The 72,089-nt window shown below is 36.4% G+C and overlaps 6 protein-coding genes across 6 annotated transcripts; 1 reads left to right on the top strand and 5 right to left on the bottom strand.

Moving 5' to 3' along the window:
- Window positions 1–2,842: 2,842 nt before the first annotated feature.
- LOC308351124 (olfactory receptor 5W2-like) lies at window positions 2,843–3,775 on the bottom strand (the record flags this gene model as incomplete). Its single annotated transcript, XM_080816603.1, has 1 exon — window positions 2,843–3,775. One exon carries the CDS (start codon window positions 3,773–3,775, stop codon window positions 2,843–2,845), a length of 933 nt encoding a protein of 310 aa, XP_080672729.1.
- Window positions 3,776–10,331: 6,556 nt separating this feature from the next.
- On the bottom strand, window positions 10,332–13,296 carry LOC308351038 (olfactory receptor-like protein OLF1; the record flags this gene model as incomplete). Its single annotated transcript, XM_080816522.1, has 2 exons — window positions 10,332–11,314; window positions 13,245–13,296. 2 exons carry the CDS (start codon window positions 13,294–13,296, stop codon window positions 10,332–10,334), a joined length of 1,035 nt encoding a protein of 344 aa, XP_080672648.1.
- A 22,553-nt stretch (window positions 13,297–35,849) lies between these two features.
- On the bottom strand, window positions 35,850–36,803 carry LOC308350729 (olfactory receptor 10AG1-like; the record flags this gene model as incomplete). Its single annotated transcript, XM_080816237.1, has 1 exon — window positions 35,850–36,803. The coding sequence occupies one exon, from the start codon at window positions 36,801–36,803 to the stop codon at window positions 35,850–35,852; it is 954 nt and encodes a 317-aa protein (XP_080672363.1).
- Window positions 36,804–49,072: 12,269 nt separating this feature from the next.
- LOC308350728 (olfactory receptor 10AG1-like) lies at window positions 49,073–50,050 on the top strand (the record flags this gene model as incomplete). Its single annotated transcript, XM_080816236.1, has 1 exon — window positions 49,073–50,050. A coding segment is annotated over one exon (978 nt), but the record flags the coding sequence as incomplete, so codon positions are not given.
- Window positions 50,051–55,766: 5,716 nt separating this feature from the next.
- Window positions 55,767–56,714, bottom strand: LOC308351187 (olfactory receptor 10AG1-like; the record flags this gene model as incomplete). The annotated part of the gene is made up of 1 exon (XM_080816650.1): window positions 55,767–56,714. Exon 1 carries the CDS (start codon window positions 56,706–56,708, stop codon window positions 55,767–55,769), a length of 942 nt encoding a protein of 313 aa, XP_080672776.1. The 5' UTR covers window positions 56,709–56,714.
- Window positions 56,715–64,869: 8,155 nt separating this feature from the next.
- On the bottom strand, window positions 64,870–65,820 carry LOC308351055 (olfactory receptor 10AG1-like; the record flags this gene model as incomplete). Its single annotated transcript, XM_080816538.1, has 1 exon — window positions 64,870–65,820. One exon carries the CDS (start codon window positions 65,818–65,820, stop codon window positions 64,870–64,872), a length of 951 nt encoding a protein of 316 aa, XP_080672664.1.
- Window positions 65,821–72,089: the final 6,269 nt, after the last annotated feature.

Raw genomic sequence — 72,089 nt, 5'->3', positions numbered from 1 at the left:
ATCCCAGGACCCTGAGATCATGACCTGAGTCGAAGGCAGAGGCTTTAACCCACTGAGCCACCCAGGTGCCCCTGGAATTCCATTTCTAGGGTTTAAAAGTTTCTATTTTTTTAGTTCAAACCCACTAGATCTGATAAAACAGTCAATATGTAGATCAAATCAATCTTTAGATGTTGCAAAATATGGTTGTCACAAGGGAGCAAGGTTGGTTAATCAGAGTACATATTAAAATCCTCCAAGTTTAAACAACAATCCCCCTACCCTCTATTTTTCTTAGACTTGTATATTTAAAACATTTTTTTCTTCCATGGTCATAAGTAACAATTTCAAAAGTATATCTGTTCATTGAGAAAATATGGTACAGATGGAAATCTTGTTATTAAAAAAATAAATTTCTTCACAGTTTTTTTTTTTCCCCCAAGCATGATACCTAGTGACAGGTCATAGTCTTCCACAAGTGCCCCCTTAAAAAAAAAAACAGAGAAACTGTTTCTTCCACTCTGAAATGTTTCTGCACAAAAATACTTAAAAATAGCAGCTACAGAATCTAAGAAATTCAATGGCTTTTAGCTTCTATGATTGTAATGGATAATTGAGTGTAATGGATAATGGTTCTTCCAACATAACAATATTTCCATGTTATTTCAACAAGCTGCCTTTTGCTTTAACCATTGGAAACTAGACTAAAGAAAGATGAAATAGAGCAAGATCAAGAACACACACACAGGGACGCCTGGGTGGCTCAGTTGGTTAAGCGGCTGCCTTCGGCTCAGGTCATGATCCCAGCGTCATGGGATCAAGTCCCGCATCGGGCTCCTTGCTCCGCAGGGAGCCTGCTTCTCCCTCTGCCACTGTGTCTGCCTGTGCTCGCTCTCTCTCTCTCTCTGACAAATAAATAAATAAAATCTTTAAAAAAAAAAAAAAAAAAAGAACACACACACAAATGCTCCTTACTTAATATGTTAATATGTAGGTCTTTATTGATCTACTATTTTAGTATTCACAACCATTTTATGCACCTTCTTAAAAGTTGTAATATATATAACACAATAGAATGTATAATATGTGTATTCTGGCCAAATGACTTACAATCATATAATTGCATTACTGACTTATAATAAATTCTCAAAAATGTTATCTGGTGTTTTTAATTTATTATTTATTTGCTTTTCCATTTGGTGCCCCAGCATATAGGCACGTGCTTTGGAAGATGGGGATGAAATGTTCAATCCTTGACAAAGAATGCTCCTGGTCTCCTACTAGAAAAAGGGATTTCATAAACAGAATGATATTAAAACAGTGCTTAAAGGAGATGTTTTACTGGCATTACAAAAATGGACATTCAACGAGGACTGAGAAGGGGCAGAGAAGGAAGGAAATTTCCCTGAAGCATTGATAGAGGAGTTGATTTTTGATAATTATAGCACAATGAAATATTTTACCAAGACCCCTTCCACTACTCTTTATAACCTAACTATTTTGGCTTCTTTTCTTCTTTTTTTATCTCCCCCAGCTTTCTTAGAATAGAACTGAATATATCATTGGGTGTTTTTAAGGTGTACAATGTGTGTTTTGATATAGATATAATTTGTGAAATCATCACTGCTGGTAAGGTTAATAAAAAATTCATTACCTCACTTAGTTACCAATCTTTTGTTGTGTTGAAAACATTTAAGAGCAAATTCTTAGCAAATTTCAGTTACACGATACAATATCATTAACTATAGTCACCATGTTGTACATTACATTCCCAAAACTTATTCCTCTTAAAACAAAATGTTTGTATTATTTGACCAATAGCTTCCCATTTCCCCCACACCCCAAAACCCTGGTAATCTCCATTCCACTCTTTGCTTTTATGAGTTCAACTTGTTTAGATTCTGCATGTAAGTGAGATCATACAGTATTTGTCTTTCTCTGTCTGACTTACTTCACTTAGCATAACATCCGTCATCAAGGTCCATCATGTTTTGGCAATCATTTTTTTTTTTTATTAAAAGATTTTGTTTATTTATTTGACAGAGATCACCAGTAGGAAGAGAGGCAGGCAGAGAGAGAGGAGGAAGCAGGCTCCCCGCGGAGCAGAGAGCCCGATGCGGGGCTCGATCCCAGGACTCTGGGATCATGACCCGAGCCGAAGACAGAGGCTTTAACCCACTGAGCCACCCAGGCGCCCCGGCAATCACATTTCTTTACTTCTAAAGAGTCATGACTTGTCCACCTGAAGACATCTCTAATTGTCAAATAGTCTGCCTGCTATCTTTACTTCTCCCAACTTGCATATTTTGAGATCTGAGACTCTGTATCTCAAGCCAATGAAGCCTCTCTTTTACACTAGATTTAGAAATTTTCTTTGGATAAAAGCCCCCTGTTTTTACCTCATGATGAGCCTGAAACTTGTGAATTATTTGGTGCCTCGTTAAATAATGTTGGTTACTTTGAAGAGATTATAAGTTTCATTAGTAGGAACACTACCAGATGTACCATGGAATATAGAGCCCTTACATACTCAAGTCCACTTAGTAAACCCACAATACACCTAAGTGTAATAAATTAATATTTGAATGAAAAAATGAACAAATAAAAATCTGGCAAAATTAGAAAGGTCAGAAAAGTTTCTCATTAAAAGGGAATGCCATATACAAAATGTAGACACACAATAGAGTACAATATATTTAGGGAACTCCAAAACTATTATGATAGGGCTTTAAAACAAACCTATTTTGTTAGATTAAGGTTTTTGAGACAACTTTCTTTCTCTTGTGTTATGCAATATAATTTTACTGAAACAACACCACAATGCGTGTGTGTGTGTGTATGTGTGTGTGTGTGATATAAATATTTAAAACCACTTCTTAATTTTCAGCTTTTTCAGGGCCTCTTTCACATCCTTGTTCCGTAGGCTATACACCAGTGGGTTTAGCATGGGAATCACAAGGGTGTAAAACAATGAGGTCATTTTATCTTGATCAAGGGAGTAGGAAGAACTCGGCCGGAAATACATGAAGAGTATAGTTCCCTGGAAAATTGCAACAGCAGTTAGGTGGGAGGTGCAGGTGGAGAAAGCCTTGAACCTCCCCTCAGCAGAGTGGATCTTCAAGACTGATAAGATTATATAACAATAAGAGACAAGCACGCCTGAAATAGTACTCAGTTCAATGAATCCAAAAACAGTGAATATCGCTAACTCATTGACCTGTGTATCTGAGCAAGACAGCAATAGGAGAGGAGGTACATCACAGAAGAAATGATTAATCTCATTCGATCCACAGAAACATAAGCGGAATGTTAAAGTCGTGTGTAACAAGGCATCTGCTGTTCCCAGCATGTAAACCGCAGCCATGAGCAGGGAGCACAGTCTGTTGGACATGCTGGCTGTGTAGAGCAGGGGATTGCTAATGGCCTTGTACCGGTCAAAGGCCATCACTGCCAGCAGCAGACACTCAGAATCTACAAAGGTACAGAACACCAACCATTGCAGAGCACAGCCAAAGAAAGGGATTGATTTTTTTTTGGCTAAAAGGTCTACCAACATTTTGGGCCCAACTGCTGTGGTATAACAAAGGTCACAGAAGGAGAGATGGCTGAGGAAAAAGTACATAGGTGTGTGAAGCTGGGAATCCATTCTAATTATAGTGATCATTCCAAGATTTGCAAAAAGATTAATGAGATAAACAACAAGAAATGTTGTAAATAGGGTCACTTTCATCCCAGGGTTATCAGTAATTCCCAAGAAAATGAATTCTGTCGAGGATGAGCAATTTCCTTCATCCATTCTTCTATATTCTTGTCTAAACTTTTGAGAAAATGGTCAAGAAAATGATAGAGGTACATGCAAGTCTTCTGACCAACAACACAAAATCTGTAAAGCAGAATACAATTTCTTTCTACATTTTATACTCATAAAATTACTTGGTCAGTATCACTCTTTAAAGATGCATTACTATGAAATATGACAGTAATAAAAAAATATCTCTGGTAGGTGGTTGAGGAACTTTGATCTAAATCTAGATGTCATTTATAAGGTATGCAACTTTCTACAAGCTCTTTTATTTATCCAAGCTTTACCTCCATTGTATCAAGGAAGATATTTGAATGAATTGATACCTCATTACATCTTCTAAATTATTTGGAAGAAACCCCAATGTTATAGAGACCAGGCTGTAAGATGTAGGACTAAACATTTTTGTAGGCTTGAAAATAGTCCATGAACACACACACACACAAAGAGTATATTTATTTTATCCTTTACAAAATATGATTAGGTTAAAAGATTTTTTTTGGTATTAGTTTTAGAAATAATGATCATGTCACACACAAATAATAATGAAAACAATTATGTTACTTATCCTCATCTGAGTCGCATTATTGTTTGCTGAAACATGAAGTAAGCATTATTGACCTTTCTCTAGAAATGTGTTATTGTTTTGCCACAGTACCCATGACCTATTTGTGGAGTGGTTTGGTGCCCAAGGAGGAGTCTTTTAATCAAAGAAAAGGGTAAAATAAAGTGAAAACAACAGAATTTAATACATACATTTGCCTCTTTGGATTTTGAATGGACTTTTATATTAAAAAATGGAAATTAGATGGGGCACCTGGGTGGCTCAGTTGGGTAAGCATTTGACTCTTGATTTCTGCTTCCCCCTCTCTCTCTGCCTGCCTCTCTGCCTTCTTGTGATCTCTGTCTGTCAAATAAATAAGATCTTTAAAAAAATAAAATAAAATAAAATAAAAGCAGAACCACTATAAACATTATGGAAATAGGAGCTTTATTCCTGAACCTCATGCAAATTTCTCCTTTTACTAATTCCAACCTGAAACTTCACTGGAAAGATCTGGGAAATGCAGCCTCCAGCCATAGCCACATTGGTGGTAGGATCCCAAATAATCCATCATTTTCCACATGCTCTTCAGAGACATGTCTTATAATCACAATCAACTTTCAAATAAGACAACAGCAAAAATATGCTTATTTTTAACAGATGCATGCATCCATACATCTGAAAGAAAAAGAGGCTACACAAAGTTTTGCATGCCATTTTACCCTTATGGGGTGGTCCAGGGTTCTTCTAACTAAGTCACACGCCTTTGAAATCCTATCGCTTACAAAAAATTTGCATTCCAGGAACACACCCCACTACCCTAACTCTATGGTAATGATCACTTGTTCCCTTTATATTCAAGAACAATCACCCCAATGGACAGAGAAACCCCTTTTTGCCTATTGACTAAGTAGCATAAGCGTCGCATAGTGATTAGATAGCAGTCTTGGCTTTAGGTAAATGGAAACATTTTGTGTTCTCTGTTTTAAAAATTACTATTTTTTTTAAACAAAAACCAACAGCCCCTAAAATTGTAAGGACTAGAAGCAAACTTTTCATTAGTGAGCCATTAAGAAAAATAAGAGAGCAGCTACCTCTTTTTTTCTCTGCTTTTTCAGAATTATCAGCATCGAAGTGAAATTCTTTAAACACATTATCCTTGCACATATGAGACATATTATTAGAAAAAATCCCCAAATGCAAGATATCACTATTCTTTGCACATCACCTTCCATTTCAAATAGCCAGAAAGACTCAACGATGGATATTTAGAAAGCAACCACTTTTGCAAATACCTGTACTGGGAGTTTAGAGAACACAAAATCTAAACATTGGTCTTATTCCTGAAGCCTCAAATAGAGTATATTTTTGTATTTTATATATAATTTTTGCATGAACTTCGAAGCCTACCTTAGATGAGCAAGTCTTTGATGGCCAAACAATAGGAGGGTAGCATTTTATTTTAGCAGGTGCTTTTGGGACATAACTCTCTGAAGCTACTGCCCTTAGGCTGTGATATTACACAAACCTGCCATTAATTATTTCTGGTTCTGTATAGCCCCCTGTGAATTCAGAAACAATTTTAGCGAAGGCTGAAATTTACTGCTCACTACTGTCACCCAGTTGATTTGTGCCAGGAAGAAAACCCCAAATTAATTTTATAGTATGCTTCAGCTTCTCTGAATTTGTATCATTCTCCTCTAGTCAAAGAGGAAATCTAATGAAACCTAAGTCGACCCCTCATTAATCATTTCTAGCTCCTTTCAATTGTTCATTTTTTTTTTCTGTATTTGAAACACTCTTCTTCACACCACATTTAGGTATGTTACTACAGTCTGATAGTACTTCCTTTTTTATTGAAGCATCATTGATTTCTGTAAAGTTCACCCTTTCAGAGCATACAGTTTTTTGTTTTTGTTCTTTTTTGTAAACATATTTTTAAGGTTGTTGAGCCATCACCACTGTCTAATGCTAGAACTGTGAGAAATTCATACCCATTAGGTGCCATACCCCTTGCCCCCTCTCCCCTCCCAGAAACCACTAACCCACTTTCTAGTCTTCAGGTTGCCCACTCTGAGCATCTTGACTGAACAATGTTATACACGTGTGTTAAGTCACGTGGGGCTTCTTTCCTCCAGCCCAATGTTTTCAGGGTTGATTCACGTTGCTGCTTGTGTCAGAATTTTGTTTCATTTTACGGCTGAATAATACTTTGTTCTATGGAATTAACATAAGGTTAATTCATACACCAATTGCATGAACATGTGGGTTGTTTTTGCCTTTTGACTACTGTGAGCAATGATGCTAAAAGCACTGTTGTCAACTGTACATTGTTTGCAAAGATGCTCTCCTCAGGCAGCATGTCTTCCCATCCACCAGGGAAATTTCAGCATTTCATTGACTTTGGGACTCCATCACCTTCTCTATACTTAGTACATTCTGTATTGAATTGTGTTCCTTTTTGTTCATGCAAAAATTATATATAAAATACAAAAATATACTCTATTTGAGGCTTCAGGAATAAGACCAATGTTAAGATTTTGTGTTCTCTAAACTCCCGGTACAGGTATTTGCAAAAGTGGTTGCTTTCTAAATATCCATCGTTGAGTCTTTCTGGCTATTTGAAATGGAAGGTGATGTGCAAAGAATAGTGATATCTTGCATTTGGGGATTTTTTCTAATAATATGTCTCATATGTACAAGGATAATGTGTTTAAAGAATTTCACTTTGATGCTGATAATTCTGAAAAAGCAGAGAAAAAAAGAGGTAGCTGCTCTCTTATTTTTCTTAATGGCTCACTAATGAAAAGTTTGCTTCTAGTCCTTACAATTTTAGGGGCTGTTGGTTTTTGTTTAAAAAAAATAGTAATTTTTAAAACAGAGAACACAAAATGTTTCCATTTACCTAATGCCAAGACTGCTATCTGATCACTATGCGACGCTTATGCTACTTAGTCAATAGGCAAAAAGGGGTTTCTCTGTCCATTGGGGTGATTGTTCTTGAATATAAAGGGAACAAGTGATCATTACCATAGAGTTAGGGTAGTGGGGTGTGTTCCTGGAATGCAAATTTTTTGTAAGCGATAGGATTTCAAAGGCGTGTGACTTAGTTAGAAGAACCCTGGACCACCCCATAAGGGTAAAATGGCATGCAAAACTTTGTGTAGCCTCTTTTTCTTTCAGATGTATGGATGCATGCATCTGTTAAAAATAAGCATATTTTTGCTGTTGTCTTATTTGAAAGTTGATTGTGATTATAAGACATGTCTCTGAAGAGCATGTGGAAAATGATGGATTATTTGGGATCCTACCACCAATGCGGCTATGGCTGGAGGCTGCATTTCCCAGATCTTTCCAGTGAAGTTTCAGGTTGGAATTAGTAAAAGGAGAAATTTGCATGAGGTTCAGGAATAAAGCTCCTATTTCCATAATGTTTATAGTGGTTCTGCTTTTATTTTATTTTATTTTTATTTTTAAAGATCTTATTTATTTGACAGACAGAGATCACAAGAAGGCAGAGAGGCAGGCAGAGAGAGAGGGGAAAGCAGGCTCTCTGCTGAGCAGAGTCCGATGCGGGGCTTGATCCCAGGACCCTGAGACCATGACCTGAGCTGAAGGCAGAGGCTTAACCCACTGAGCCACCCAGGCGCCCCGAGACATTTCCATTCTAACAATATCCTATGCCTATAAAATAAAGTTCCTACTATGGAATTTCAGGCATTAGAATCAGGTTAATAAGTAGAGTCCCAAATGGAGTATTCAAGCCAGGTCTCCCACAAGACCTGATGCGGGGCTCGATCCCAGGGTCCTGGGATCATGACCTGAACTGAAGGCAGAGGCTTTAACCCACTGAGCCACCCAGGCTCCCCTGGTTCTGCTTTTATTATGTAAGTGATGAGTAAGCAGCTTCAGGAACACAGGGACCACACAAACTTCACCAAAAACCACAGAGGAAGTCCTAGCTAAGTGGGTGGCCTCAGAAAGTTCTGACTGTGTTGGGCCTGAAGTACAAATTCAGGCCTTGCTGGCTACCACGAAGTCTTAGGAAGTTAGCAGGTTCCTGGAACCCTCCAGAATGAAATATAGGACGCTTCCCAGTGGGGAAAGCAGTGTGGGCCATCTAGAAATCTCAGCAAATAACAGCAGCCCTTCAGACCTTGAGAAAACACTGATACCCTATATTTTTAGTTATTCCTTCTCTTGGAAACAGCTATATTTTCTTGTAAGTGGTGTAATATTTAGTGATATAATTATTGAGCATGAAAAGACGGTGGTGTTGCACACTAAGATTTTCGTAGGCAGCTGGTTATGTAATATTGTACTGTAAACATTCACTCTAATAGACGCTTGCCTATGTTAACAGCTTAGCGAACATGAAAGCTGTTGATAGATACTCATCTGTATGGCTCTGTGTGATTCTGTATAATCTTGGCCAAGTAAATCTTGGCTAGGTAAACGTAAATTTAATGTTAGAGTATGTTGGTGGGTATGTAACTGTGAGAGCCTGTGCTCTTTTCTCAGTGAACGAAAAAACAGAAATGCTCAGGAAAAGCATTGTTGATCAGAAATCCAAAGCCAGGATTCCTAGGAGAATTTAAAACTAACAATGATTTGGGCTGTATCTTGTGGGGATTTTTTCAACAAAGAGTACATTGATTTAAATATACTTTTTAAACCTTGATATTTCTGGGTCAAAGCTTGCAAATATTTATTATCATAGAGGAAAAAAAATGATATAATAACAAAAAGTAATGTTCAGTATAAAATATCAGTGCTGAAATACATTTTGCAGTTACATGCCTCTGATTTCGTTCTTCAGATGTCCCACCAGCATGTGTGGGTTCATCTCCACATGATGATACAGGTGATATATTGGGGAGCTGATTCTGTTTTTGAGAGGACAGAGAAAGATGTTCCATCCCTCTAATAATACTTTGGTATATAAAAGGAAGACAGGAAGACGAATCAAATAGTTTGCCTTGCAATTAACCTATATTCTTCAAGGTGCTATTTAGGCAAAGTTTCCAAATTACTTTGGAAGTATATATACTGTGTATAGAAGGTTAGCATCATATTCTTATTTTTTTTAAAGATTTTATTTATTTATTTATTTGACAGACTGAGATCACAAGTAGGCAGAGAGGCAGGCAGAGAGAGAGGAGGAAGCAGGCTCCCTGCTCCCTGCTGAGCAGAGAGCCCGATGCGGGGCTCGATCCCAGGACCCTGGGATCATGACCTGAGCTGAAGGCAAAGGCTTTAACCCACTGAGCCACCCAGGTGCCCCAAAAGGTTAGCATCATATTATTGAACTAAACTTAAGAAAATGGATTTTATTTTGTATCATTGTTTCCATGATATCCCTGCTTCTCAGCATCTCATTTTAATTAATGTGAACTATTTTAATTAATGTGAACATACATTTTAATTAATGTGAACTATTATACAAATATATATAATTAACATCTACCAAGGACTTAAAGTGGTACAGGTATGATTCACAGCATGTGCTCAGTTAATCACCCAACAATCGATGGCATGTGTACTATATCCCCATTTCACAGATAAGTAAACTGAGGCATAGAAACATGAAGTAACTTGTTCAAAATGCCACTCACCAGCCAGCAATAGAGCTGGCACACACACCAAGAGAATCTGGCCTCCTCCCTCATCTAAGTAATCTTCTATGTAACTGAAATATACTACAATGAACACACACACACACACACACACACTTTTCTGAGGCATTTACTATGTCCCTAAGATGACTTGATAAAACACCTTTTAGCATTAACTCCAAGGGAGTAATTATTGAATGGTAATCTATTATTTAGCAGCAATTTTGAAATTTTTAAATGTTTTCTTACGTCACAGGGTTATGACTTGAATTTGGCTGTATGAAATCCAAGTGTTTGATAATGTCCCCTGTGGGTCTGCTGGTAGACATGTTGCACATTTCCAATTAGAGTTTGCAACTGGGGAGTTAGATGAATCTCAGAACATTAAGGTTCACGAAGAATCCACCTTTACCCCCATAGCTCTCTTAGCAGCATCTTTTACGTCTTTATTTCTCAAACTATAAATCAATGGGTTCAGTACTGGGATGATAATAGTGTAGAACACAGAGATAATTTTATCAGTGTTGGGAGAATACAGATAGCTGGGCCGTGAGTAAATGAAGAGAAGAGTCCCCTGATAGATGGCCACAGAAGTCAAGTGAGAGGCACATGTGGAGAAGGTTTTCTTCCTCCCGCTGGAAGAGCGGATCCTCAAGACTGAGCGGAGGATGAAAAAGTAGGAGACGATGATGACGATGAAGCAGATAACTTCCACTGAGCTGCCATAAGTGGAGAGAAGCCATTCATTAACTGATGTGTCTGTGCAAGATAGCTTAAGCAGGGGAGGGAGGTCACAGAAAAAATGATTAATGACATTTTTATCACAGTACTTCAGAATAAAGGCAAAGGATGTGTGAACCAGGGAACTCATGTTACCTCCAATGTAGGACAAGGCAATCAACCATATACAGATGCCCCGAGACATCACAGCTGTATACAGTAAAGGGTTACAGATGGCGACATAGCGATCGTATGCCATGGCAGCCAAGATAAAGGATTCTGTATCGGCAAAAGCACAGAAAAAATAAAACTGAAGGGCACAGCCATAATAGGAGATAGATTTGTTCTCTGAGAGGAAATTGAACAGCATTTTGGGAACAATGACTGAGGAGTAACAGAGATCTGCAAAGGAGAGGTTGCTGAGGAAAAAATACATAGGGGTTTGAAGGTGAGGATCGATCCTGATTAACATCATCAGTCCAATGTTCCCTGTTAAGATCATACCATACAAGGTCAGAAACACGAGGAACAGGACAACCTGCAGTTCAGGGCATGTCGGAAATCCTAAGAGGATAAACTCAGTCACCAATGTGTAGTTTCCGTCCACCCATTCCATTTTCTGTGTCGTTTTCTCTCTATGAGAATTCCAACATCCTAAAATGGTACGTGGAGGGAAGAGAAAAACAGATACAATTGCACAGTTATTTTATTGCTACAGCAAACAAACAAGCAAGCAAATAAAGACTCCAACCCCAAACTCCCCTTCAAATATAAACCCTGAAGGATGTACTTCAGAATTTAGTAACTATTAGATCCCATGGTCGCTAGTTTTATCTTATTTGTTTGATGAATGACTCTGTCTTCCATTGGATAGTTGGCTTCTGCATGTAGGGATCCAATTTTGCTTACTTTCTCGTACCCAGATATAGCACAACAGCTGGTTCAGGGGATTAAAGAAGTAATGACAGATTAATGGATAGACTGATGATGATATGAAGAGAAGAAAAATGCACTTATTGCTAAACACAAATGACTTTAGAGTCTGCCTTAGAATAATAACTGGAGAGCAGTTTGCTCTTTCTTTCCAGGACTTAATAGATGGAGGTATGCTGTACTCTTGGCAGAGCAATCCTGGTCATTATTTTAATATGAAATAAAAATGATATCAATGAAGTGAAAACAAATGCCACTAAAATCATCTGTGAGTATATTTTTGACAGGAAAGGGTTTAGTGTGACTCCACAAATCCTATCAAGATAATAAGCCAAAATGGGACATCTGGGTGGCTCAGATGGTTAAGCATCTGCCTTTGGCTCAGGTCATGAGCTCCAGGATCATGATAGATAGAGCTCCAGGATAGAGCCCCATATCAGATTCTCTGCTCTGTGGGGAGACTGCTCCTCCCTCTCCCTCTGCCTCTCCCTCTGCTTGTGTTCTCTCTGTCTCTCAAATGAATAAATAAAATCTTTGAAATTAAAGAGACTAAACCAAAATGATTAAATTAATAATTTCTCTATCTTTGGCATTTTATTAGAATTCTTGGCTTCTAGGGAGTGCCTGATGATTATTAGTTGACAGACTAAATAAAGTGAACAAAAAATTAGTAATAAGTTGGCTTCTAATTCAAAAATGTTACTGTATATGGCCTCCTCACTGATTATATGTTCTGTGCAAACAAAAATAGTTAGCTCCCCTTTATTTTTATGCTAGTATAAATCAGGGCATTGAGTCTAAAAATTCTGTCAGTGCTTTCTTTGGGGATCTCAGAATTTTTTCCAGGAATAGACAACAATGGAACTTGAGTTTGAAGTACAAAAATTTTCCTCTTAACCTTAAAAGATGTACTTGGAAATACATAAAACAAGCAAAGTATTCAATGAGCTAGGGAGGGGGGCAGAGGCATGGGTTAAATAGGGATGAGTATTAAGGAGGGCACTTCTTATTATGAGCACTGGGTGTTGTATGTAAGTGATGAATCACTAAATTCTACCCCTGAAACCAATATTGCATTGTATGTTAACTAAAATTTAAAGAAAAATATAAAAACTATAATTTACTAAATTCCTCCCAAATCTATAACAAAACAATCTTATAGAAAATAAATTCCAAACTATCAGGTAGCTTGCCATGCTTCAGTTCTCTTACCTGTAACAAAAAAGCTTATTTAAATCAAAAGTACTGTAGACCCTTGTAGAAGTTACATTAGAAAGAATGACCCTATGTTGTTACTATGAGTACAATACTAACTGATGAATGTGATTTCTTTTTTTTTTTTTTTTTATTTGACAGAGAGAAATCAGAGCTAGGCAGAGAGGCAGACAGAGAGAGGGGGAAGCAGGCTCCTGCCGAGCAGAGAGCCCGATGCGGGGCTCGATCCCAGGACCCTGAGATCATGACCTGAGCCGAAGGCAGAGGCTTAAACCACTGAGCCACCCAGGCGCCCCTGAATGTGATTTCTGAACCATTTAAACACAATTCAGTTGTTCTTGCTCTCAAATCCGCAAAAGCCTGTTTTTGTACAATTAAAGCCAAATCTAGTAACCACAGAAGCCACTTACCAAGGAAGGAGCTATCTTCCAATTACCTGTATGAATCATTTCATCAGCAGAACCAAGTACTTTTACATGCTTTCTCATGTCATTGGGGACCTAATAAATGAAGGATTGTCAACATGTTCATTTCCAAGGGGCACCTAGAGAATAATTAACAGGTATTGTTATTGTGAATTATTTTTATTAAAAAGTTGGTAATTATAATAGAAATCCTGGTAGTATTAATTTGAATAGGCAATTTTCATTCTTAATAATATCAGTTTTTTTTGTAATGACACCTGGAATCCCAAAGGACCCTCTTTATAGTGGAGGTTCTATGGAAATAGTTCAAATATTTGAGAATCTATCATCATTTAATTTTTTTTTCAAAAATTCTGTGGAAATTGCTCAAGAATTGTTACTTATTATTAACAGTACTGAAAATTGGTATTTTTTCTCATGTCCTTAAATGCTGAGCACAGTAGAGGTTTCTGTAGAACCTGATTCCAGCAGGTGCTTTCTGAGATGTAAGGACATACTGATGAGTATCTTTTGCCAGAAAGCATCAAAATGATGGCAGAACCATCCCAGTTAGTGAGTACAAGCTCTCATCAACTAATTAGTCTTACATATGTAGTATCTGACAGTTTTACTACAACAATGATATTTAAGGGCTAGTGGTAAATTAGTGAAACTCCACTAATTATATAATAAGCTCTATTTTTTTTTCACAGCATCAAATGGGTTTATTAATGACTCATATTTGCAGAATCTTAGAGACAACCCTGTTAAAACTAATAGCCAGTGTAAAAATCTATTTCAGGACTGAAAAAATGGCTCAGCCACTTCAGTTTAATTGTTTTTAAGGATGAGAGTTTCACAAATTCAATTCACTGTGGATGTTCTAACCATTGAAAAATTCCCCGTTATGGTGAACTCAGATCTGAATTTAGTTTTCTTCTTTATTTGAGGGGTGATTCTCCCATTTACATGCAAACCATATTGAAATTATTTGTTTACTGACAGGGTTGATTAACTAAAACTTAACAATTTAAGCAAAAATAAAGTCATTTTAGCAGAACATGGCTATACTGAGAATTTGACAATTAAAAAAAAAAAAAAAACTGCTATAGGGGCACCTGGGTGGCTCAGTAGGTTAAGTGTCTGCCTTCGGCTCAGGTGATCTCAGGGTCCTGGGATTTACCCCCACAGAAGCCCTGCTTCTCTCTCTCCCTCTGCCTGCCCTCCTCCTGCTTGTACTCTCTCTGTCTGTCAAATAAATAAATAAAATCTTGAAAAAAATTCGCTGTAAAAAAATTTAAAAAAAAAGTTTTTAAAAAATTTACCATGATGATGCTATGAAAAAATTTTAAAAATGTTTTAAAATTTAATAATTTTAGAGAAACTAATTCTCTGTATAATTTTACATTTTAAGATGCAACTATTTAGAATGTCATCCATTAAAAGATAAAAAATACCCATTCTCTTTCTCTCTTTCTATTCTTAAAGAAGAGGTTGATGACCTAACATCGATTGAGTGATCTATTTGAACCCACAGGCAGAGGTCCAAGCCTTTAAGATTGTTGTAAAATGTAGCAGTAACATTCCTCTGCAGCAAAACATTTGGAATCTCTGAATAATTCCTGGGATTTTGCACCACTCTTTATGATGATTCTAAATGTCCCTGCCATAGTATTCAAGGAAGCTGGAAGGCAAGGTGAGATGGAGAGAACTTGTCTTGTTCTGATAAGCTAATTGTACTCACTATTCAAGGGTTCTAGAAAAACATAGTTGTTAGGCAAATAGATACAGTTGAAATTTAACTTTGTAACATCAGATCAGGTGGTAGATAGCAAGTATGATATTGACTATCAGTTTTAGATATTAGTTTACAAATAAAGGCACTGCAGGTGATATTACTTTGCTACATTTGATTTTATATTATCTGATATCAGAAAATTACACAGGACTTTGTAAGCAGCTAATCAGATATCTTCCATGTAGGAATTACAGAGAGAAAAAAGAGATACAGTATTTGCATAACTCAATAATCTCTGTCATTTCCATTAAAAATTAAAAACAAAAAAAAAACACCAACCTTCCATTTGAGGTAGGATGTGATCACTAATGGTTGTTTTTTGCTTCCATTGATAACTTCTTGAGGGGGGGGGAAGGGTATATTAAAAGTAACATATACAATAGACACTATCCCCATACTTAACCTGGAAAAGAAGAATTAAAACAATACCTTAGCATTTACCCTAAGATGACTTAGTTATCCCTCTGTTTTTATTAACACGACTAAATTTATCCAAGAGTTTTGCAAATGTTTTGATTGCTCTTTACAGAAATTTCCTCAACAACCCATAGACTCTTCAATGGAAAACATCAACAGTTTACTCCTCAAATTCTTTGGCTCCCTTGCCACAAAATCCTTTCTTTGTTTCCACCAACCTGAAATAATATCTCTTGATCACTAGCCAATCCTATCAAATTCTAGCTTCAAAAGATCTACCTTAAACCAAACTTCTAGATCTTAATAAATTCTGTTCTGGCTTCCCCTTCCCTGCAGAAACATTGAAATCTCTGTGAGATGGTGTTCTCTGTTATTAAGGCAAGCTGTAAACTCAGCCTTGTCTTATCAACTGTTTACTTTGGTGATATATGAGGAAATCACCTTTTGCATCATATTTAGAAACTCATCATTATGGACTAGAGAACCTTCAAGAAAGGTTATACCTATTTAGAGGTGAGCTGAAAATTTACAGCTGTCCCCGTAGGAATTTATCAAGTATGAGAATGGGCAAGAGACTGAGAATATCGGCTTTCCTAGAACTTTCAGCAGTTACATAGTGCTGGAATACCAAAACTGAAAATGTGAGGAGCCTCAAACAAACGGTAGATTTTCTATTGAAGACATTTTCTAAATCCAAAGCTTCAGCATGTAACAGCACTAAAAATTTTGGAAATCAAAGTGTAATGTCTCCCAGTTTCTTAGGGCTTAGGATACAAAGACCTGCTATGAATTTAGGTTCTGAGGGGAAAAAATAAAAAAAAAATAAAAGTATAAAACCCTAAAGGGATTTCTCATTTGACCTCACAATCAGAAACCGCATTTCCCTGAAAATCTAATCTGAGAATACAGGCATGGGTTCCTGGAACAGGGCTTTAGTCGGACTCAAACAAACGAACCAACAAAAAACTTGCCACACTTTTGGTAATTGCACACACAAGAATAGTACAAAACTGGAAATTTGTGTGGCCTCAAACACATAGTGATCTTCTTCCTTTCATGCCATTTGTCAAAGTCTAAAGTTGGTCCGGGTGGGAGATTAAAGATATAAGCCAGAAAGCTCTGAAACAGGAAGTTCTTCCATTCTCTTCCTGCTGAGAGACAAAGGGAGCCCACATTCTTTAGTGAAAACCTGGAATGTCGTACCTTAGAAATAGGAGTGAACTGTAGGTACACTCCATCTCACCAAAACCGTAAGGAAGATCCAGCTCCGATCAGTTTCTGGTTGAATTGAGAATGTCAGCCTTAACTTCTTTGGAGAAATGATTGAACCATTTTTGGTAGGTGAAATCATCTGGACCATTTTTCTTTGTAGTCACCCTATGGCATGAAATAAGGAAACGTATTACTACACAGAGGACGGGAGAGACTCATGAGCCATAAAGAAGGAGAAAAAGACTAAAAGCAAATGAAGATTGAACCATACTTTGGAGCTGGCAAGTAAGGACCTTAAAGTAAATGTAAAAGTAGGTTTAAAAAAATTAAATTGGAAAAATGACAAAAGAGGAGAGAAATTCACCTAGGAATCAGAATCTATAGCAAATAATTAAATTAATTGAAAAATATATCTATAATGAGCAACTTATTGAACTAATTTAATTTAATGAATGGCGAATATTAGGAAACAGGGGAATGAATGAAAATTGATGAGTGTAAGGACCTATTTTAGCCAGAGCAATTCCATCCAGGTTAAACAATAACTTTGTTGTTTAACCCTTAAACTGTTCCTTCCCCCCTTCCCCCAGGGGACTTACTTAAAAACAAGTCCTGGAAACCAGTCCCAGGTAAAAAAGCCCAAATACAAGGGTGGGTCAGGCCAGGTGGAGACATCCAATCAGTGGAGGGGTGCATACCATCTCCCTAGTTACCAAGGAGTATGGGCCCCGCCCTTTGGGAGCCTTTTGGGTGCCAATTCTGACCAAGGTGATAGGTTAATTCAAATATCTACTAGGATGAATTATAATTCAATTGATCACTTACGTATGACCTAGCATGACTGTGTAGCTTTCTCTGTGTGTTACAATTTCATTGGCCACCTGTGTGTGGCCAGGCCCAACCGCACGGCCTTTGCCCTTAAAAGCTAGTCTGTGAGGCAGAGAGAGGTCGCCCTTTCTGTAAGAGGCTCGGCCCCGAACGTTCTGTCTGATTCTTGATGCTTGGCGTGGAATAAAGCTTTGCTTGACCTTTGCTTTATATCAGTCTCGCTCCTTTAATCTTGGACCCATTATTGGGGGACCTAACAATGAGTCAGAGGGCTTATATTAGAATCTTTTGCTTGGAACCTGAAACTAATGTGGTATAGAAAGTCATCCGAAAAATATATTCTTTGTCACACAAATACCTAGAATGCCCATTTTGAACCAGTTCTGAAAGTAATCAGACTTTCCCAGCAAGTGTACTTTCATATTGGGACTGCTTGGAGAAGAATGAACACAGTGTTTTCTGTTTGTCCCAGAATCTACAGAGTTGTTACATCTTCTACACACTGGATGGAGCCAGAGACAACCATGTAATCACCTAAGCAGTAAGTCTATGTCCTAAAGACACCCCTAATCTTCCAGTTTTCTTAGAGATCTTTGGCATAATTTTTATTTCATTCAGATGGACAGTGTTTGATTTCTCATCCTGTAGGAATGTTTTTCAGATTTCGTTATTTTCTTTCAACAAACACTTCTGTTACTTGGGTAAGATAAATCTCTTCTCTCTGCACATAATATTCTCACTTTCAGCTCCAATAAAGCATCCTTAAACAGGAAATCCTGATTCTATAGTTTCCCACCCTTGGGATCAATACCCCAACAGGCTGAATTAATTTTATGGCAGATCAACTAAAATACAATTGAATTAAAATCAAACTCCTGTTCTAAAACAAGTATCAAATTAGCAAAAATTAGTGGTAATTTAACCATAAATCAGTCCTACAGAAACTGTGAAAGCAAGGAGAAAAACTAGTTTACGTGAATGAATAAGTATCTTGTAAGAAAAGAGATTCTTCTTTTGGGACTACTGCAGTCTAACATATGCAGACCAGCTATCTTACTGAAAAGAAAATAATGAATAAAGCAATTTTAAATCTACACAAAAGCATCAAAGAATAGACAAGAAACTCTTTTTTTTTTTTTAACCAAACTGAGCACTAAAGAAAGAAAAATCCTCATCCCTTCACTATGTATAAATAAGAGAAGTATTTAGAGCCAATGGGGAAATGAGTCTAATTAAAACTGCATTAAATTCCAGACCAAGCTCAACTATAGATTTGATTGACTCAGCCCCTTATCCTAGCAGCTACACAGAGGAATTGTTCTTGATTCTAAGGGCAAATGTTATCTACTTAAGTCGCTACTGTTTTTAATGCAAAATATCCCATGTAAAATAAATTTTAAAAATCATGAGTCCTAAGTAGAGGCAGGAAAATGTGATCCTTAAAAAAATAAATAATAATAATAATTGTGTAACAACCAGAAAAATTATACCAACACTCAGATCTAGAATCTCAATGAACACACAAAGAATGTGAGGTGAATTACGTCTAGGCATAGAATAATTAAATAAAAGATAATGAAGCAAAACAACAGCAAAAATAACTATGAAATAAGCAAAGTAGCCCAAGCAACCATCAAATGAAACAAACATAAAAATGGGTGTTGATTTCTCATCAGAAATAAAGGATTTCAAAGACATTAGAATGACAATGTTAGAAAGATGAAGTTTAAGAAGTCAAACTATTATTCTGTATTCAGAAAAAAGTGACACTCAGAATTTCTTACAAAAATGATACCAGGCCAAAGGGCTTATCTGGTAAATTCTAAATATTTTAGCAAGAAACAGTTTCAAAATATGCTATACTTTTTGTATGAAACCAAAAGAACATTAAAACCAAATCCTGAGGAGAATTTCTTTATAAATGAGAACATTATAGTCTGACTTATGGAAATAGATACAAAAAATTCCTTAACAAAATATTAGTAAGTCAAATCCAATGTTACTTAAAGCAGATACTATAACATGACCAAGGATTTATTTCAGAAATTCAGTGTCGGTAAGCATTAAAAAATCAATTTATTTAACCATATGAACAAATTAAAGGAGAAAAACCATAAGATTAACTCAGTGAATGCAGAAAGAAAACCCAACAATATCACACATCCAATACACATTCCAAGTAAAGCATTTTACTTGGAATTAGAGTTAATTAGAATTAATTAATTCCATTAATTAGAAATTAATTATGAATTAGAAAAAGGGGCCTTTCTCAAGCAGATAAAGGACATTTATATTAAGTATCTATTGCTGCATAAGGAATTACCAAAAACATAGAAGGTTAAATCAGTACCTATTTATCATCTCATAGTCTCTGTGGGACAGGAGTCTGAACAGGGTTTAGCTGGGGTCCTCCAGAAGACTGTGACCAAAGCCTTAGCTGGAGCTGGGACATCTTCTGAATGCTTGGCTCAAGAAGGTTTTATGTTCATGATCATTCAAGTTGTTGGCAAGGTTAATTTCTTTGCATTGTAAGAATAAGGGCCTCATGTCCTTGCTGGCTGTGTGCCAGAAGCTGTGACTTTATATAAGGAATTATTTTTACTGCCATGATGCTAACCAGTCAAACTATTGGCGATGGTCCAAGAGTCTGTAAAGAGGTAAATATGGAGTTGATTATTGGCCAGAGTACCAAGATGACTGCTTGAAGTCTGAGCAGTTGTGCCCGTCCTGGGTTCTCATCTGTGATCTGGGATGTCCTGATAAGGGACAACAAGCAACTGTTCTGGAGAGTTCCATCATATGCAACAGTAGGGATATTGTCCGTAAAGTATAAAAACTCCCTTTCCTGTATCTTCACTTGACTCCAACTTGCTCCATGATTATCCAAAGGGTCCAGGAGAGAAGTAGCTCACTCAGCATCATGGTCTCTGGCAAGGGTCTGAGGGCAGGGGAGATCACACACTACTTAAAGTGGGATATACCTGTAACCCAAGTTTAGCTTCCTCTTGTAGCAGGAAGACCTCAGTAACTGTCCTAATCTTGTGGGATACTGTTTCCATGACACAAGGCACAGGAGGCAGCTCATAGAGGGTCATGATATTTGGGCCTGTGAGAGCCCCTATTTTCGGGAGAGCCCAGTATGCGCTCACAATGACCACTGTAATGGTGGGTAGCATGGAGCTGAGGAGGGCAGTTCCTTGTACCAGAAGTCCTTGGGAAACTTCTGCCCACTTATTGATGATCCAAAGATTCTAGGATGAATGAGGAGGTAGCTAAAAATGAAGGATCCTTTGGGAGGCACTCATGGGACAGCCAGTTGTATCACAATTGGGAAAGATCCTAGAAACTCTTTTTAAAAAGCCCTATTAACAATGGGCAACTTTGAGAGTCAAAGCATAAATTGGTTTAGGTAAAATCTAAGATATGTTTCTTCCGGAATCCCCAGAAGTCTGTAAGAGGTTGGCTTTGCTTTAATATTGTGGGGGCTAAGATGATCAACAGCTTTGTCTTTAGAATGGTAAGGATAGAATAACCTCTGGCTTACCAAATAGTCTTCAGGGGTGGGGTCTTTTACTGTGCGAGGGATAACAGTCCACCCCCTTTCTATGAGCTCTCTCATAAATGTCTGTATGTCCAAAATGAGTCTGTCAAATGAATCTCATTGGAGGAGGATACTTTTTTTTTTTTAATGTATTTATTTATTTATTTATTTATTTGACAGAGAGAGAGAGAGAGAGAGATCACAAGTAGGCAGAGAGGGAGGCAGAGAGAGAGGAGGAAGCAGGCTCCCTGCTGAGCAGAGAGCCCGATGCGGGGCTCGATCCCAGGACCCTGGGATCATGACCCGAGCCGAAGGCAGAGGCTTTAACCCACTGAGCCACCCAGGCGCCCCTGGAGGAGGATACTTCATACACAATAGCATACCTATTTTTGCAGAGAAAGCTGAACGCAGATAAAATATTTCTGGAAAAAAAATTGAATGGGGTGACAGAATTATTGAGATACTCCATGGATGGTTAAGTAAAGGTGAATTATATCTCTTTAGAGTTGAAGGCAAACTGCCTCTGAGAGACTTGGAATAGACACCAAATGGAACGTATTGGCCAAATCTATACTACAAAATATTTAACAGTTGTTGATAGATGGAGTCAGTAATTTCAATAATATTTCATGTGGGGGCCTTAATGAGTGGGATCATGGGATTAAAGTTGTGGAAGTATCATGACATCTATTATTTCCAACTTCAAGAACAGGCCAAATTGGGCTTCAAGATGGAGAAGTAGTGAGGATAATCACCCCTTCTTTAAACAAGTCTTGTATAATGGGTTTAAATCCTTGAGGACCTTGTTTTATTTTACACTGAGGCATTTTAACTATTTTAGATTTGTGGGTGCTGTGACAAAAATGGTGTCCCCCTAAGATTGTATATGTTGATGCCCTCACCAATATGAGACTGGAGATTTTTGAAGGTATCTAAGTCAGGGATATCCATCAGAGCAGAACCGATAGGATAAATAATGACACATAGATGATAGATAGATGATGATAGATAAATAGATGTTAGATAGATAGATGATTGATAGATAGATAGATGATAGGTAGATAGACATAGAGACATACATAGAAAGGAAGACAGAGAAGTAAATGGAAGCCTGATTTGTAGCATTTGATGATTTCCATGCTGTAGACATCACCACTGTTCTTAGATGAAGAAATAGTATTAGTACCTATCACCAGTGCAACTTCCCTAGAAGATATACTAAGGCAGTTCTTCAGAATGAAGGAAATGATATAAGAGGGAAATTTGGAACTCATGTGTATGCTTGCATGGTGTGTGCACACAGACACAATTGAGTACGAAAACTGGAGAGCTTGGAATAAGACAAGTGATTGTATTAATGTCAGTATCTTGGTTACGACACTAAGTTAAACGATTTTGCAACATGTTATTATTAAGAAATTGGGAAAATTATAAAAGGGAACTCTTTGTATTATTTCTTATAAATGCATGTGATTCTGCAGTTTTCTCAATTTAAAATATTGGTAGGGGATGGAGACATCTGCCCTTTCTTATTCCTGCATTCCCACTTCCTGATGATACCAGACAGCCTCCGTATAAATTCTGCCATACGGTTCTTTTAAAGTGAGGGAAGTACAAATTTATCTGTTACAGCAAAATAATCAAATAAGTCTTACATTTGAAAAGAAAAAAAAAAAAAAAGGAGAGAGATCTCAATAATTTAAGCTTCCACATTGAGAAATTAGATAAACAGGAGAAAAATAAATACAAAGCAAACATACCAAAGGAAATAATTAAGACTAGAGCAGAAATCAAAGACATTGAAAAGAGAAAAAGAATAGAGAAAATTAATGAAATAAAACACTTGGTTTCTTTGTAAATATCAGTAAATATCAGTAAAATAGATCATATAGATCAAATAGACACAAAACCAAAACTGCAACTACTTTAGAATAAACATAGGAAAAACTCTGTGACATTGGGTTAGACAGAAAGTACGGAAATACAAGTATGGAAATACAAGCCCAAAAGCACAAGTCATGAAGGAAGAAAAAAAAGAAATTGAATTTCATTAAATTAAATATTTTTGCTAAGCAAAAGATACCATGAAAAGGTAAAAAGACAAAGCATAGTCTGGGTATAGATTTGTACAATGTGTTTAACAAAGTACTTGTATTTAGAATGTACATAAGCTCTCAAAATTCAATAATAAGGAAATAACCTAATTCAAAAATTGGCAAACAACTTGAACAGACATCTCATCAAAGAAGATATAAGATTGCAAATAAGCTCATGAAAAAATGCTCACATCAGTTTTGGTTAGGGAAGGAAAAAAAAAAAAAACAAAGAAAATGAGCTTTCACTGAATGCCTATTTGAATGATTTTAAAAACCCAGGATAACAATAAAAACAGAACAATTCATGATAATGCCTACTGATGGCAAGGATTAGAGCAGCTAGAGCACTCATGCATTTATGATAAGAATGCAAAATTAACATTCACTCTGGAAAATGATTAGAAGTTTATTGTAAAGTTAATTTAACATTTACTTACCATATACATTTACCCAAAAGTCCCACTCCTGACTATTTATCATAAAGAAATGAAAATTTGTGTTGACACACAAAAAAACTACAGACAAGGGGAGCCTGTGTGGCTCAGTGGGTTAAAGCCTCTCCCTTTGGCTTAGGTCATGGTCTTAGGGTCCTGGGATCAATCCCCACATCAGGCTCTCTGCTCAGCAGGGAGCCTGCTCCCTCCTTTCTCTCTGCCTGCCTCTCTGCCTACTTGTGATCTTTGTCTGTCAAATAAATAAATAAAATCTTAAAAAAAAAAAAAAAAAAAAACTACAGACAAAATATTCAGGGTAGCTTTGCTGAAAACAGCCCCAAACTGGAAACAGCATGAATGTCCTTCATCTACGGAAAGGATAAACCAACTCCAGAACCTCATACATTGGGACACAACTCAGCAATAAAAATGAAGAGACTACATTAATGCATAGAAAAACATGGTAAATGTCCAATGTTTTATGCCACATGAAAGAAGCCAGACTGAAAGCCTTTACTGTCTGATTCTATTTATATGACATTCTTGGGTTTGTTTATTTCAAGTTTTATTTAAATTCTAGTTAGTTAACATATAGTGTAATATTTATTTCAGGAGTAGAATTTAGTGATTCATCACTTATATATAACATACAATGCTCATCACAAGTGCCCTCCTTAATCCCCATCATCTGTTTACCCATCCCCCATCCACCTCCCTCCATCAACCCTGAGTTTGTTCTGTAGAGTTTGTTAAGAGTCTAAGAGGTTTGCTTCCCTCTCTTTCTTTCTTCCTTCCCCTATGTTCATCTGTTTTGTTTCTTAAATTCCACATATGAAATCATTTGGTATTTGTCTTTCTTTGACTAACTTATTTCACTCAACATAATACATGTCAGCTAACCTCTTCTTATCTATTCATTACTTGATGGATATTTGGGCTCTCTCCATGGTTTGGCTATTGTTGATAAAACTGCTATAAACATTAGTGAAAAAGAGAAAACTATAGGGACAGAGGAAGGCTGCCTAATGATAAAGTTGGTGGGAATTGCTAACTGCAAAAAGACAACAGGTGAGAAATTTGGAGAGTGCTGGAGCTGTGCCTTAATCATGTTTTGATTATACAACTTCATGAATTTGTCAAATCTCATAGAACTTAAACTGAAAGGAATAAATTTTACTTCCTATGTGAATTTAAAATTTGTTGTATGTAAATTTAAAATAAATTTTAAAATGCACCAATTAACAAAGTCATCATTAAGATGTTACATATGCCATTTCCCTGATCCAGTCTAAATAATATATTTTATCCTCATTCAACAAACAAACTGTCTTGGCTATTTCATTTAAGAAACTCTTCCAAGGTCAGCCTGCATATTTAAAAATAATTTCAGACACTGGAAGGACGTCTTTCTTGTTCCCCAGAGGTCACTTCTGTTTGTCACAGACATTCTTAGGTACTGAGTCTGCAAAGCCTGTAGAAGGGGACACAGACAATAGTGAACGATAAAACAGAATAAATGTAGTTTTTATGTCACAAATATCACTAAAATATTTACACACTAATGTTACCATGGCCCTGAATTTCAAATACAACAGACTGAAGCCTGTTCAGAGAAGAGGATAAATTATACTTCCCTGTGAGATCATTTGTAAATATTTAGCAGACTTTATCCTAACCATGAAGTATTAGTTATAGGAATTCATCATCATGGTCATATGAATGTTCAAAGGAAAGATAGATTGAAACATAACCATGAGCCAGTACTGATAGAGGTACTGTTAATCATAAACTCTTGAAATAGTTTTTCCTACTTTGGGCTACTATTTCAAATAATGGTGAAGAATTCATATTCTTTGTAAGCCAAGTTAAAGAATAACTTCAAAGGCACAGATTTAACAATGCTTTTCAATGCCAAAATCGTACGGGAGTAGCAGCAAAGCTGATGAGAAGGTGCAATATATATATATATATATATATATATATATATATATATATTTTTTTTTTTTTTTTAAATATAAGAGATTTGTGAAGAAACTCCTTACAAATTATCAAATGTCTGGCACATGATATAATTATAAATCCTTTACCTGAAGAAACATAAAAATCTTTTCTTTGAAATATCAATGGATGATTCTTAGACCTTTCTTGCTGCTCGCCCTTTGCTACTTGAAGTATATTAAATTTTTGCAAAGTACTGATAAAATGTATTTGAGGACACCTGGGTGGCTCAGTCAGTTAAGTGTCTGCTTTTAGCTCAAGTCATAATCCCAGGGTCCTGGGATTGAGCCCCATGTCAGGCTCCCTGCTTGGTGGGAAGACTGCTTCTCCCTCTCCCACTCCCCCTGCTTGTACTCTTGCTCTCACTATCTCCCTCTGTCTCAAATAAATAAATAAATAAAATCTTTTAAAAAAATTAAAAAAATAAAATGTGTTTGTATTCACAACTGTCTATCACCTCAGAAGTTCATATATCAGATGAAGGTGCAAAGAGAAGAAAATCATCCTTTAAACACCTGAAGTGTTTATTCATACCACATGCATTATAAGTACCCAAACCTGCATTCCTCAGAAACATTTCTTACCACTAAAGGACTTCCACACCAGCTGAAAATAAAGAAGCACTATCCCCCGCCAAACATTGTGAAACATTAATACGTAGATATTTTCTCCTTTAGAATTGCATGCAGCCATATGCGATGAAACATTTGTATGCTTCACACAACAAAATTTCTGGGGAATGGGGAAAAATAAATAGTCCTGGGCTTTTAAAATTATATCAGAAGTCTACATTTCTTTCATCTTCCTGATTTTCCACTCTTAGATATGACCTCTGCAACCTTTCAGGAATAAAGGACAATGGGAGCAAAAGAGAACCTGCTGATCCCTACATCTATCCCATCAGCCAGCAGTGAGTCTTCTGCTCATACTTAGCTGCAGGGGGCGCTGGGAAGTGGAGTATTGCAAATCCTCAAAGTCTGTAGTTAAGTTGGTTCTAAGATAGAAGATTTAGATCGGTATGTTCTGATCCAGTCTACGGCATCTCCCACTTCAGTTTCTGTGAATCTGTGGATTCGTTTCCTATTGCTATTGTCATAAATCACCATGAATAAATTGACTTATAATAGCACACATTTATTACCTTGCAGCTCTGTGGGCCATAAGTCCAACATGGTTACCAGTGAGCAAAAATCAAGTTGTGGACAGGGTTGCATTTCTTTCTGGAAGCTCTAGTGGGGATTCCATTTCCTTGATCAATTAGATTATTGACAGAGCTCAGTTCCCAGAGATTGCAGGACTCTGGAATGAACCCATGCATTGCCACAGCTTCTAGAACTCACCAGAGAAAATAGGCCACAAACTACTTTGTGACTTGAAGTGAACGTGTTAAAGTCTTTGATATACCCTCTAAAGACACGTATTTTTCATCTGTCATACAATTCTTTAATAAAATAAGCTTTTTAAAAATAGTTTTTGTAAAATATAATTGCTACTACACTCTTAGAAGTAATTGTGCTTTTTTATAAGTATTTTCTTCAGAGGAACATTATGTCCAAGTTGTTACTCTGTTGGGGAAACAATATATGTGATCCCTTGGAAAGAGGCAATCTTTTACATAGAACAACACTCATCCTAAATGAATTTAGACAGGAATGTGCATGTTTCCTTAATCATAAAATATATGCTGTTGGGGGGAGGAGTCAAGATGGCGGAGAAGTAGCAGGCTGAGACGACATCGGGTAGCAGGAGATCAGCTAGATAGCTTATCTAACCATTGTGAACACCTACAAATCCAACGGGAAATCGAAGAGAAGAAGAGCAACAATCCCAGAAACAGAAAATCGATCACTTTCTGAAAGGTAGGACCTGCGGAGAAGTGAATCCAAAGCGACGGGAAGATAGACCCCGGGGGGAGGGGCTGGCACCCGGCAAGCGGCGGAGCGACGGAGCACAAAATCGGGACTTTTAAAAGTCGGCTCCACTGGGAGACATTGCTCCAGAGGCTAAACTGGAGGGAAACTCAGGCGGGGTCAGCATAACCTCAGGTCCCGCGGGGTCACAGAAGGACTGGGGGTGTCTGAGTGCCACAGAGCTCGCAGGTATTAGAGCGGGGGAAGCCGGCTACAGTGACAAAGCCGAGGAGTGAGCTCTAAGCCTGGGGTTACCTTGTGCCGGTGGCAGGCTGGGTGGGCTCGGAGCGTGGCCGGAGGCCACGGAGACAAAAGCGACCCGGCGCTTTTCTCCAGCTCCAGCAATTGACTGCTTTCCTCGAGGCGCGACCGCAAGCCAGGGAGGCGGGGCTGTTGGGCGCTTTGCTCTGAGAGCGCACTGAGGAGCGGAACCCCAAGCTCTCGGCTCCTCCGGGCCGAGAGATTGGGAGGCTGCCATCTTCATTCCCGTCCTCCGGAACTCTACGGAAAGCGCTCAGGGAACAAAAGCTCCCGAAAGCAAACCCGAGCAGATTCCTTAGCCCGGCCCCTGGCAAGGGCGGTGCAATTCCGCCTGCGGCAAAGACACTTGAGAATCACTACAACAGGCCCCTCCCCCGGAAGATCAACAAGAAACCCATCCAAAACCAACTTCAGTCACCAAGAACAGCGGAATTCTACAGCAGGAGAAAGCAAATCTTATCTGGACAAAATGACAAGGCGGAAAAACTCACCTCAAAAAAAAGAACAAGAGGCCGTACCCGAAGGCTGGAGACCTAATCAATACGGACATAGGTAACATGACAGATCTAGAGTTCAGAATGACAATTCTCAAGGTTCTAGCCGGGCTCGAAAAAGGCATAGAAGATATTAGAGAAACCCTCTCCGGAGAGATAAAAGCCCTTTCTGGAGAAATAAAAGAACTAAAATCTAACCAAGTTGAAATCAAAAAAGCTATTCATGAGGTGCAATCAAAAATGGAAGCTCTCACTGCCAGGATAAATGAGGCAGAAGAAAGAATTAGTGACATAGAAGACCAAATGACAGAGAATAAAGAAGCTGAGCAAAAGAGAGACAAACAAATACTGGACCACGAGGAGAGAATTCGAGAGATAAGTGACACCATAAGACGACACAACATTAGAATAATTGGGATTCCAGAAGAAGAAGAAAGAGAGAGGGGAGCAGAAGGTATATTGGAGACAATTATTGGAGAGAATTTCCCTAATATGGCAAAGGGAACAAACATCAAAATCCAGGAAATGCTAAGAACGCCCCTCAAAATCAATAAAAATAGGTCCACACCTCATCACCTGATAGTAAAATTTACAAGTCTTAGCGACAAAGAGAAAATCCTGAAAGCAGCCCAGGAAAAGAAGTCTTTAACATACAAGGGTAAAAACATTAGATTGGCAGCGGACCTATCCACAGAGACCTGGCAGGCCAGAAAGAACTGGCATGATATATTCAGAGCACTAAATGAGAAAAACATGCAGCCAAGAATACTATATCCGGCTAGGCTATCATTGAAAATAGAAGGAGAGATAAAGAGCTTCCAGGACAAACAAAAGCTGAAAGAATTTGCAAACACCAAACCAGCTCTACAGGAAATATTGAAAGGGGTCCTCTAAGCAAAGAGAGACCCTAAAAGTAGTAGATCAGAAAGAAACAGAGACAATTTACAGTAACAGTCACCTTACAGGCAATACAATGGCACTAAATTCATATCTCTCAATAGTTACCCTGAATGTAAATGGGCTAAATGCCCCAATCAAAAGACAAAGGGTATCAGAATGGATAAAAAAACAAAACCCATCAATATGCTGCCTACAAGAAACTCATTTTAGACCCGAAGACACCTCCAGATTTAAAGTGAGGGGGTGGAAAACAATGTACCATGCTAATGGACATCAGAAGAAAGCTGGGGTGGCAATCCTTAGATCAGATCAATTAGATTTTAAGCCAAAGACTATAATAAGAGGTGAGGAAGGACACTATATCATACTCAAAGGGTCTGTCCAACAAGAAGATCTAACAATCTTAAATATCTATGCCCCTAACATGGGAGCAGCCAACTATATAAACCAATTAATAACAAAATCAAAGAAATACATCGACAGTAACACAATAATAGCAGGGGACTTTAACACTCCCCTCACTGAAATGGACAGATCATCTAAGCAAAAGATCAACAAGGAAATAAAGGCCTTAAATGACACACTGGACCAGATGGACATCACAGATATATTCAGAACATTCCATCCCAAAGCAACTGAATATACATTCTTCTCTAGTGCACATGGAACATTCTCCAGAATAGACCACATCCTGGGTCATAAATCAGGTCTCAATCGGTACCAAAAGATCGAGATCATTCCCTGCATATTTTCAGACCACAATGCTCTGAAGCTCGAACTCAATCACAAGAGGAAATTTGGAAAGAACGCAAATACATGGAGACTAAACAGCATCCTTCTAAAAAATGAATGGGTCAACCAGGAAATTAAAGAAGAATTTAAAAAATTCATGGAAACAAATGATAATGAAAACACAACAGTTCAAAATCTGTGGGACACAACAAAGGCAGTCCTGAGAGGAAAATATATAGCGGTGCAAGCCTTTCTCAAGAAACAAGAAAGGTCTCAAATACACAACCTAACCCTACACCTAAAGGAGCTGGAGAGAGAACAACAAAGAAAGCCTAAACCCAGTAGGAGAAGAGAAATCATAAAGATCAGAGCAGAAATCTATGAAATAGAAACTAAAAAAACAATAGAACAAATCAACAAAACTAGGAGCTGGTTCTTTGAAAGAATTAGTAAGATTGATAAGCCCCTGGCCAGACTTATCAAAAAGAAAAGAGAAAGGACGGAAATAAATAAAATCATGAATGAAAGAGGAGAGATCACAACCAACACCAAAGAAATACAAACAATTATAAGACATACTACGAGCAACTCTATGGCAACAAATTTGACAATCTGGAAGAAATGGATACATTTCTAGAGATGTATAAACTACCACAACTGAACCAGGAAGAAATAGAAAACCTGAACAGACCCATAACCAGTAAGGAGATTGAAACAGTCATCAAAAATCTCCAAACAAACAAAAGTCCAGGACCAGACAGCTTCCCAGGGGAATTCTACCAAACATTTAAAGAAGAATTAATTCCTATTCTCCTGAAACTGTTCCAAAAAATAGAAATGGAAGGAAAACTTCCAAACTCATTCTATGAGGCCAGCATCACCTTGATCCCAAAACCAGACAAGGATCCCACCAAAAAAGAGAATTACAGACCAATATCCTTGATGAACACAGATGCGAAAATTCTCACCAAAATACTGGCCAATAGGATCCAACAGTACATTAAAAGGATTATTCACCACGACCAAGTGGGATTTATTCCAGGGCTGCAAGGTTGGTTCAACATCCGCAAATCCATCAATGTGATACAATACATTAATAAAAGAAAGAGTAAGAACCATATGATACTCTCAATAGATGCGGAAAAACCATGTGACAAAGTGCAGCATCCCTTCCTGATTAAAACTCTTCAAAGTGTAGGGATAGAAGGCACATACCTCAATATTATCAAAGCCATCTATGAAAAACCCACCGCAAATATCATTCTCAATGGAGAAAAACTGAAAGCTTTTCCGCTAAGGTCAGGAATACGGCAGGGATGTCCGTTATCACCACTGCTGTTCAATATAGTACTAGAAGTCCTAGCCTCAGCAATCAGACAACAAAAAGAAATTAAAGGCATCCAAATCGGCAAAGAAGAAGTCAAACTATCACTCTTTGCAGATGATATGATACTATATGTGGAAAACCCAAAAGGCTCCACTCCAAAACTGCTAGAACTTATACAGGAATTCAGTAAAGTGTCAGGATATAAAGTCAATGCACAGAAATCAGTCGCATTTCTTTACACTAACAACAAGACAGAAGAAAGAGAAATTGAGGAGTCAGTCTCATTTACAATCGTACCCAAAACCATAAGATACCTAGGAATAAATCTAACCAAAGAGGCAAAGAATCTATACTCAGAAAACTATAAAGTACTCATGAAAGAAATTGAGGAAGACACAAAGATATGGAAAAATATTCCATGCTCATGGATTGGAAGAACAAATATTGTGAAAATGTCTATTCTACCTAAAGCAATCTACACATTTAATGCAATCCCTATCAAAATCCCATCCACTTTTTTTAAAGAAATAGAACAAATAATCCTAAAATTTATATGGAACCAGAAAAGACCTCGAATAGCCAAAGGAATATTGAAAAAGAAAGCCAAAGTCAGTGGTATCACAATTCCAGACTTCAAGCTCTATTACAAAGCTGTCATCATCAAGACAGTATGGTACTGGCACAAAAACAGACATATAGACCAATGGAACAGAATAGAGAGCCCAGAAATAGACCCTCAACTCTACGGTCAACTAATCTTCGACAAAGCAGGAAAGAATATCCAATGGAAAAAAGACAGCCTCTTCAACAAATGGTGCTGGGAAAATTGGACAGCCACATGCAGAAAAATGAAATTGGACTATTTCCTTACACCACACACGAAAATAGACTCAAAATGGATGAAGGACCTCAATGTGGGAAAGGAATCTATCAAAATCCTTGAGGACAATGCAGGCAGCAACCTCTTTGACCTCAACCGCAGCAACTTCTTCCTAGGAACATCGCCAAAGGCAACAGAAGCAAGGGCAAAAATGAATTATTGGGATTTCATCAAGATCAAAAGCTTTTGCACAGCAAAGGAAACAGTTAACAAAACCAAAAGACAACTGACAGAATGGGAGAAGATATTTGCAAACGACATATCAGATAAAGGGCTAGTATCCAAAATCTATAAAGAGCTTAGCAAACTCAATACCCAAAGAACAAATAATCCAGTCAAGAAATGGGCAGAGGACATGAACAGACATTTCTGCAAAGAAGACATCCAGATGGCCAACAGACACATGAAAAAATGCTCCACATCACTCGGCATCAGGGAAATACAAATCAAAACCAAAATGAGATACCACCTCACACCAGTCAGAATGGCTAAAATGAACAAGTCAAGAAATGACAGATGCTGGCGAGGATGCGGAGAGAGGGGACCCTCCTACACTGCTGGTGGGAATGCAAGCTGGTGCAACCACTCTGGAAAACAGTGTGGAGGTTCCTCAAAAAACTGAAAATAGAGCTACCCTACGACCCAGCAATTGCACTACTGGGTATATATCCTAAAGATACAAACGTGGTGCTCCGAAGGGGCACGTGCACCCGAATGTTTATAGCAGCAATGTCCACAATAGCCAAACTGTGGAAAGAGCCTAGATGTCCATCAACAGATGAACGGATAAAGAAGATGTGGTACATATACACAATGGAATACTATGCAGCCATCAAAAGACATGAAATCTTGCCATTTGCGACGACGTGGATGGAACTAGAGGGTATCATGCTTAGCGAAATAAGTCAATCAGAGAAAGACAACTATCATATGATCTCTTTGATATGAGGAAGTGGAGATGGAAGGTGGGGGGGGTTGGGGGGATGTAGGAAAAGAAAAAATGAAAAGATGGGATCAGGAGGGAGACAAACCATAAAAGACTCAATCTCAAGAAACAGACTGAGGGTTGCGGGGGGGAGGGGGGACGGGAGAGGGTGGTGGGGAAATGGACATTGGGGAGGGTATGGGCTATGATGAGTGCTGTGAAATGTGTAAACCTGACGATTCACAGACCTGTACCCCTGGGGATAAAAATACATTATATGTTTATTAAAATAAAAAAATTTATTAAAAAAATATATGCTGTTAATGATGTATATATTGACCCAGCTATTTTTTTTTTTAAAGGATTTTATTTATTTGGCAGGGAGAGGTCACAAGTAGGCAGAGAGGCAGGCAGAGATGGGGGAAGCAGGCTCCCTGCCGAGCAGAGAGCCCAATGCGGGGCTCGATCCCAGGACTCTGAGATCATGACCTGAGCCGAAGGCAGAAGGCTTAACCCACTGAGCCACCCAGGCGCCCCATGACCCAGCTATTTTGACGTGACAAAAAATATAAATCTTCAACAAATTGTACAACAAGCCATGTATTGCATTCCACATGTATTGGGTGGCCAGAACTCAGTAAATGGGACTATCTAGAAGACTTGTGTAATATAAAAATCAGAATAAAAGGAAAGATACATGAGAATAAGTTCTTGGTCTCTACTTCAAAAATATGTATGCTGCCCTTACTAACAATCATGGGCTTTTCAAAGAATTATATTTTAGGTCAGATGACCATTTTTATAAACTATGCCATAGTTTATAACTATGACTATTATAAATTTATAACTTATTTATTTATTTGAGGGAGAGAAAGAGAGACAGAGCATAGGAACCAGGGCAGTGGGGGCAGGAAGAGAGAGGGAGAAGCAGACTCCCTGCTGAACAAGGAGCCCAATGTGGGACTTGACCCCAGGACCCTGAGACCGTGACCTGAGCTGAAAGCAGACACTTAACTGACTGAGCCACCCAGAGGCCCCCTACGGTTTCTTTTTGATCAACCCCAATTACTGTAGCTGATAATAGATAGAATATATAATTAAATTAATCCAGGTACTAATTTCTACAGGCTACCTCACTGTGAATTAACAGAGTGGGAAGAAGAGGGATAGAGATATAAAAAGAGAAAAATAGAAAGGTCTCAAAGTTTTTTTTTTTTTGTTTTTTGTTTTTTGTTTTTTTTTAAGTATAGAGGAGGTCATAATCCTACAGTTTTTAATTGGCACTGGATTCATAATGATAGAAATGTTCATTAGCATTTTATTTGAATACTACGGAATATTTAGCTCTGTTCCATAATCCTCATTTAGATGAGCAAATAGTTGACTAGCACATTTTTGAAAAACTAAACATAAATAATGTAAAAGGAAAATAATTCCAATGTGTAAATAAGTAGGTTTTCTTCCCTGGGTAACCCATATTGTAGAATGTTCCCTTTCATCAAAAATAGCATTCTATTGATTGTCTCTATGAATTTGAGTATAAAATATCACACAGCTAGAGATTTCACTAAGAATTATATTGAAATACAGCCAACACTTCCATTTCTGGTGCTTTAAACTTTTCCAAATGCTTCTCCATGCCAGGTGGATATTGGCCTTTGTAATAATCCTAGGAGTTCATAAAAAGTAGATTGTCAATTGTCACAAATAAAATTGTGACAATTTTATTAATTATGAATTGTTAAAGACAAGACAACAAGCTCAAAATGAAAACACTTATACCAAGCCCCACATTACCAAACCAAAAAACTTAGCTCCTGTTATGGCTCTTCCAAAAAATGGAATCCAAAAGCACTCAATCAAGAAGTACGTGGTTAGCATAGGTGGCTTGCCTGGTTCCAACCAGCCATGCCCTATGAGGAAAGTAACTTTGCAACAGCTAATTCCATTTTTGCCTAAGGTAACTTCCTTGTTCCTGCTTCTTTCTGCCTGTAGAATCCCTTGTCTTGGGTAGCTTTAAAGAGTTCCTTTCTATCTGTTGGATTGGATGCTCCTGATTCATGAATTGTCAAAAAAAAAAAACAAAAAAAAACCCAAAACCCAAAAAACAAAAAACCCAGACAAGATCTCTAAGGTTTACTTAGTTGAATTTCTGTTCTTTAACTGACTGCAATTAAAAAAAAAAAAAAAAAAAAAAAAAGGTAGCTGAGAGAATTGCTCAAGATGTTGGTAAAGAGACTTAAATTACTTAAATTAGGTTATCTGAACTCCTGGGATAGCACTGTTTCTGTGACATTGTGATTCCTGCTTTACTAAATTTCAGAAACAAAAAAAACACCAGCACTACTATCTGTACCATAATCATCATCTTTATCATCACTATCATCACCACCAACATCATGGTCTTTATCATGGACATGCATAAATTTATTGTATAAAACATTAAATGAGTAGAGGTATAAACATGTATACTTCCATGGATAAAATACAGAAATAAATAAATGTGGTACATTATGTTAGATGGAAGAGAATGTAAATGGCTTGATGAAATAAAATATAACCATTAAAGGACAGGAGTTAATATTGTTTGATAGGCATATGTACAGCTATAGCTAAAACTACAAAACAGCATAATTTTGAAAGAACTGCTAACAGAAGTTCTCAGGGGCAGATGCACAAAGTAATCTCTTTAGGTTTGGAGCACAGAAGACAGATTAATTTGCCTGGTCTGTCTCCAAGCACAATAAGTTGTAGGTTGGTATTTAGAAGTATCTAGAAGTACATCCTAAGCTGGAAGCAGTTAAGTTATTAAAGAGGAATGTAGAGATTTGAAATGTTTCTCTGAGACATGCGTGGCAAGCAGCTAAAGCATTTACAATTAAACTCACCACACTATCTTTTTGAGTAATAGTCTTTTCAGTGCTGCAATCACATCCTTGTTCCTAAGGCTGTATATCATGGGGTTAAACATCGGAGTCACTATGGTGTAGAAAAGAGAGAGCAGTTTGTCAGTTCCTGCCGAGTGACTGGACTTGGGCCTTAAGTAGGTGATGGAAGCCGACCCAAAGAACAAAAGCACCACAATGAGATGGGAAGAACAGGTGGAGAAGGCTTTAGACCGGCCCCTGGCTGAGGGAAACTTCAGGATGGTGGAAATGATTTTCACATAAGAGCCTAGTATAAGTAGAAAAGGAATCATGGCAAATAATGTAACAACTACATAGACACACATCTCATTAAGTGAAGTGTCCCCACAGGCCAGCTTGATCAATGGGGGGATGTCACAGAAGAAGTGATTGATTTGATTAGAACCACAGAAAGGCAGGGAGAACACCTGACATGTTTGTCCTATCTGGACTGGAATGCCACCGATCCAGGCACCGGCAGCCAGCTGGAGGCACAGCTCGTGGTTCATGACTAGAGGGTAGTGCAGGGGGTTACAAATGGCCACATAGCGGTCATAGGCCATCACCGCCAGCAGGGAACATTCAGTGGCTCCGAGCATAAGGAAGAAGCACATTTGAGTGGCACAGCCCAGCACAGAAATGCTTCTATCCTGAGTCCAAAGGTTCACCAGAATCCTGGGGAGAGTGACGGACACATAACAGATTTCCAAGGAGGAAAAATTTGCCAGGAAAAAATACATGGGTGTCTCTAGTGCAGCGTCAAGCCTGGTTATTATTATTATGAGGCTATTTCCAATTAAGACAATAACGTAAATGATGGAGAACACCCCAAACAGTAACCCTTGGAGGTTTGGAAGGTCAGAAAATCCCAAGAGCACGAATCCTGTTATTGTGGAAACATTGTCTTCTGCTCTCATCTCTTCACACATCATCTGTGGGAACAGTTGAATCAAAAGTCCAAGTTACCCTGATTTCTTTGGTTCTTTTCTTCTTATACATAAACAGGATGGCATGCCTCCCAATTCTTTCCCATTCCCTATTAAAGCAAATCTATAACAGCCAGGGCTCTAAAATTGCGGTGAAGTACATTTTTCATTATTGTTAAATGCATTTGTAAGAAAAAAAAAATCCCCATCGCCTTTTATTTCTGCTATGAATTATCCGGTTTCTTTGCCTCTGAAGATAAGTGCTTGTCATTTTGCTGTCCATTTGAACACTCAAAATTGCAAAATCTGAGTTTAAGTTCAACTGTGACAAGGATTCCATTCTTTCACCAGCCATGCTTTCTCCTCACCTCTCAGTTCTGTTTTCTATTATTATCAATTCAAAATTTATTTCATTGCACAAGTAAATATTTTGTAAGCCACCTAAATTGGTTTTACTGCTGACTATGGTTCATTTTTTAAAGTAGTGGGCTTCTGTAGTATTTCTAAGTCTCTTTAAGTTTCGACATTCTGCATACTTAGGTTGTTTTACTACAAAACGAAATTGATGAGCTAAACACTAAATATTGTGGGGTGTTATTTAATCTTTATAAAGATTTTTTTTTTTTATTTCTTTATTTGACAGACAGAGATCACAAGTAGGCAGAGAGGCAGGCAGAGAGAGAGAGGGGGGAAGCAGGTTCCCTGCTGAGCAGAGAGCCTGATGCGGGGCTCCATCCCAGGACCCTGGGATCATGACCTGAGCCGAAAGCAGAGGCTTTAACCCACTGAGCCATCCAGGTCCCCTAATCTTTAAAACTGTATTTCAGTGTAAAAGCCATGAAATCAACAGTCTTTTTTTTTTTTTCAGGTTTTGCAAAGGGGAGAAGAGGAAGTCAAAGACGGTCTATGTCCTGAAATACTCAAGAGCTTATGAGGCAGGTTCATCTAGCATTTATGTTTAAGAAAGCAATCTCAATTACAATGTACACACCATATATAAGAAATATCAACAAAACTCATCTCTGAGATATTCCTAAATTACCCAGATCCTCAATAATTGATATTCTGCTGACCCCATTTAACCCATTCAGTCTTTTCCTTATACACGTGTGTCTATGTTCATGCACATGAGTGTACCTAAGTGTATATCCCATCTTTATTATGCACTATTCTCATTGTCATAACTAGATCATAAATGTATTTTGATATTCTCTACATTTTTCTAAGCACTGCATAGTATATTTGTTCTGCAAAATTTGAAAAAAATTACAAATGAGCCAAATTGGTTGTTTCTTTGGAATAGTCTTACATCCTTATACAGTCATATAAGCATGGGTTCCTACCCAAAAGGCATACCTCCTCTGTCTCTTTCCCTCCTGGTATAGATCAAGCATGTCTTCTCTGGTGTGTGTGTGTGTGTGTGTGTGTGTGTGTGTCTACATGTGCATGCACGCACGTGTGTGTCTGTGTGTCTGTATGTGAATTATACTCTTTTCATTCACTCTTGCAGAAGTAGTAATTTGCTTCATTGTTTTCAGTATGTCTTAGATAACTTCCATATTATGAGTTAACTAATTTGAAAACCCATAGAGACTAACTCACTACAAAGAAAAGATATACCTCTAACCATAGTCTAAGGGTGTTAAATATGGACAGTGGTCACAATTTCAACTACAAAAAAGTAGACAGAAATGGGGCAGGAACAACAGTCCACGCAAAACTTGAACATCCTGAAGATATTCTGTGGCTGAGAAAAGGGAAACTAAATAACAATTTCTTTTACAATCTATAATATCCCAAACTATACATTAAATAAAGGTATTTAAACCTCTCCCCACTAATATAAAATTCACCCAATGGAAATTTGATTACAGGGAACATGAAAATGCTATAACTGGGTCCTAAGATGGTCAGAAATTGGTAGCTGATAGGATATGTACAAGACTACACAACCAAGCCTGCTTTTCACTAGAACAGCATACACACTTTTAACCATGTTTTATTCACTTATTTAATTCAACAGAGTCCAATATTTCGACAATTATTCAAATTGTTTGTTGAATGAATCACTGCATCTTTTAGACTAACATGCCTCACACCCCCACGTTTAGTGAGTAAACCATCGGCCTCAGAAACTGCCGTTCTCTTTATTCTCAGTATTGGATCTGTTCTTTGTGTAAGCTCTTCTCTCATTCTTTGGTCTTCTCTACATTTGTCTTTGCTGTTCAAGTGGGGTGGTGCGTTTGAAAAGCAAACTGAAACTAAGATGCCAACAAACAATTGACAAGGAGAAACGACATCAAAACTTGCAATCAATAACATAATGTTCTCGGGATTCTTAGGTGGCTCCCTCATTTTCTTGATGCTGGCTCAGGTCGTGATCTGGGGTTGTAGAATTAAGTCCCCAGGCTCTGTGCTCAGCACAGAATCTGCTGGAGAGTCTTTCCCTCTCCCTCCCCTTTTGCTCTTTCCCCCAATGCTCTCTCTCTAAAAAATAATTTTTCTTTTTAAAGAATATAACGTTCTACATTTACTGAACTTTTTTTCTTGATCTCAGCTTTTCATTTGTAAAGTGGAACATTCAAAGAATTCTCACTGTAAAACCATTTATAAAATTAGAAAGGATGTAATAATTAGTAATTAATATTTAATAATAATTAAAAACAAATATTCAAATGCTAACCGAATCATGTGCTTTCCTTCTAAACATAACCTTACCAAAAAAAAAAAAAAAAAGAAAAAGAAAAGAAAAGAAAAGCTTCCTCAAATCTTGTAGCAAGTCCCTATTTCTCTGATCTGGAAAACTTTAGATGTTCTGTTTATACGACTCAGAAAGAAAACCATTATATAATGCAGGTAAATGTTGTGAATTCTGTTTTTATTAAAATATTTTCTGTTTGTTTCTCCGGTCTTCCCACTGAAACAATGAATTTTTTTTTTTTTAACGTGGAGATTAGGATGTCAATGACAACTATCAATGTGATGTATAAAATGCTTATATTCAGAGCAAGTTTATAAAATCAAATTGAGGACAAGAATGAAAAGTCAGAATTTGGTGATTGCAATTCAGAAAGCCTTTCCTTTAGATGTGTCTGAAAATAAAAATGAAAACATGCCCATATCTCTTTAGCATCTTCATGTTCATTTATCAAGGAAACTAACTCTTCACAAGCAAAGAATATCTTTGGTTTTAGTAGGATGCAAACCCATTTCAATAAGGTCCACTAACTATCTTGTTCCTTAGTTATATGTAATTAAATTTTCAGGAGACACGATCTCCAGATTTAATAAATGCAAACTACTTAAATACATGCTTAACATACAGTCATTACACTCGTTAGCACCAAAGACCGTGACAGTGATGATTATGTTGATGATAATGCAGATGTCAGTAATCTCTGATATATTGGTCCATTACACTACAAAATACCTGGTAGTTTTTTATGTTATAATAACAAGTCAGAAAAATTAAAAGGCTTTCTGAATCAGTGTTTTGAAATTAAACCAGAATAACCGTGATGACAAAGGATCCCTTTTCAAATTTTCTGTAAATAAGTATTCTTTGCTGATGCCAAAAAAAATGGTCGTTAGTAAACTAAACTTGGTATTAGACAAAAATTCATGCTTACCTGTTTGGATTGAGGTTAAATTGAGGTTAAATATAATGCTTACCTTTATTGATTGAGCATGAGAACTGTATTTTTGACAAGTAATTTACCTTTATTTGAAACAGAAGTTAACCACTTTCTAAAATGTGTTCCACTGTCATAACACCTAGTGCTCTTTAAGAAGGAAATACTCTTTTCCCTTGGGATCAGGTCCTTTCCTGTGTCACTTTCTAATTGAAATAAACCATTCTGCCTGCTACTCAAGGAATTCAGTAAATAACCAAAACCGCATTTGGCCATGCCACTCCTTCCCTAAATTCTTTACTCTCTTACTTTTTTGGTGCTCATTGAGAAATATGAGTGTTGTTAAATCAGAAGTTTACAATTACATATGACTTATGTAAACTAAGACATTCTAATAAAGATACAAGTGTGCAGTGTTTTACATTAAGGAGAAGTTTACTTCTCCGTCATTAAGAATTCAAGGGTAAGAAGTCTAGGGCTGTTGGGACAGTTATGTCATCTTCAGTGTGAGCCTGCCATCTTCTTGTCCACGTTAACCAGGTAGCATCATCATCTCCCATAGGACAGAAGGGTGGGGGGGGGTAAAGGGGAGCACTCACTTATTCCTCGTTAGACTTGCAAACTAGAAGGAACAGTATGCAGAATTTCCAGGCATAATCCTTTATGTCAAACTTAGTCATAAGACTTTCCCTCCCTGAGCTGGAAGAAAAGCTAAAAAATATTTCTCTAGGTACTGCCATGTGACCAGCTAAGACTCTATGACTATCATTAATCCTCTTCAATTTTCCAAACCTAAAATGCCAAGGAGTTCTGGCATCCAGTTCTCAGCCAAGGATATCTTAAGATCAATTGTGGCTTTTTGCAATGTATGATTATAAAATAAAAGAATAATTTTCTGTAACACCCCTACAAACAAACACACATAGACACACATTCACAAAATACAATGGAGGGAATATTAGTTTTAAATAAGGAAGCAGGAGATTTATATGTCCGTGAAGATTAATGAACAGAGAGACAGAAAACAGATTTTGGAAATATCATGGCAGGTGCTTTGAAAAGCTCTCATTTTCAAGGATTATATATTTATTCACCAATTTTTAGACATTTATTTTATTTTAATTTTAGCTACTAAAATATATGCATACCATAATCTCATTGTGGTTTTAGTTTGCATTTTAATGATGGCTAATAATGATGAGCTTTTTTCACATGATTATTTGATTTTTGTATATCCCCTTTAGCAAAATATATATTCAGGTTTTTGCACATTTGTTAATTAGGTTGTTCTTACTGAGTTTTGGGGGTTCTTTGTATATTCTATATGCTTTTATGGGGAAGTGTGATGGGCAAGTACTTCCACCTTTGGTTGGGGTTTTAATTTTCTGAACATGTCAATTTCTGAGAAGTCCAATTTACAAACTTTTATTTAATGGATTGTGGTTTTTGTCTTTTTTTTAATAAGATATTTAAGATCTTAATCCCAGGTCACAAAGATTTTCTCTTATGTTTTCTTCTGATTATTGTATTGTTTAACACTCTATGTTTATTTTAATTTTTTTAAAGATGTTATTTATTTGAGAGAGAAAAAGAAAGAGAGAGAGAGCAACAGAGAGAACAGAAGCAAGAGGAAGAAGGAGAAGCAGGCTTCCCACTGAGCAGGGAGCCCAGCAGGGGGGTCGATCCCAAGACCCTGGGATCATGACTTGATGTGAAGGCAGATGCATAACCAACTGAGCCACCCAGGCACCCCAGCACTCTGTGTTTAAATCCGTGATCCATCTTGAATTAATTATGGTAGAAGGCATGAATTTGAGGTTTAGGTATTTTAGATGGATGCTCACTTTTTCTAGTGTTGTTTGTTTAAACAAATACTCTTTTTCCCACTGAAAGCTGTTTTGCATTTTTATCAAAAATAGTTGCCCAGACTTCTATACAGTAACTCAAATATACAAAAATCAAAAGAGTACATTAGTTACATGTAATTACATAGATAATTATATAATGCATATAATTACATGGCTAATTATAAAACAGTAAAAAATTATATTTTTCCTTTTAAACATTTAGAAACAATATTTAAAACAAAAGTTTAAAAACAATGATTAAAAACCGTATTTTTTGGCGCACATCTGACATCCTAAAAAAAGAAACATTATTACAAAGGATGGCATGAATTGTCAGGGACTTGGAAGGAATATGATTGAAAATTGACAAGAAGGAGATCTGAGGATGAGGTAAGTGAATGGACTTCTCTGAACATGAAAAAAAAAAAAAAAAAAGTGAAGATCTATGTGTTACATTGAATGCTTATCAATGAGTGGTTTTAGCCAGAGGAGAATTTTAATAAACAAGTGGACAGGGTAACCCTTTCTTTGGTTCTATTCAGCCTCTTTGCCAACTATACCAGTCATTGCACAATGGGTTCATGAACAGAGTGGACTTGGGGATGGACAGGTTTATACATATGCTCAGCAACATGGATTTCCACTCACCAAGCCTGATCCGATTAGAGCCCCTTCTTTGTGTCCAAATGCCAGTAGCAGAGAGTAGCACTGATACTCACAAATCCATGGACACATACATACACACAAACACACACACACACACACAGATTTATTTCAGGAAATTGGCTATGAGATTGTTGGGGCTGGAAACTCTAAAATGTATAGGGCACGCTAGCCTCTTACAAATCTCAGAAGGCAGCTGTCTTGAGGAAGAATTTCTTCTTTCTCAGGGAAACCTCAGTCTTGTTTTTAAGGACTTGGGACTGACGGGATGAGGCTCGTGTATTATGCATGATCTTCTTAAAATCAGGTTTTTTAAAAAAAAAATATTTATTTATTTATTTGACAAAGAGAGAGGGAGAGAGAGAAAGCTCAACAGTGGGGAGGGTCAGTGGGAGAAGCAGACTCCCCACTGAATAGGGACCCCCAATGTGGGACTCAACCATGGGACTCCAGGATCATGACCTGAGCTGAACGCAGACGTTTAACCAACTGAACCACCCAGGCATCCAAAATCAATTTATTTTAGATGTTAACCACATCTACAAAGTATCCTCAGAACAATGCCTAGATTATTGTTTGACTGGATACCTAGGCTTTATAGACTAGACATGTTGACATAAAGAGCCCTCTCTCACAGTCTATCCCTGGCCAATTTGGCAACCACAGAAATTTCCTTAAGTCAGACTTAATCCCCAAATAAAGGCAATAAAAGACATAATTCTACCTAACCTGATACAAATATTCTACCTGCAACCCCAAACATGCTTACTCTTTTGCCAGAAAAAGAAAGATGCAAAGTCCTTCGGTGACGTTAACTGCAGTTCTCGATACTTTGATATATTCATAACAAAATGAGAAAAGAAGAGACTCATAATAACTATAGTTCTTATTTCTGCAAATAATCATGGGTCATTGTTACTATTTATAACTATCTTCTTTCAATGTCCAATCCACATGCCTTTTGCCCTCACAAGTCACCTCGGGTGTCATGATTATTTCTTTGTGGGGTGATCCGAAGCTTTATTCCTGAATGGTCTGGGCAATAAGTAGCTCCGCTTCAATTTGCTTGTTGCAGTTTTCCACTGAATTTAATAATTTCCTTTGACGTTAATAACAGGGTATATTATCTATATATCTAACAAATATGCATATATACATATATGTAAATGTATACATTATATATAACATATATAATATAATGCACACAGAGTGTATACATTATTGTCTAGAGTAAGGAAGACAATATAGTGGTGGTAGAGGGGTAGACATGAGACTGATGGACTTTAAGACAGTTCAAAAATTATCCCACACAAATACACCCGACTGATTTTTGGCAATGCTTAAAACCATTCAACTGAAGAATACATTGTTTCAAAAAGTGGTGTTGAAAAATTATACATGCAAAACCAAACATACATGCATGCATACACACACAGAAATTGAAACTCTACATAAATGTCAACCCTTATACAGAAATTAACACAAAATTGATATAGTGAGAGAGGGAAGTGGTGGTGATATTAGTGAAATGAGATTGTCTGTGTTTTGATTGTTTCAGGGTTAAGTATATTTTTCTCTCCACCTTATATATGTTTGAAATTTTACATGTTTTAAAAGAAAACAAAAGAGTCACATGTAGGATCTTTTGTCCTTAAGAAACATAAATTCTTTGTCTATCTGAACATTTAACATGCTTCATTTATAATTCACAATTCCCTGGGGCGCCTGGGTGGCTCAGTGGTTAAACATTTGCCTCTGGCTCAGGTCCTAATCCTAGGAGGCTCAGGTCATGATCCCAGGATCCTGGGATAGAGCCCTGCATGGGCTCTGAGCTTGCTTTGGCCTCTCCTACTCCCCCTGCTTGTGTTCCCTCTCTCGCTCTGTCTCTCTCTGCCAAATACATAAATAAAATCTTTTAAAAAAATAATAATAATTCACAATTCCCTGAAATCCTGGTTGTAATTTTTTTTCACAAATGCTTCTGACTTTATAAATGCTTCCACTTATGATCTATCTTTAATTTCTCCACATGAGTACTTTATGTATAAATAACAAATTAGGGACAATTATAAAGGTTAGGAGAGCACCTGTAAACTGTAAAGATCAAGAGAACACCTGTGAATCCATGGTCCAATAGAAATATTTATTAAAAACTCCAAAGAATACCTAACTAGTTAAAAACATGTGATTATTTACTAGAGATAGTTAAGAAAAAAAAAGTATGAGAGATCAAATGTTTGAAAGAACTGTAAGAATAAGACATCTCTGAAAAGAAATGCTATTGCCAGAGATATTTTTGGTTGTTTCCCAAAATGTTTGAATGGCGAATATAATGAGTTAAATCAATTAAATGGTGATTTGGGAGAGGACACATTCCCACAAGGCAGAAAGATATTTTTTAAAGAGCACTATTTGCTTCGAAAGAAAAATATTGGTTAGGTATTTGCAACTCCTAATATTCAAGTAGTTTGAAATTTAATTTCAATAGAATGGCATTTAATGTTCTAGAACGGCATTTTCAAGAGAACAACATTTAAAACAGTCTGTATCAAAGAAAGAAATAATTTCATTTGAGTTCATAAAGGTAAGTATAAACTTTTTCATCAAAGGCCTTATTTGCATTTTAGTTTGGTTTTCTGAGCTATTGTATCTTCAGTATAAAAAATCAGAATGTCTAAATATTTATAGACCACTAAGGGAATAATCTAATGAAGTTAAGTTAAAACTGTATTTTATGCCACATCTATACTTTTTCTTTCTGTTTTTCCTTTGAGGAGATCAGAGAGACAAATGATAAAAGCACTTAAAATGTCCTACTTTGAAAGATAGCATTATTCATAATGTAACAAAACTGATTTAATAATTGGGGCAGTTTTAAAGAAAATTATTCGAATACAGTAATTCTTAGTAAGAATTCTAATACAGCAAAACTTAGTAAGGTGGTAGCTGGATATTTTAAAAATAAGTCTATACCCTGCCATCAATGAAATAAATCATTATTTCTAAAGAAACACTGTCTTGAAATCTGAAACTTTAGGTCATTAAAAAAGTATTGAAGGGTACCTGGGTGGCTCAGTCAGTTAAGCATCTGCCATTGGCTCAGGTCATGACCCCAGAGTCTTGGGATTGAGTGGGGAGTCTGCTTCTCCCTTTCCCTCTGAATCCCACCCCACTCGTGCTCTCTCTCTTTCTCAAATAAATAAATAAAATCTTTAAAAATCTATTGATATTAGCTCTTTTCTGATTAAAGAAATACTACAAACCAGAACTGCAAATGTTACTGCCAGTCTTTGTCCTTATCTAAGGGGATTTAGAGTTCTGAGGTCATTAGCTAGATAAACCAGAAACTTTCCTGTGTCTGAGAAAAAAAAAAAAAAGTCTGATTGCAATGCAGTTGCATCTATTACATGGACAAAAAAATCAAGTCTCTGTTTACCTTTCAGCTTGAAGGACTTTTGAGAGAGACTGAACATAGTGTTAATTTCAGAGTAGTAACAGGAACTTCTTGGTCCCTAGGCATAATGAAGGAACACATACACGCAATCAAATAATGCTTGTAATACAATCTCCTCTCCAAATCTAGGTGTGAATTTAGTGGATTAAAAACATTGGAAACCATATACTACTAATCATTAAGGTAAATATTAGTTATGAAAATGCTTAGAAGAAACCTCAGGTTGTGACTTTTCCATCCCCTGCTTCCTCCCCCTGCTTCCTCCTCCCTTCCTTCCCCTCTGCCTTCTTTTCTCCCGTCTTTCCTGTTGCTTGAACTTCATCTGGTTCCTGATTCATTTATTCCTTAAGCGTCATTTGAGAAAATCAAATGTGTACAGCTTTATGGAAGATGTGGGTAAAACCATCTTTGAATTGCAAAACATTATAATTTCCCTGGAAAATTTTGGAAATTAGACAAAATCATGATAGGTATAAAATCAGTCATATGTATGTATATTAAATATGAAACCATGTAAGTAAAAACTGCCAAACAGAATCTGAAATATATAGTGGAATTAGAATAGGGTTTACATTCTGAGACTGCTGGATATCTGCACTAATTCTTTATAACTCAGTTGTCTCCAATTTGCTTCAATTTAATTTTAATTAAAAACTTGAAGATTCTGGCTCCTGGGTAGCTCAGTGGGTTAAAGCCTCTGCCTTCAGCTTGGGTCATGATCCCAGGGTCCTGGGGTCGAGCCCCGAGCCCCACATTGGGCTTTCTGCTCAGCAGGGAGCCTGCTTCCCCCTCTCTCTCTGCCTGCCTCTCTGCCTACTTGCGATCTCTCTCTGTCAAATAAATAAATAAAATGATTAAAAAAAAACTTGAAGTTATTTTTATAAACCCTGCACTATATCTGATCAATATATAATATCTTTCAATATTTTAGTAAATCTGCTTATGAGTGGCATTATTAGAATAAGCTGAAAATTAACAAATTCATAGAAAAAATGCTACCTAATGTTATATTAAGGAAAGCTTTTATGATATCATAATATTTAGGGAGGGAATTAGAAACTGTGTAGACACGGATGATTCTGATTCCTATATTTCAACAGTCTTTATTGTATAACTCCATGTTTATAATGTATGTGAAATTAAAAAAAAATCATCATTACTTCTTATTCAGAACTTGCATCAAACCCCATTTGAGCAAATTAGTGACTTCGTAAGTTGTAGATTATTTGTTTCCAATTTATTTTCCAGTTATTTGTTAATTCTGCTTTGTTCTCTTTTTCCAAAGTGTTCACTGGTTAGAATACTAGAGAAGACTAAAGACAGGACTACTGTGTGAGGGGAGAGAGAGATGAATACAAGCACAGTATGAGAATAGCATATCCCACTGTTGGAGTGTATAGTGCTTGCCAGTTAGTAACAGGAGTTGTTATCCGTTTATGAATCAAACACATGTTGAGTGGTTTATGTACATTAAATACCCAGGAAGGATATTTTATAGTCTCCTGGTTTTACATGTTGTAGTAAAAGTAATTTGGACTTTTACTTGCACACAAGCCTGAATTCAAACCTTAATAATGCCATTTATTTGCTGTGATCTTGGTTGGTTCATAGGACATTTAAAGTTGAAGTTACCTTACAAGCAAAATGGTGATAGAATTACCTCCCAGCACAGTTGTGAGGACTGAATAAGTCAGTGCCTGTGAATGCACCTACCACAGCACTGAATCCCTGCTCCAGGAGTTACCTGCTTACATGCAGTCCCCAGATACTGGAATAACATGCACAGCCTTTGCTCAGTACCATAGGAATGATACCATCATTCCAGAACTTTCCATTATTTGAGTACTAGGTGAATTAAAAGCTCTTACAGAATTCAACAAGGTTCTCTTGGTACAATAGAGCTTGGGAAGGAGTTGGATTGTCTAGGAGAACCTGCTAAAGGAACTGGGACGTCTGCATAATTTATGGAATATTTTATGAAACAGGATGGAAATAGGCAAAATGAACATAGGATCAGAGTAGGAAGGGCAGCCTTCTGCTTGGGCCCTTTTAAAAAGAAAACCCTTTCAGATTTTTTTCCCTTTGACTTGAGTCTTGAATGAAAACATGACTATTCACCTCAGGAATTAACATTTAAATGCAGTATTTGCAATTTGGTAAATATCTCTTTACCTATTGATAGCCACTTTTGAATGACTTCTTCCAGTTGAAGTAAACTGGCTATAATAACTATTACAAGACAAAAAAATATCACAGAGATCTTAAATCCAAATGTGAATAAATAGAAATATTTTAAAAGAAATAACATGAGAGAGAGGAATTGATGGAAAAGGTCATTCTAAGCAAAACTGTCAAATGGCTTGCTATAAATATTATTATTTTTATTAATGTGATTCCAATTAGACTTCGATATTCCTATCATCAAAGCTGATAGCAAAATACAGCATTACTCATTATCAATAGCAAGAAAATATACCATTTTTCAGCAGACCTAATCCCTGACAAGAATGTTTTCTGGTGGATGATAGTGAAAGAATGAACATTTTTTTTAAAATCATGGTTTAACATCAAATGCAAATGTTTCCCTAGGAGTCATTGCTAGGGACATGTCCATATTTAAAGTGCAGTGCTCTTATTTTATAGTTGAGCAAGCTACAACTCAGGCAGATAAAGTGACTTCACACGTCGAATTCTTTATTTTCACAGATGATACCCAGAGACCAGACAGGAGGAGGAAATTTATCTTCAGTCTTGGAGTTTGTCCTCCTAGGGTTTTCTGACCTTCCAAACTTCCAGGGACTTCTATTTGGAATTTTCTTTCTCATCTACATATTCATTTTAACAGGAAATGGCCTTATCATACTAATTACGAGGGTGGACTCTGTTCTCCAAACACCCATGTATTTCTTTCTTGCAAATTTTTCCTCCTTGGAAATCTGTTATGTATCCGTCACTCTCCCCAGGATTCTGGTGAACCTTTGGACTCAGGATAGAAGCATTTCTGTGCTGGGCTGTGCCACTCAAATGTGCTTCTTCCTTATGCTCGGAGCCACTGAATGTTTCCTGCTGGCGGTGATGGCCTATGACCGCTATGTGGCCATTTGTAACCCTCTGCACTACCCTCTAGTCATGAACCACGAGCTGTGCCTCCAGCTGGCTGCCGGTGCCTGGATCGGTGGCATTCCAGTCCAGATAGGACAAACATGTCAGGTGTTCTCCCTGCCTTTCTGTGGTTCTAATCAAATCAATCACTTCTTCTGTGACATCCCCCCATTGATCAAGCTGGCCTGTGGGGACACTTCACTTAATGAGATGTGTGTCTATGTAGTCGCTATATTATTTGCCATGATTCCTTTTCTACTTATACTAGGCTCTTATGTGAAAATCATTTCCACCATCCTGAAGTTTCCCTCAGCCAGGGGCCGGTCTAAAGCCTTCTCCACCTGTTCTTCCCATCTCATTGTGGTGCTTTTGTTCTTTGGGTCGGCTTCCATCACCTACTTAAGGCCCAAGTCCAGTCACTCGGCAGGAACTGACAAACTGCTCTCTCTTTTCTACACCATAGTGACTCCGATGTTTAACCCCATGATATACAGCCTTAGGAACAAGGATGTGATTGCAGCACTGAAAAAACTATTACTCAAGAAAACAGTGTGAGCATCTTACAGATCACTTTTTTAATAAATTTTTCTCATGGTTATCACAGAAATATAATTTAATGCCTCTCTATTCATGTTTACGATGGCACCCTCATTCAGAATTACTATGTAATCCTTTCCAATTGTATATTTGAGAGTTCTGGCCTGAAGTCACTTGTGACTTCTTCTTTAACAAGACAATTAATCAATTCTCAAATATTCTATTCTTTAGGACAATTTTTTTCAAAGCATATTATAAGTTTACCTACCTTTAAAGTTTTCACATAATTTCAACTGTTAGAATTATTTTTAAAAATATGTGGAAGAAATAGGGCTGGCCTTTCCTATTTGTCAAATATTTACAAATATCATGCTGGAATTCCCACCTGTATCTATGACCCATTCATTTCTTTGTGATGGGTTTACACTAGGTATGTGTTGAGGGAGTGAACACCAGACAAATTATAAATCATATTTTAAATATTTTAAATTGTAAACAGAAATTAAAAACAAAATGAAAATCTTTAATTATATTTACTTTCTCAGTATAAGTTAAGAAAATGTTTCCATGTGTATTCAGAGAAAGTCAAACATCTGACCTGGCCCTATCATTTTGTTTTAAGTAATTGCCATGGGTGGGTGGGGGTACAGGGTAACTGTGTGATGGACATTAAGGAAGATACTTGATGCAAGAAGCACTGGGTGTTGCATGCAACTGTTGAATCACTAAACTCTACCTCTGAAACTAGTAATGCACTATATGTTAATAATTGACCAAAATAAAATAAAATAAAATAATTTCATCATTGTGCTTTATACCTGTTTCTGAAATGTATTTCTAACTTCTCAGAATTCTTTGCCATAGCTTACTTGATTTATCAAAGTTGCAGTGAAATAAGTCAAGCAGAGAGAGTCAAGTATCATATGGTTTCACTTATTTGTGGAGCATAACAAATAATATGGAGGACAAGGGTAGATGAAGAGGAGAAGGGAGTTGAGGGAAATTGGAAGGGGAGGTGAACCATGAGAGACTATGGACTCTGAAAAACAACCTGAGGGTTTCGAAGGGGTGGGAGGTGGGAGGTTGGGGGAACCAGGTGGTGGGTATTAGGGAGGGCACGGATTGCACGGAGCACTGGGTGTGGTGAAAAAACAATGAATACTGTTACGCTGAAAAGAAAAAAAAAAAAAGTTGCAGTGAAAAATAAATCTATGACTTTTTTAAAAAGTGAGCCACCCAGGCACCGCAGTCTATGACTTTTTTCACACTTAATTTAAAGAATCCATTTGAAACTGTAAAGGGGGAGAAAACAAGAAACAAAGTTTCATACACAATCACTTAATATCACAAATAGTAATATGTACATATTGAAGATGCCTAACATGTCTTCCTACAAGTTATATTTAATTTAGTGTAACAGTGACTAGTCTTTCCTATTTTATCCTTGTCTCATTTTTATAAAATAAAGCTCTTTTTGCTGGAAAGTACAGGTAAAATCAAGAACTAATCAATCATAAATATCTTAAAGGTAAGAAGATTTAGGGGATTTATCAACACTGTACTTAACACCCACTTCTCTGATTTGAATGTGCAACTCAGAGGATACTCAGTCTTTATTTCTAAACATTCTTGTTAATACTGAGGACTGTTTCATTTATCCAACAATTATGTCACTTTATAAGTTTTGTTATCCTTGTAGATCTTTGTCCCTTCAGATTAGTTCCTTTTTATAAGGACTTCCATTTTAAATGCAACATTTAATGTAAAAGTTTGAATTTTCATTTTTAGGGTCTTGAATTTTAAACTTCCATCAGTTAACATGATGCTGTATCTCATCTTTGTTTAAGTATGTATAAGTATAAATACCTTAACCTACCTCATGTATTTTCTTGCATGTATCAAGAATTAAATATATTCTCCATTGTAATAGTGAGGAGGGTGTTGAAGATAATTACAATATTTGTGAGAATGCTATTTTGTTCTTTTCTTTGATAAGCACATGCTATGGTATAATGAAAACAGCATTAGTTCAGGAATCAAGATACCCAGTTTTTATTTCTAATTTACCCTAAATATGCATTCTTGAGGGACTCTGTTGTTATTTGTATCAACAACTCTTTCTATAAAATGGAAATAATGTTTCATATCACTATCCCACTTTAATATTATGAACATATAATCATGATCTTGGATCTAAAAAATCTTGTCAAAAATTCAAGAATTTTGGAGAAGGAGGCATTTCACCAGAAAACCTAGTTTTCTGGTGAATGAAGGCTGCACATATTTTTTTAATAGAGAGTGAGAGTGCAAGAGGAGAGAGGCAAAAGGAGAAAAGAGAAAGAATTTTTTTTTTCTTTTTAAATATTTTATTTATTATTAGAGTGCATGCCTGAGAGAGAGAGAGTGAGGAAGCATGAGCTGGGAGGGAAGCAGAGGGAGAGGGAGAAGCAGACTCCCCGCTGAGCTAGGAGCCAAATGCAGGGCTCCATCTCAGTAACTTGATGTGATGACCTGAGCCAAAGGCAGACACTTAACCAACTGAGCCTCCCAGGCACCCCAAGAGAGAAAATCTTAAGCAGACTCCAAGCTCAGCACAGAGCCTGACCCGGGGCTTGGTCTCAGGACCTGAGATCATGACATGAGCTGAAATCAAGAGTCCAACACTCTACCCACTGAAACACCCAGGTGCCCCTGCACTTTTTTTTTTTTTTTAAAGGCTGCACATTGAAACATGGAAATTATTTTAACTGCCACAATGTTAATACAAATCCTTCTATAATAGCCTTTAAATTTCCCTGCCTTTTTAAACCTCTGGGCAGAATCTATTTTGCTTTGGCTTCTCAAGTTATACACCAGAAAATATTTGGGTTCCTGGGCTTTCAGGGCCTATCACAGTTTCCAGACATGGAATATCATTTAGCTTTCTATCAACTCTCCATATCACATTATTTTCTTCTATGCCGTGTATCTTCTTGCTTCTAGTCAATTGATTTTCAGAGTATAAGCCTCTAGAAATGTTTTCTAATTAATTAACTACTTTCATTTTTTCTAATGAATTTTTCCCATTGTCATCTATTATCTTCCTCATCATAGTGAAAGAAAGTAGTTTGTCAAATTAGTTACCTGATTTTACTTGTGATTCTAAATGTGACCCCACTTGAAAAACAAAAGAGCAAAGATTTCCTAAAATCTCCTTTCCTTTTATTTTGATTTAGGATATGAAACAGTTTCCTAATGTTTACATATGCTTTCAGTACAGAAACCAAATGTATGGAGAAGCCTATTGATTAATTAATGGACTCTCTGTTTTACCAAATATTTTGAGTGCCATAGAATAATGACCCTCAAAGAAACATCAGATGTGTGTGTATACACACACACACACATACACACAAATACACACAAGCATGAGTAGTTGTGTAAATAAATGTCTGTGTTACAAAGAAGTAAAATCAACTTCTTAGAATTGTGAATGAATTGTTCTAGGAATAACACAATTTAAAAATAAGAAATAAAAGTTTATCTTGACAAGAAAGATATTTGTAATTTACAAAGCACATCTATTTGCTGTACATTATATTTAAAAACTAGTGGGACAAATAAATTTTCAGCATATAATTATCACTGTAAGTGGTTCCTGCTTTCTTGTTTGTTTCAGATTTTTACTTAAATTTCAGTCAGTTAGTATATAGTGTATACTTTGTAGGTTGACTAGTTAAGTGAGAAAATAATTGTTGATACTGTTCACAGATTTTGGGAGGAAGGTATGGAACTTCATTATCCAGCAAAAAATAATCAAAGTGCTCCAAGACCATAGCTTTTATTTGCCCTTCTATAAAAATGTTAGATTTGATGACATCTATTAGAGTTATTTTTAAATGTTTTCACCCTTGGTATATCTTCTATTTCAACTTTTTTTTCCCTATATTAGGCAGGAGGGACAACGAAAATGGAGAGAATTTTTTATAACTGCCTCACTCCATTCCACATATAATAGCTTCAGGAATGATACAATTTCTGCTTGGAAATTTTCCTGGCATTTTTTATTGTTCATGTTTCTATTTTATTAATTTGTTCCTATAGCCAATCATTTACATCATATTTTTTACAGTTTTGATATGTTCATATCAAGTGAGTAGAACTGACTTTTTCACTTATGGACTAAAACTTTAAAAGCAAGTGCAATCTTCAGCACATTCTTTTTTAATTGGAAGCACTGGTGACAGGTCATGGTTCCTTAGAGATTTGTTGCCTGCATACACAAGGATTCCTTAGATAGGCATAAATACTGACAATTAATAAGGTTAATTACATCAATACAAATAGAGAAACAATACAAACAATGAATCGTAATGATTTTCCTGATACACAATGAATACATATTTATGAATGCATATTCACATTTCATGATTACATGAATAACACACGCTTATTGCAATAAACTATAAACATCAGTAAAACAAAGGAGAAGATAATAGAATATTTTACCCTAATATACCCATAATTTATATCGATGATCATATTTTTGTTGATCACTTCCAGTATGTGTGTATATTGTATACAAGTTAGATGTGTAATATCTGTGTTTTTATAGCAGATATTTTTTTTAAAGATTTTAATTATGTATGTATTTGAGAGAGAGAGCACGAGCAAGTAGGGGGAGAGGCAGAGAAGAGAGAATCTTAAACAGATTCCAATCCTAGTGCTGAGGCTTATGCGGGGCTCGATCCCACCACTGGGAGTTCACGACTCAAGTGAAACCATAATCCAGTGTTCAACCAATTGAGCCACCCAGATGCCCCTGTAGTAGATATATTTTATAAAACTTTATTCCTTTTCCCTAATTTTCCCATCACACTATCATCTCTAGAAAAGTATATTAAAAATACATTCCCATAACTTTCTCACCTCCTTTTATTACAGGCAAATATTTTATTTTTTTTTTAAGATTTATTTATTTATTTATTTATTTGACACAGAGAGATCACAAGTAGGCAGAGAGGCAGGCAAAGAGAGAGAGAGGAGGAACAGGCTCCCTGCTGAGCAGAGAGCCTGATGCAGGACTCGATCTCAGGACCCTGAGATCATGACTTGAGCCGAAGGCAGAGGCTTAACCCACTGAGCCACCCAGGCAACCCACAGGCAAATATTTTAATAACAATATTTACTTTTATCAAATCATAAAACTGTATTACATAGAAATGTTTAATCTGGTAGTAGCATAAATTATGCTTAATATTGATTGGTATTAGTGCACTCAAATAGTTTATAAAACTATGTTTCCAGTGAAAGGTGCTTTTTTTCTTTAATGATTTCTTGTAGAGTCATTGCAAGATATACATATTTAATTATTTTAATGTTCATTGTCAAGCCGGTTCTTAAAGTGGTTCTTGAAACTCTACGGAAATGAATGACATGGTTTCCCGTAAGTAAAACAACAAAGTCTATATTACAACTAAGTTCATTACATCGAATCTTGTCAAAAGTTCTTACGGAGAGAGGAAAATAAAACGCAAGAAAACTATGAAATTACCAGTAGAATGACTTGTTATTTGATAAAATGTGCACAAATGTATGATTTGACACAGTATAACATTATAAGTAATGTTTAATTTGGAAAAAAGTTACTATTGTATAGACAGATATTAGAAATTAATATAAATATCTGTTGAAATTTCAACACCAATACATAAGGAATCAATTCCTGCAAGTATCACATTTTTGATGAAGTGAATTATTTACATAACAATCTTCTCAATGCCTTTATGACTTCCTTGTTCCTTAGACTGTATATGAGGGGATTAAACATGGGAGTCACAATAGTGTAGAAAAGAGAAAGCACTTTGTCAGTCCCTGCTGAGTGACTGGTTTTGGGTCTTAAATAGGTAATAATGGCTGATCCAAAGAACAACACCACAACCATAAGATGAGATGAACAGGTAGAGAAGGCTTTAGCCTGACTTGTGGCTGATGGCAATTTAAGGATTGTGGAGATGATTTTGCCATAGGAAATAAGTATCAAAAGGAAGGGAACTGTGACAATCAACACAGCAACTATGTAGACCATCATTTCATTCATAAATGTGTCCCCACAAGCAAGCTTGAGTATTGGGGGGATGTCACAGAAGAAGTGGTCAATTAAATTAGAGCCACAAAAGGGCAGAGAAAAAATCTGGAATGTCTGCCCTATCTGGACTGGAATTCCACTGACCCAAGAGCCAGCTACCAGTTGGATGCAAAATTTGTGGTTCATGACTAGAGGGTAGTGCAAAGGGTTACAAATGGCCACGTAGCGGTCATAGGACATCACCGTCAGAAGAAGGCACTCTGTGGCTCCCAACACAAGAACACAGCACATCTGTGTAGCACAAGCAACTAAAGAAATTGTTCTTCTCTGGGTCCAAAGGTTCATAAGCATTCTGGGGAGAGTAACAGAAACATAGCAGATTTCCAAAAAGGAAAAATTGCCGAGGAAAAAGTACATAGGGGTCTGGAGAGCAGGATCCAATTTTGTTATTAGAAATATGATGCCATTACTCATCACAATAACAATATAGATGACTAGGAAAATTCCAAATAGAAGCCACTGGAGATGGGGAACATCAGCAAAGTCCAAGAGAACAAATTCTATCAATTCAGTCAGATTTTCTTCTTGTGGTTTTCCTTGGTGTTTCATCTGTGAAAAGGGTCAATTTTGCATGTACTTTTATTTTACTTTAATGCATCAGTACCTATTCTCTAAATTGTATAAGAGTATCTACATTGGTTTTCATAATCACTGTAATTGTTTCTCATTTAATAATGTTACTATTTGTGTATTTCTCACTTTCTCAGTTTGGATCCTGTGGATTATCACTGTACACACTCCCCTGAAATTTCCTTTAAGATCATTCCATATACTTTCTGAATACAGCCCAGGATAAACCAAACTATGCCCTCCTCAGCACAGACACTGGAAACACTGGCAATTACTGAAAACAGATCTCCTGCTATGCCATATGATCCCATTCTTAATTACATTTCTTGACAATGCTATTGTACTTCCCTATGGTTTCCTCTACCACACTTCTGTAGAACTATATCAGACTTTGTCTTCCCCATATATTTTCAACTGCCTAATTGAACTCTTCAATATCCTCCTATCACTTGATTTCTTGATCATGCATTTTCTTATTATACAGTTAATATCATTAGGAAATGTACCAAAAAAAAAAAAAAAGAGTAGAAGAGTATTTTATCGCACATAGGGAAATAAATGTCTTTTGGTAGGATACCAAATGGGGACTATAAAAGGGTTTCATTCAGGAAAAGTTGCCTGGGAGCATGGATACAGATAAAAATAAAAAAAGGGTGACCCTGGAAAACAAGGATAGCCTGGAGTGTGTTCTTTACCTGTGGGTATGTGTGTGGGTATGTGTGTGGTGGGGGAAGGTGTGGGTCTGTGTGCTGTGTGATCTCCACTTTCTCTTTTGTTCCTCAAAAAACATTTGACATAACAGTTTCTAAACTCACTTCTCAGAGATAAGAATAGTGAAACTTACTAATGATAAATAATGTGATCATGTGTACACAGGTGTTATGATTACAAGTCAGTGCTTACTTTTCTAAATATTTTATTTATTTATTTGAGACAGAGAGAGAGAATCAGGAGAGGGGTAGAGGGAGAGAAAGAATCCCAAGCTGACTGTGCCAGGCTCAGAGCCTGATGTGGGAATCGATCTCACAACCCTGAGATCGATATTGTACCCTCGGAATTTCTTGGCTCAAGATCAGTCGCAGGTCTGCCTTTCATTTCTCCATTCTGGTGGGTTTGGACTTTGTCCACCAAACAGCATACTATAATGTCATGGATATGGAATCCACTGCCAAGATGGGCTGGATTTAAATCAAGGGTCCACCGCCTGCTAGCTCCGTGACCTCATGAGAGATGCTTAATCTCCTCATGTTATAGTTCACCCAACTACAAAACTGGCTAAATACTGTACCAACACTTAGGATATTTATATTAATGTACTCATTTCACACATGTAAAACAATTTGAAGTCCTGGCACTCATAAGAGTCTCTCTAAAGATAGCTGTTATCATTGTTAATAAAAACTAAAACTTACTCTTCTGAATTGTACTCTCTGTTCTAAGCAGCATGAAAAAATTCTCTAATTTACTTTTTCTTTGTATCAAGTGATTAATTTGGAAACAGAATGAGACCTCAAAGCAATCATCAGAATGTCATAAAAAATGTCACGTTCTGCAGATATGAATTCTCCACCAATATTTTTTTATGTATTATTATCTCTTTTCTGTGAACTTAAGTCCTAGAGTACCTATCACTGTTCAGCAAAGGTTGTTGCAGTTTGGCTAATTCCTTTTGTAAGTCTTTCTTTTCACTTACTAGTGTAGGACCTGGGAAGCAAAGACCGTGACTGTTTTCCCAGTTAGGATCACTATAGGTGTTAGAAAATGGCTGCACACATAAGATCATGCCAAGTATTTGATTCTGAAATTAAGTAAAGCAGCAGACATGTTTTAAATAAAATCATATTCTAGGAGAAGGAAAAGAAAAGTGAAGGGGGGAAATCGGAGGGAGAGATGAACCATGAGAGGCTGTGGACTCTGTGGGGGGATGGGTGAACCTGGTGGTGGGCATTATGGAGGGCACGTACTGCGTGGAGCACTGGGTGTGGTGCATAAACAATGAATCTTGGAACACTGAATCAAAAACTAATGACATATTTTATGGTGATTAACATAACACAATAAAAATTAAAAAAAATTAAAAAAACAAAAAAATCATATTCTTCAAGGGGAGAAATGGATTAATATACAAGATAATAAAATTCCAATCTTTATGTATCTCTATTACAAATGGCATTTATTTAATATAAATGATGTCATGTTTATTATTGGAAGAAAATTACTTACCATGCTAAATAAAATATAATTTCTAGTTGTACAAACTCAACATTTTGGTGATGAAATCATTGATATATAACATGACATAGTAAGATTTGTGTATGTATTTCTCAAGAGCGGAGCAAAGCAGAAAGAGCAGAGGTTTGCTCCATGAGCTCTCACAATATTATACTACTTTCTTTCTTATGAATATTTAAGTTCTTATTAATAAAGGGAAATAAAATTTAATGTTGTAAGAGTTTTCTTTAAACCCAAGCCTCCATTATGTGAAAAACTCCAAATGATTAAGAGAAGGTAAAACAGCACTCTACTTCAACTAAATATTGGAAGCCACCCAAGCTTCAGTTGTATTTATAGATTTGGTGTATATTAGCAACTTAAAACTTAAATTAATTTAAAAACAATATTGAATTTAAAACTGTTTTTCATTATCTTGCAAGTCCTTAATTCTATCACTTGTTTTCTTTAAAATACATGTTCTTTGGGTTCCCCAATGGTTGTAACATGATTTCACGGATTACTATGCCTTAAATCTCTTATTACATTATCAGGTTGAATACATAAATGTAACACTTATTAGTTACAGTGTATTGGTTCAAAATGAAATTTCCAATAATATTACATTTACCTAGAAAAATTACTTCAGTTATTATAGTTTTCAGTATTTCTAAATGACTTAATCCCATTATTAACATGATTTCATTGTAAATTTTATTTAATAAAATCAGAAATATATAGAAGTCACTGTAACAAAATGATATATGTGTTACTTTGTGTTAAATGCAAGTTTTAAATTTAAAAATATCATCTAAGCCTAGTATCAGTATAAATTAGTTTGCATTTACCTTTCTTCTTTGGGTTCTTGCTGATTTTTTTCACTATACAGGGTTTAATGGTTTAGTTACTGTATTTGAAAATCACTTGTGTCATCAAAGATATGTAAACCACCTTTATAATGATCTGTTCTTTCCAAACATGAACTGTTCTTTAAATGAAAGTTAGTTAACTCTACCTCAGGGATCTCTTCCACCTGACAAATTTAGATTTCTAATTAGAAGCATCACTATGGCATCTCTGATGTGTTGTATTTTAATTTTTCCACATAGTTCTTAGCCTTCCCAGATTACTTTCTCTTCAGCCCCTATATGGACTAGAGCAGACAGCATATTCCATTTCTTAGGCATGGAACAGAGCACTGAACACTACTATCTGAGACCATCCAAAATTGACACACATCTGATTCTTACCTTATCTATTCTATTATAAATGCTCCTTTGGGAGTCTGTTCCTATCAGACCGAGATGTCAAATTTGTTTTTCTTATGTTCTCCTCTATGATAGGTTCCTTGATCACTAGTTAGAGTTAGCCTGTGTAACCATTGTGTTAATGTTCTGATGAAAAATGTTATTTTTATACACAAAACTATTATACTATAAAAATGTTATTTTTATACACAAAACTATTATACTATTGGTTTCTTCATGGTCACCTGCAAAACTTGAGATTTAGCTGTTGAATGAATTACACATGGTTCAAAAAATTAAAATTTCAAGCTAAGGCTAATCTAAAAAGGGGAAATTTTTCCTTCTTTTTTCAGGCATATCAATCTTTTCCCAATTTCCTTTTACATCTGTAAGGTGTGAATATTTTCAAGCTTTGCTTAGGGTAAAATGAGAATCTGAAATAAATCTAGCTGAGATCATGGGAAAGACTCAGAGCAAAGAGGCTGTGAATTCTAAGCTTCAATTCTAGGAAAGGCAATTTTGTTCCAACAGGTTGTTTAAGAATCAGTTGACCACAGATTTGAGGGTCCACTTCTGGGTTCTCTATTCTGTTGCATTAATCTATTTGTCTGTTTTTATGCCAGTACCATGCTGTCTTGGTGATCACAGCCTTGTAATATAACTTGAAGTCTGGCATTGTGATACCACTAGCTTTGGTTTTCTTTCTTTCTTTCTTTCTTTCTTTCTTTCTTTCTTTCTTTCTTTCTTCTTTCTTTCTTTCTTTCTTTCTTTCTTTCTTTCTTTCTTCTTTCTTTTTTTATTATTATGTTCAGTTAGCCAACATATAGTACCTCATTAGTTTTTCATGTAGTGTTTAAAGATCCATTAGTTGCATATAACACCCAGTACTCATCACAACATGTGTCAATGTTCATAACAGCAATGTCCATAATAGCCAAACTGTGGAAAGAGCCAAGATGTCCATAGACACATGAATGGATAAAGAAGATGTGGTATTTATATACCATGGAATATTACTCAGCCATGAGAAAGGATGAATACTTAGCATTTACATTGACATGGATGGAACTGGAGAGTATTATGTTGAGCAAAATAAGCCAATCAGAGAAAAACAATCATCATATGGTTTCACTCACATGTGGAATATAAGAAATAGTGTGCAGGATCATAGGAGAAGGGAGGAAAAACTGAATGGGAAGAAATCAGAGAGGGGGACAAATCACGAGAGACTTTTAACTATAAGAAACAAACTGGTTGCTGGAGAGGAGGTGGGGTATGGAGTAATTGGGTGATGGGCATTAAAAAGGGCACATGATGTGATGAGCACTGGGTGTTATAGACGACTGATAAATTATTGAACCCTATATCTGAAACTAATGATGTACTATATGTTGTCTAATTGAATTTAAATTAAGAAAAGGAAAAAAAAAAAAGGAAAGGAAAAGTGTACTAAATAGATTAAGTAAGAATTCACAGAAAAGAGAAGAAGAGCATTCCTTAAATAGGGACATATATTCCTTTGTTTTGTTTTGTTCATTATTTTTTCTTTCTGATTGGTATGATTGTGATATTGTGACCTCAATAAGAAATACATGTTGATCTCTGGCCCTGACTGCTGACATCGTGCTCCTGGAACTCTTGTTATTTCCTAAGTGATGAGCACACTTGGAGCATCTTTTGTTTTAATATTTGGTCTTGACCCTGTTTCCTGACATGGTGCTCCTGAAACTCCTATAATTTCCTGGGCAGTAGGAGTGTCTTTTGTTCTAATGAGGCAACCTTGGGTGGGCTCCTGGATGACTTTTGCATGAGGACTGATTGATCAACAGAAGAAACAAGCCATGATTAGAAACTTAGAATTTTCAGCTCTCCTTACCTCCATTTTCTTTAGAAGAGAGAGGAGCTGAAAACAGAGTTAATGGCCTGCCTTGCCTATGTGATGAAGCCTCTATAAACATTCCTAAAGCTGGGGCTCAGAGAGCTCCCAGTGGGGTGAACATATCCATGTGTCTGAAGAGTGACACATCCCACTGCATGAGGACAGAAGTTCATACATTCGGGAGCCTCCTGACCTCACCCTATGTATGCATCTTTTCATCTGGCTATTGATCTGTACATAAAATTTATCTCCATTCAAATTCTAGCATTTGATATCCTAGCATCAAAGAGCAAAACTGAATCCAAAAGCAAATGTATGCTAAATCCTAAACATACCAACATTGTTAACATATATTAGTAGGTTTGAATTTTATAGTGTTCTAAAGTAAGTGAAGAATATTAATACAAAATCATATTGACATAAAATAATCACACTTTCAGGTGCCTGGGTTGCTCAGTGGGTTAAGCCCCTGCCTTTGGCTTGGGGCATGATCTCAAGATCCCTGGGATCGAGCCCCGCATTGGGCTCTCTGCTCAGCAGGGAGTCTGCTTCCCTCTCTCTCTCTGCCTACTTGTGATTCTTCTCTCTATCAAATAAATAAATAAATTCTTTTAAAAATAATTCACACTTTCTCTTCTAGGTTTAGTTATAGCTTCTTTTTCCTCCCTCAGTAGAACAGTGTAAGTACATATATTTTATATACATTATATATGCAATATATAATATAAATATATACAAATACATATATAATCATATATATGCAAGAAACTTTTGTTTTGGGACACCTGGGTGGCTCAGTCAGTTAAGCATCTGCCTTGGGTTCAGGCCACAATCCCAGAATCCTGGGATTGAGTCCCACGTTTGGCTCCTTGCTCAGCGGGGAGCCTGCTTCTCCCTCTGCCTGATGCTTCCTGTGCTCTCTGGATCCCTCTGACAAATAAATAAACAAAATCTTAATTTCTTTTTTTAATGTATGAGATTATGGATTGCTAACCTTCTTTGTTTTACAAACATAGTTATGTTTTATGCATGCATTTACTTTCTCACATGTCAGGAAAGCTTGGAAATTCTTCAGTGAAGGGGATCTAAAGCATTGTCTTGAAAGGCTGGCTTGTATTATATGGTGTAGATGAATTCCACTGTCTCAGTATGTTTCAACTGAGAGCACCTTCCCTTTGTTTCTTGGTTCCTTTTGCACTATTAAAAAAACACACCTCTTATAAACACTCTTGAACAAACACATTTAATAAAAATTCTTAAACGAATATAGGTAATAATTATTCTTGGAAAATATTATCTCTACAAGATGAGTTTTCATTGATATGTTTTTTTAAAAGATTTTTATCTATTTATTTGACAGACAGAGATCACAAGTAGGCAGAGATGCAGGCAGAGAGAGAGGAAGGGAAGCAGGCTCCCTGCTGAGCAGAGAGCCCGATGCCGATGCCGATGCGGGGCTCAATCCCAGGACCCCAGGATCATGACCTGAGCTGAAGGCAGAGGCTTTAACCCACAGAGCCACCCAGGCTCCCCTCATCGATACGGTTTTTAAAGTAAAAGGACAAGTAATTTAATTTTTTTCATTCAAAAGAATAAAATGCCAAATTACTTCCTAAAAAGGGTACAGAATTTATTCCAGAGAATTCAAATAGAAGCACTTCAATGAAAAGACTATTTACATAGTGCATTACTTTCCTAGATCTACTGTAACAAAATACCACCAATTGAGGAGCTTAAAACAACAAAAATTGAATCTTTCATAGTTCTAGAATCCAGAGTCCAATATCACAGTGTTAGCAGTCTCTCCTCATTCCCTCTACAAGATCTAAGGGAGACTCATTCTTTGTTTCTTCCAGCTCTTGGAGGCTCTTGATCTCTTTTTGGGTCTTGGTTGCATCACTCCCGTCTCTGCCTCCACCTTCACATGATGTTCTTCTCTGTGACTCTATTTTTTAAACTGTGTTTACCTTTCTGTCTCATAAGGCCACTGATCAAGGAATATATTGCCCACCTTAAACCAGGATGATCTCATTTCCTTGACTTGATTACATCCACAAAGTCCTTTTTTTCTTCTTTTTTTCTTTTTTTTTTCAAATAAGGCACATTTGCAGATTCTAAATAGACATTTATTTTAGAGGGACCAACATTTCATGGGCTACACATCCATTTGTATAGATTATAGTGAAAAGTCCAGAGGCTTGTAATACTAAATAGATATTATCAAAGCAAAACCTGAAGCTACAAGTGGGAGGGAATGATGTCACCAGAGTAAAGGGCAAATTCTCAGGATTTGTGATCTTAAAGCAACCTGGACAATGACAAGAGACAGATGGAAGGGCAAAGGCAAAGAAAATACTGATTCTCCTGATTCCACCATCTTGGCTGCTGCTGGGTTTTGTCACTGACTAAATTCAATCACAAGTACAAAGAATGGCAGCAAATATATTTGAAGGAATGGGAGTGTTAAAAAAAAATTACCACAGCACACGACCCTCATCTTTCATTTAAAAACACACCGAGTTGGCTATTATTGTATTGTTCAAGCAATCTCTTAACTCACTAGTTCACAGTAGAGGACAGATGGATCTTCAAATTAGATTGTTGCAATTGAGATAAATTGTGTTTTGATTATACAGAAGCCCTTATTTCAATCCTATAAAACTAAGGTTCCTGAATATAATGTGAGGATGCTATGATGACATTAATGATAATTATTGAGAAATAAAACTAGAAGACATTTTTTCTATTGTCTCTACATGATGAACACATAGGCAAATTCTTTCCATAATTTCATGTATTTGAGTCATATTAATAACTTTGTTAGTAGTTTTCTCAGTGCTACCATGATGTCTTTGTTCCTCAGAGTGTATATAATGGGATTCAGTGTTGGGATCAAAACAGTGTAGAAAAGAGAGATCAATTTTCCAACTCCTTCAGACTGATTTGGTTTTGGTCGTAAATAAGTGATGGTAGCAGTTCCATAGAATAAGACTACAACTATCAGGTGAGAGGAGCAGGTGGAGAAGGCTTTAGCTCTCCCTTTGGCTGATGACAATTTTAGAATGCTGGATATAATTTTGCCATAGGAGAAAACAATCAACAGAAATGGAACCATGATGAAGACCACTGCAACTACATAGATTGCTATCTCATTCACAAATGTGTCCCCACAAGCAAGTTTGAGTACTGGGGGAATGTCACAGAAGAAATGATTAATTGTGTTAGACCCACAAAAGGGCAGCGAGAAAATCTGGCATGTTTGCCCAATTACAACTGGAACTGTACTGATCCATGACACAGTCACCAGCTGGACACAGACCTTGTGGTTCATGACTAGAGTATAATGCAAAGGGTTACAGATGGCCACATAGCGGTCATAGGCCATCACCGTCAGGAGAAGACACTCTGAACCTCCAAACATAAGGACAAAACACATTTGTGCAGCACAGGCAGAGAAAGAAATATTTCCTTTCTTGGTCAATAGGTCCATGAGCATTCTTGGGATAGTGACTGTTACGTAACAGATTTCTAAGAAGGAAAAATTGCTGAGAAAAAAATACATGGGGGTCTGGAGAGCAGAGTCAATTCTTATTATCAATATTATGATGCTATTGCACATCAGGATAGTTAGGTAGATGACTAAAAATACCCCAAAAAGAATCCATTGGATATTGGGAATATCAGAAAACCCCAAGAGAACAAATTCCACAATGGTAGTTATATTCAAAATTTCTGTTTTTAATTTGTTCTCCATCTGCAGATATAGTAAATTCAAAATGGTTAATTTACTTTTTTTTTTCTTTTTTAGAGAAAGAAAGAGTGCAAGTAGGGTTGGGAGGAGGGCAGGGAGAGAAGAGAGAGAAAGAGAATCTCAACCAAGCTCTGCACCCAGAGTAGAGCCTGACACATGGTTCTATCTCATGACCCTGAGATTATGACCGGAGTCAAAATCAAGGGCTTAGAAGCTCAACTGACTGAGTCACCCAGGTGCCCCAGTTCACTAACATTTTTGAACCACATTTTTCTCTCCTGTTACCTGGAGTAGATGGATGAATGTATTTATGTAATCTCAAATTATTTCCATTACTTTGCTCTATTTCTAGGAAATGATATGTGGAACCTCAGAAGTGAACTGATGTGCAGTTAAAATCAATTCAAGAAATAAAATCCTAATATATAGATCTTATGCTTGCATGTAATAATACTAGAGATACTGAGAAGCGTGCATTGTTATTTACAGCATATTGTGCAGGAATAATCTGTAGTTATTTCACCCCTATTAAAAGTGAAATTATTTTTCTATTGTTTTTGTCTGAGTTCATCATATTTTTCTGTATTGGTTGACTTATTCCATCTTCTTTCAATTCAAATATTTTCTGTTAAACCTTTGTTTAATTCTTATTCAAAATGAGTTTTAAATCTTCCTATTTATATTCCAATGAGAATCACTTTTTAAAGCCAATCCTTTGTTCCTGAGGGAATAAATATATGCAATATTATTGTTCTACTTTATGTACCTCTCCATCACTTTTGCTAAATATTGAAAGCTTAATCTCATCATACTGCTCAATAATCTTCCTTATTAACACATCCTGTGCAATGCATGATAAATATCAAGTAAGCTTTAATCCAATCCAAAAAAATGACCCATTCAGTGCAATCTTTTTCCATATATTGCTCCTTACCTATGTAAGATTCTGTTGCAATCAAATGCAACTCCCTTTCTTTATATTCCTTTTTTTTAATTTAACCTATTAAAGTGTAACTTTTATTAAACCTAATTATTATTTATTCTGAACATGCAAATGGTCAGAGCATAAGAATGGGACTAACACACACACACACTCTCTCTCTATCTTACTTAACTTAATAATGTCATCTAATATTAGGCAGTCAATACTGCTTAATAATTTTATTATACTTTAATATTTGTTCTCCAACTTTCCAAAATAAATATTGTGTTTTCCTACTTCACCAAATCCACTATTCCTGTCTCCACCTTATATCTCTATCAGCTGACATTTTTGCCTTAATACTTTGATAAATAAAACTGAGCAAAAAATTTAAAAAATAAATAAATTTTAAAAACTGAGCAAATTCTCTCATATTTTCCCATTTCCATTAGAACTAGTTTTCAAAATTACCTTAAGTGAATATTTTTATTACAAATATAATAATGATTCTTATTTTACATATATCTAATTTTACTTTATCATTAAGAAAGGTAAGAACTATATGGGTCATGTTAAGTAATGGGGAGTGCAGGGTAGGCTGCCCCAAAATATACCACAATGGTATAATAATTATTTTGTATTAAAGTTACATAAGAAACAGCCAGTACAAGAAGAGCACTCTGACACCCTCTCCTTTTGTCTTCAGAAAGCAGGAAATAAATTTTTCCATATGAAAGGCCCTGTAGCAGGATATAAAGAGACATTTCCTATCTTCAGAGATAGGCAACTCAGGGTGGAAGAAACCTATTTAAACAAACCTTATTACTTTTACTGATTACTACCCCAGCCCAAATTCTGTTTGGAATCCCTTTGTCTAAGATGCATAAAAGCAACACGATCACTTCTTTAGGTCTCAATTTGTTTATTGGGCTTCTGTGGACACAAAATTATTTTTTTTTTCTCCTCTGTTTTGTCTCATGTCCGTTTCTCTTAGACCAGCCAGAAGAACCTTGAGGGATATAGAAAATTATTTCCTCCCCAAGAGTAGGTAACTCATTTTCCCATAAAGATCTCAAAATTTTATGCTTTTCTATTTTGTTCTTTGTATCTTGAGCCTCAATTTTAGAAGCACCCTTAAATAAAATAGTCTAGCAGCACAATTATAGCTTACCTTTATGAATTTGCATGAAGCTATCTATGTGAGTGTAGGTGTTTTGAAACCAATAAAATTTTTATGTTCTTTTGTGTCAGTAATTCACTGTAATTCTACAGTACTCTTGTTGGCTTCAAACATTAGTTGCTTTTAAATAGGAAGTCGTCATGCTCATCCTGGGGGACATCTTCTCTCGTGTATCATTTTGATTTCCAGAAGACTGCCTCTGTTGAGCAATCATTTGAGTTTATTTTGTAAAACTTTCTCTGTAGATGACTTGTCCTTTTCTTCAGGTTCTTCTTGCAAAAAGCTTCCCCACTATGGGGGGAGTCCCTAGGTGGAGAAAATGTGTCACTTTGTTGTCTAGTATTACTATCAGGAAAATAGTTTAATTTTTTTTGTTTGTTTGTTTTTAGATCCTTAATAATTGGTATGGATTTGCTTTTCTTACTTTCATTCTGTAATTCATCCTGGTCTAGATCCTCCACAACCTTAGAAAAATATGTTACATGTTTTATCACATGAACATGGTATTGGTTCTTGAATATATTAGGTGGTGAGATCTGTTTTCAGAAGAAGAGAGGTCTGTTCCTAGATTAAATTTTGTGGAAATTGAAGCATGCCATATCTGCTGACAAAAATCTAGATGGTTTAAAAAAAAATCTAGGTGGTTTTAAGTTATGTCATCTTCTCAGGCATCAGGGAAAATATCCAGCTGGTTCAAAATATAAACTACCTCAGAAATAAGCATTTAAAAATATTTAAGAAAGAAAGAGAGAGAGAGAGAAAGAAACCTTCCTGTCAGAATTGTTTTCCTATTTAAGCTACTTCTAGCTAGGTATGGAGATAAAATTATCATGCATAAAGTTGCAAACCCAATATCTACTTCTATTTGCAATTACATTTGTTTCTTCCTTTTGGGGGTTCTTTGGCTATTTGTGAAAATTCTGTGCTTCCATTTGTCAAAATGGTACATTTCTATTTGTCCAGATAGTATGTTTTCAAAACTGCCTTTCCTTTCTGTATTTTAAGCCTGCTCCTCTTCACTATAGCACGCTTCCTATACATTGGCTCTCTAGACTCCTTATTGTCACTGATTTGATATTGCTGAGGGACTTCCTTCACATTTATATGCAAATGGGCACTTCATTCATGATTTGCCTTAAATAAGATGTCAGTTACTTACAGGCTGGAACATATTGTATGCCCATCCCCCATTGGAGTAGACTGATCTAATACCTATCCTATCCTTAAGACAGAAAATTGAGTGTGGGGCGCCTGGGTGGCTCAGTGGGTTAAAGCCTCTGCCTTCGGCTCAGGTCATGATCCCAGGGTCCTGGGATCGAGCCCCACATGGGGCTCTCTGCCCAGCAGGGAGCCTGCTTCTATTCCTCTCTCTCTGCCTTTCTCTCTGCCTACTTGTGATCTCTGTCTGTCAAATAAATAAATAAAATCTTTAAAAAAAAAAAAAAGAAAATTGAGTGTTTCTTTATTCAATTAAGTATCACCATCACCAGAAAATATTAATAATAATTTAAAAAGTGAAACAATGTCTTAGATGTATCAGTTTCTTAACAAAATAAAGAACATCTTTCATTTTTACTACAGTACAATTGTGTGACCAATAATTAAGAAACTATGATTTCTTTCATCTAATAATCCTGTTGTACCCTAGTTTGCTCGTGTTTGTAACTCCTCTTCCCAATGGGAGCCATTAAATCAGTAAGCATCCCCAAATATTGTCTTTTAATATTACCTAAAAGGACATATACACTATGTTTATAGTTTATTTTGTTCACTGATAGACTTCAATCAAGTTGTATATAATTGTGTTGGTCATTTTGATAGATCTCTACTTTTGCTTCATGTGAAATTTATAGTTAATGTTACAATTTTGATTTGATAAGTATTTGCTATCATGAAGGTTGCTAAAATAAACATTCTTAGAGGATTCCCAGCACCCATGTGTATGCAATTCTGCTAGATTCGTACCTAAGAGGAGAATTCTCTAGATGAAGGCAGATTACTCTAAATGGGGTAACAATTCACATGCTAGCATCAGAAGAGTTTCTATGGCTTGGCATGCTATAATCAGTTTTCTTGTTTTACTTTTATCATTTTATTTTATTTTTTTAATCATGATAAATATACTCTTTCATCCCAATCCCCTGTTTCATACATCCCCAACCTACCACACCTCTGGTAATCATTAGTTTGCTCTTTATTAGTTAAAAGTCTGTTTCTTAATTTGTCTCTACCTCTATTTTCCCCCTGCTTATTTGTTTTGTTTCTTAAATTTCACTTAATAGTGACATCATATGGTATTTGTTTTTCTCTGACTGCCTTACTCCACTTAGCATTGTACTCTCTAGCTCCATCCATGTCATTGCAAATGGTAACATTTCATTCTTCTTGATGGCTGAGTAATATCCCATTGTATATTTATACCACATCTTCTTTATCTATCTGTCAGCCAATGGACATTTGGGTTCTTTCCACAATTAGACTATTAAAAATAATACTGCAAAAAATATAGGGATACATGTGCCCCTTTGAATCAGTATTTTCCTATCTTTTGGATATATACCTAGCAGTGTAATTGCTGCATCATAGCGTAGGCCTATTTTCATTAAAGCTTTATTATGTTGCATTTCATATTTAGGTTTGCAAACTACCTGGATTCTTTTTTTTTGTCTTGTTTTATAAATATGTGAGGTATGGGTTTATTTTTTAAAATATATTCACTTCTAATTAAATTAGTACAATTTATAAAAACTCATCTTTTCTATATTATTCTGCAGTTTTTACATATTCAAGTGAGTCCATGAGCTTGGTATGTACTGGGCTCCCTATTTTGTGCCACTGGTCTCTTGATCTATTGTTGAATTCTTTCCTCTGGTCTGAATTCCCATTTTATAATGTGTCAGGATGCCCAACAGAGTAGGTGCTCCCACTCCACTTCTCTCCAGCAGTGGTTTGGCTATTGCTGGCTGTCTTCATTTCCGCAACAGTCTTAGAATCAGGCTGGTACATTACAAACACACATCTCGCACACATACAGATGGGATTTTATTGTATTGTATTGAATTTGTGGTTCATACTGAGGAAAACTGACCCCTGAAAAGTATTATTAATATTCTCAATTATTGAAAAATATTTACTTTTAATTCATGAATGTGTCCTTGCAATCCATTTACTTTATTTCTCTAAAACTTTCCTCAAATTATCTTCTAGTTTACTGGGTAGACTTCCTGCATGTTTGTTTGTTTTTTTACTAGATTTCTCTTAAGAATTTGATATATTTGATCCTATTTACATAATGCTTTAATGTTAACTTATGTTTGCTTCTTTTGTGTGGAAATACATTGATTTTGTTTATTGATTATGCATTCAGCACATATATAGGATTAATTTATTAACTCTAGTAATTTCAATATAGATTATAGAATATTTCTATAATATATTTATATAATTTACCAATAATTACCTTAATACTTATCTTTCCAATTCTCACATTATTTCTTTGTCACTGCAGAATCTAGTATTGCCAGTAAAATGATGACTACAAACTGTAAGAGACAATCTTTTTCTTGGTCTCAATTGCAGAAAGACACATTTCAATATTTTTATACATAATTATATTTATTAGCTCATATTCTAACACGTCTCTTTCTTATTGCCATGTATATGTGCTGTACCTTATAAAAACTAGTGAGTGTGGAACCCTTCCTCTCCTCTTTTCATTTATCATTTCTTCATTGTCTTCACTTATCATTTTTAACTTAATAATATTTAAGATTCTTTTCTGTAGGTGAGTCCTACTGGTGAGATAAAAAAAAAAAAAAAAAGAAACCTCAGTGCCTGTCCTGATGGAAAATATTCTTTAACCTCTGATTACCAAACTAAATTAAAAAGTGTTCTATTACAAATGCAATCTCAATCACTTTACTGTACATGATTTACTTCATAATTTTAGACTATCTTATTAATGTATTTTTTTTTAAAGATTTATTTATTTATTTATTTTGGAGCGAGAGGGATTGAGCACGAGTGAGGGGAAGGACAGAGGGAGAGAATCCCCAAGCAGACTCTCCACCAAGTGTAGCCCTAAGCCAGAGATCATGACCTGAGCTGAAACCAAGTTGGATGCTCTCAGCTGACTGAGGCACCCAGGCTCTGTTCTTACTAATGTATTTA

This window comes from Martes martes (genome assembly GCF_963455335.1).
Source record: "Martes martes genome assembly, chromosome: 10".
NCBI classification, from domain to species: Eukaryota; Metazoa; Chordata; class Mammalia; order Carnivora; family Mustelidae; genus Martes; species Martes martes.
This window is presented reverse-complemented; position numbering and strand designations above follow the sequence as displayed.